Source organism: Pleurodeles waltl, chromosome 6 (genome assembly GCF_031143425.1).
Source record: "Pleurodeles waltl isolate 20211129_DDA chromosome 6, aPleWal1.hap1.20221129, whole genome shotgun sequence".
Lineage (NCBI taxonomy): Eukaryota > Metazoa > Chordata > Amphibia > Caudata > Salamandridae > Pleurodeles > Pleurodeles waltl.
Window position 1 is genome coordinate 1,566,756,885 of NC_090445.1, and position 72,089 is coordinate 1,566,828,973.

The following is a 72,089-nucleotide window of genomic DNA, read 5'->3' on the forward strand; positions in this document are numbered from 1 at the left end:
TCTTCCAAAGCATGCGGAAGGTGATGAAGCAGGAGGAGAAGATGGCGTTGACTTGCTGGGTCATAGATAGTGAAGAGTCCAGCGTGAATCCCAGGTTGCTTGCGTGGTCGGTGGGTGTCGGGGCGGTTCCCAGTGTGGCAGGCCACCAGGAGTCATCCCATGCGGAGGGGGTGGAGCCGAAGATGAGGACCTCAGTCTTGTCGGAATTCAGATCCAGGCAGCTGTTCTTCATCCATTTGGCGATGGCCGTTATTCCTTTGTGGAGGTTGGTCTTGGCGGTGTCCTTGGTGAGGGTAGAGGATCAGCTGGGTGTCATTGGCATATGAGATGATGTTGAGGTTGTGAGATCGGGCGATGTTAGCGAGCAGAGCCATGTAGATGTTGAAGAGGGTCGGGCTGAGGGACGAACCCTGGGGTACGCTGCAGATGATTTTGGTGGCTTCAGAGCAGAATAGAGGGAGGTGGACTCTGAGTTCTGCCGGTGAGAAAGGAGGTGATCCAGTCCAGGGCTCTGTCGCGGACTCCTGCGTCGCTTAGGCGTGTGCGTAGGGTGTGGTGGCAGATGGTGTTGAATGCTGGTGAGAGGTCCAGGAGGATGAGGGCCACAGTTTTGCCGTTGTCCAGTATGGTTCTAATGTCGTCGGTGGCGACGTTGAGGGCAGTTTCGGTGCTGTGGTTGCTGCGGAATCCGGATTGGGATGGGTCCAGAATGTTGTTCTCTTCAAGGAAACTGGTCAGTTGTTTGTTGACAATTTTCTCTATGACTTTTGCTGGGAAGGGGAGCAGAGAGATGGTCTGGAAGTTCTTGAGGTCCTTTGGGTCCGCTTAGGTTTCTTGAGGAGGGTGTTGATCTTGGCGTGTTTCCATCTCTCCAGGAAGGTGGCAGGCTCAAAGGAACTGTTGATGATCTTCCGCAGTTGGGGTGCAATGACGGAGCTTGCTTTGTTGAAGATGTAGTGAGGGCAGGGGTCCCATGGTGAGCCGGAGTGGATGGTGTTCATGATTTTGATGGTGTTGTTGTCGTTGACGTGGGTCCAGGAGAGCATGAGGCTGGTGGGCGGTAAGTCTGTGGTGTCAGTGGTTGAAGGATGAGGGGTCTGAGTACTGAAGCTGTCATGGATGTCTGCAATCTTGCAGTGGAAGAAGGTGATTAGGGAGTAGCAGAGGTCTTGTGATGGCAGGATGCCGTTGACGTTGGAGACGGGGTTGGAGAGCTCCTTCACAATGTTGAAGAGCTCTTTGTGGCTGTGTGCGTTGTTGTCGATGCGTTCTTTGAAGGCGGTTCTCTTGGTGGTTCGGATGCATTGGTGGTGTCTGCGGATGACATTCTTGAAGGCTATGTGTTTGTCCAGTGTCTGATCTTGGCGGCACTTCTTTTCGAGCCTTCGGCATGTTTGCTTAGATTCTTGGAGGTCGGCTGTGAACCAGAAGGCCTTTCTGTCGGTGCGTCTGTTTGAAGGGTTTTTGATTGGGGCAAGAGTGTTGGCACAGTCATCGATCCATTGCCTGAGGTTGCACCCGACATCACCATAACCATCCCAGACGGCTACAATATCACCCGCAGGGACCGCTCCAACAAACCAGGAGGAGGCATCGCCATCGTCCACAAGAACACCCTCAGGATCACGACCAGCACCAAAGACAACCTCAGCACCGCCGAACACCTGCATTTCCAGATCCACACTGACCCAAACACCACCCTCAGAGGGACCCTTGTTAACAGACCCCCCCGGCCTCTGACAGCAGTTCAGCGACTCCATCACCGATGTCATCACTGAAGATTCCAATGCATCTAGGTTTAAATCAGGGTTGTGTGCTAGCCCCTTGTTTATTCAACCTTTTTATGGCAGACCTTACACCCATCTTGGATGAAGAAAGCTCTCACCCACCTTGCTTTGGTCTGTTTCTCCTCACCCACTTGTCATTTGCAGATTACAATGTGCTATTTAGCCAAACCAAGGTTGGCCTACATAGACTACTGAATGCACTTGCCAACTATGCAAGATCCAATCATTTGGAGATTAACGCAACTAAAACCAAATAATGATAGTGGGCAAACGATTGAAATGTGCCCTGAAAATGGTGTTAAATGATATCCAGCTGGAATCTGTACCACACTACAATTATCTAGGCATGTATTTTGACGTGTGAGGAACTTTCATGCAGCAGAAACAATACAGCGAGAGGAAGGGTGCTGCTTTAATACATGCTTTTATCACCTTGGCTGGGAAATTAGATGAACACTCCTACATCCGCTCTTAACAGTTATGGCTTCAAAGTTACTAATTATTGCCTACACTCACCTATGCCAGCACAGCCATGCGCGGTCTGGGCACCCAGACAATAGACAACATCCAGATTAATACTTTCAGATGAGTTTTCAATCTACCCCGACATATATATCCTGCTCAACTTTGCCTAGAATTTGGCAAGGCCTGGCCAGGAGAGCTTCAGCTAAACCTGATACAAGATCAGTCATGCCGAAGACGTTTTGAATAGCACCCTCTGGACAGCACTCTAAAATGACGCGCGGCTTCAGGAGAACGGACTCCGTGACCGGGACTCCGTGTCCCAGGAAGTATTAAGGAGAAGGCGGAGCTAACCACTATTGTGCGCTATTAAGCGCTGGGCTGCAGACCGCTGCGCGGGACGCACAGCTTCAGGAGAACGGACTCTGTGACCGGTACTCCGTGTCCCAGGAAGTATTGAGGAGGGGGCAGAGCCAACCACTATAGTGCGCTATTAAGCGCTGGGCTGCAGACCACTGCGCTGGCCGTGCGCGAGCTGCGCCCGGGCCCGTCCTTCGCCCGTCATCGACCGTGAGAGGCCGGGCTGGGCCACCCCTCTGAATCCCTGCACAGTGGGTAAGTGTTCCTGACACTGATTTATCATTTTAACATATTTATGGATCAAATCTGTTTATTGGTTTTAACATATAAAGTACGAAGCACATTGTTCTAGTCGCCAGCAATTTGCCCACCTAGTTAGAACATCTCAATCTGACACACAAGAGAGCATGCACATGATCACTGTCTTATCGCCAAGAGAAATCTCCCCTTTCGTCCGCCTCCTAACATTCAGAAGAGCAAGGTGGGTTAAAACAAAGATCCAATGACCTTTGCGCTTTGTACATAAGAAACAAAACATATAAATAATTAACAATACAAGAACTGTACTTCCCCCATACAGCTATGTCCCTCATCTCCCCCAACCCTCTCCCCGTCCTCTCACAGCAACGTCATCGCAGGTCCCCCCTACCCAGCAGGCCAAACATCTTCTAAGAAGCACGTGTCAACCCCAGAACCCTCAAATAAGCCGGGCATTTTAGCTCTGTAAACTCTGTTGATAGGATCTGAAGAAACGGCTTCCATAACGTACCTATGTCACCCACTCTCCGTTGAGAAATCAGGGTTAGCTTCTCCATTGCAAGAATAAACCACAGCTTCTGAAGCCAGGTCACATACGTCGGTACCCTGTCCGTCCCCCATAAAGCTAGTATCGACTGTACTGCCGCATTGAGAGCCAGCGCCATCTGTCGCCCCTTTAGGGATCGTAGAGGGAAAGTGAGGGGGGTTGGGTAGGCCCAACAGTATATACGATGGAAACCTAGGATGCTGGGTCTGAAACACTTTGTCAATATCGTCTAAGATGCTCGCCCAATATCTCTTGAGTTTGGGACAATGCCACATTTTAACATATTTATAGACATTTAAAGACTTTTGTCCTAAGCATTATTGTTCTCTGACTCCCTCCCCTGTGAGAAATTACTATTTTTAACCTTCACTTGTGGATCTAGCTGACCTGACGATTTTTTAGAGAAGCCCTCCCTGGGACATTGTGAAGATGGGCAGGAGAAGGGCCCTACAAACTGGGGAGCAGAGTGGAGGAGGGAAGGGAAGTGAAAATACAACACTGGACTCCTTTCTCGCTAGAGCTGTTGGGGTAGTCACCAAGGAGATTGACTTGGGTGGAGAGGAGGCTTTCTTTGGAAAAAGGTGACTGGCGGCAATTTTCTTTAGAAAATGAGGCTCTGGGTCAATTGGATGATGAGGTTGGTCCCTTACGGAGAGAGCAAGGAGCTGCTTCTGAAATCTCGCTGCTAGCAGAAATAGGGGCAAATGGTTTGACTGGGACTTTAAGGAAAAGTAAGAGACGGTTTGACCACTGACTTTGTGTTTCACCACTGTGCATATTAGTTGTTCAGTGTTCACCAGTTGCAGATTACATTTTGTATTCAGTTTAGCTGCCTATTGGCTTTGTCGTGGCGTTAGACATTGCAGTTGAGACATTGCAGATGAGCTGTGTTTTTCTATATGGTAAACTAAGCTTGTGTTTCTCGTATTTTCTCTCACCGAACACGAACAGTTCTTGATAAGAGAGCACTTATTTTTTGTTTTTCTCCAGTGCAGGGAACAGGTTGGCCTTGGAAGGGGAGCCTTGAAAGATTGGCCAATTTTCAACATTTTTCTTCCAACTCTGACCTACAGTAGCCAGCATGTTTGAATATTTCCATCTGAGAGGGAAGGGCCTTTCAGAAGGCTCTTTCCATGACTGTTTAAACTATAAAAGAGGTGACCCTGCTCGGTAGTGAGGGAATTTCCAAGAACTCGGTCAGGATTAGATGTCGAATGCCTGACACAGACACTTGTCCTGTGAGGGTGGATATCTCTTTCTCGCAGTTGAACAGGGGTTGTCTTCTTGCTGGCATGAGAAAGATGAAGAGCTTGGCAGGCCCTACAGTGATGAATTTTTACTTTATCCTTTGCTTTGCAATTATGCTATAATACAATCACATATATTTGCTGTGTACATTGCAATTGAGAATCACTTTGATATATTTTCCTTTCATTACTGTGACTATTTTTAAACGTGTGCCTTCGACCTACTAATCTCCTTCATTTTTTTAGGGAACCTCGTGGTGGAATAATAATAAATGTCTTCTTTAAACTAAGAAGTGCATTCCAGAGATTTTTGTCAGCTCGGTCATTAGTGAAAGAAAACAGATGGTTTCCCCCATGGACAGAAGTCGTCCTCCCTTGAAAAAGAAAAAGGCCTTGAAGAAAGCCGGGATTAAATTAAAACCACCTCTGTCAGCAAATTTGAATTTAATGGGCTTGATGGATCATTCTGGCCTCAGTCAGACCTGGGGTTATGGTGCTGATAAATTACTGATGAAGTTTAAGGAGATGATCGAGGTTAGTTTGGCCCTGGTTTTGGTGAAATTGCAGGTGCTTGAAAAGGCAGTTTCCCGGCTGTGTGGACTGGAGAGGAAACCGCCCAGTTGCAGAAGAGGGTGGCCTTGGTCGTCAGAACCAAAAATACGAGGGGACGTTCCAATGTGAAGGTTACCCCAGGACACTGAAAGACCTACAAATTCTTCAAATTCAGGGGCCCTTGGAATTTGCGTGGAGGCTGCCCTGGCTGCCCCAACCGAACTATCGACAGGCGTAAGGGGAAATAACAGGCTAAGAGCTGGTAGACAATCCGGCACTAGGCCGGTGGAGAATGAGAGGGAGTCTCAACTAAATGGTAGAGTACAAGATCTGCACTCAAAGAAAAGTTCCCCTTTTGTTTGCTTGGAGCTCCCCCCGGCTTGTGCCCCTTACAAGGTGGTGCTGACAGACGTTCCTGCTCTTGTTCCTGGTACTAGTGAATCTACGGACCAATTAAAAAATAAGACTGCCCATTGGCTGAGTAAAAACTGTGTCTTTTCTTGTAAGGACGTTAAGGACATTCTGTTTGTTAAAAGAATTGATTGGGTTGGGCCTTGAGAAAAAGTGGGAAACGGGGATTGTATTATTATAAATTGCAGATACCCAGGTCTGGCCCAGCAGCTCCTTTCAACACATAGCCTGGCTTCCCTGAGGAAGGGAAAGATTGGTATGGTCCCCTTGGGTTTCTTTTATAATCATACTTGGCAGTCTGCTGAGTCTTCACTTGGGAATCCTAGGAATTTCCATCATGGCCAGGGTGCCGCACAGCTAACTAGTTTGAGGAATGATGCGATTAGCATTCCAGATTTGGAGGGGGTGGATTGACGCTATGCAGGGAGATCTACAGAGGACACGATAGAACCCCCAAAATGCTATTCTGAACATGGGTGACCAGGGCGTAAAGATCACAAAGTGCTGTCTTATTTCATGGAATGTTGCAGGGTATGACACTAAGGGCCAGATGTAGCAAGGGTTTTGCGACTCGCAAACGACGAAAAACGGAGTTTGCGAGGCGCAAAAGCCTCTCCGCAATGCAGAAATGCATTTTGCGAGTCGGATCCGACTCGCAAAATGCGTTTCCGACTCGCAAATAGGAAGGGGTGTTCCCTTCCTATTTGCGACTCGCAACGCTATGCAAGTTCATTTGCGACCGCGAAAGCAGTCGCAAATGAACTTGCAGTTACCATCCACTTGAAGTGGATGGTAACTCATTTGCAAACGGGAAGGGGTCCCCATGGGACCCCTTCCCCTTTGTGAATGATCACAAAAACTATTTTCAGAGCAGGTAGTGGTCTGCCTGCTCTGAAAAATACCGAAACAAAAGGTTTCAGTTATTTTTTCTAAATGCAGCTCGTTTTCCTTTAAGGAAAACGGGCTGCAGATAGAAAACAAAAAAACTGCTTTATTAAAAAGCAGTCACGGACATGGTGGTCTGCTGTCTCCAGCAGGCCACCATCCCCGTGAGTGCCCATACTCGCAATGGGGTCGCAAACTGCGACACACCTCATTAATATTAATGAGGTGGGTCTTTGCGACCCCATTGCGAGTTGCAGAAGGTGTCTGAGACACCTTTCTGCATAGCAAATTGCGAGTTGCAATTTGCGAGTTGCTCGGACTCGCAAATTACAACTCGCAATTTGCCACCTACCTACATCTGGCCCTAAGTTATTTGATCAAGAATGGATAAGTTGTCTGGCTCAGAATGATTTTATACTACTTTAAGAAACCTGGTCGGATGGGCAGGCTGCTTGGGATTGCTATCATAGATTTGCAGTCCCGGCCGTTTGGCTGCAAGGAGGTCACCCTAAAGGGGGTTTAGTTACTCTAATTCGCTTCTCTAAAGCAGCAAGAGTGTACCATATTAACTGTAACCACCAGGGTATATTGATTGTTTGGGTAGTCTTTCCTAACAAATTTAATGTCCTGTTGGTAAACTTTTACAACGTTGTTTGGGACTCCGGGTGTTAAATTAGGGTTCTTTTCTCAGTTCTCCAGATCCTGAAATGCAGACTGGAGGAGGCTGGGATGTAATTTTTTGCTGTTGTGTCAGGAGATTTTAATGCCAAGATAGGGCGGCATAGTACAGTGGTGAACCATTTTGAGTTGGATTACGAGGTATACTTAGCTGAGGGTTCACAGGACCCTAGGGGTAGGGACCTGATTAAGGGCCTACGGAGTTTGGGTCTTCTGAACATTTGCGATATTGCAGCTGTGGGTACACACCTGGTCCCAACTTTTGTAGGTAGAGGGGCTTGTACAACAATTGATTATATTTTTGTGTCCCCATCTTTAAAAAATGTGGTTATGAATGGGGAGGTGGTAGAGAAGCACTTTAGTGACCATAACCCCCTCACAGCTTGCTTCAATTTTCCAGAGGTTTTATGCAAACCAGGATGGGGAGGGCCAGTTTCGGTGAGGACAAAATATCAGGGTAGGAGACTTGGTTGGAGACAGGTAAATATCCAGCAAGTAGTAGAAAGGGTGGTGGGTGCCCAACTAAATCTATTCACAGGTATACTTCCGGCAGAAACTCCCAGCCCAGGGGAAGTTATGGATGCTATGTTTAGAGTGAACATAGCTGTTAAAGATTGCTTGTTTGTTGCTGCTCAGTCCTCCCGTATGTATAAGGGTGGATGGTTTAGTAAGCCCTGTTATGAGGCTAAGAAATCTCTGAGGAAGTCCTTAAGGGCCATATTTATACTCCGTTTGCGCCGAAATTGCGTCGTTTTTTTTGACGCAATTTCGACGCAAAACTAACGCCAACTAACGCCATATTTATACTATGGCGTTAGAGGCGAATAGCGCCAAAGTTCCCGGAATGTGCGTCATTTTTTAGCGTGAACCCCTTCCTTGCGTTAATGATATGCAAGGGAGGCGTTCCCGTCTAAAAAATGACTCCCAGGCCTTTACGTGGTATTTATACTCCCGGGCAAAAGAGACGCCCGGGAGTTGGCGTGGCAAAAAACGGCGCATTTGCGCCACTTTTTAACGCCTGCTCAGGGCAGGCGTTAAGGGGCCTGTGGGCTCAAAATGAGCCCACAGGTGCCCTCCCATGCCCCCAGGGACCCCCCCTGCCACCCTTGCCCACCCCAGGAGGACACCAAAGGATGGAGGGACCCACCCCAGGGACATTCAGGTAAGTTCAGGTAAGTATAATTTTTTATTTTTTATATTTTTTTTTGGTGGCATAGGGGGGCCTTATTTGTGCCCCCCTACATGCCACTATGCCCAATGACCATGCCCAGGGGACAGAAGTCCCCTGGGCATGGCCATTGGGCAAGGGGGCATGACTCCTATCTTTACAATGATAGGAGTCATGTTGATGGGGGATGGGCGTCGTTAAAAAATGGCGCAAGTCGGGTTAAGACGATTTTTTCGACGTAACCTGACTTGCCCCATTTTAAGACGCCCATGCGCCATTTTCCCCCTACGCCGGCGCTGTCTGGTCTACGTGGTTTTTTCCCACGCAAACCAGGCAGCGCCGGTCTGATTGCGCCGTCTAACGCCATTCCATAAATACGGCGCCCGCATGGCGCTTCAGAATGGCGTTAGACGGCGCAAAACTTTTTGACGCTAAACTGCGTTAGCGCAGTTTAGCGTCAAAAAGTATAAATATGGGCCTAAATGAGTACCCTAGAGACAAGGCACATGTTAGAAATGCGAGGGCCCAGTATAAAATTGTCCTGAGGGCAAGAAAGCTTAAGCTCAAGGAGCTACCTTGGGAGGAGTTGGAACGTGCAGTAGATCATAAGAATCCTGGCCTGTTTTGGAAGGTTGTAAACAGGGGACTTATTGAATCAGAAACTTCTGAGGGCCTGGGTTGTAATATTGCCCCGAGGCTTAGGTGAGTAATTTCTGTAGAATCTTTCAGGGGAGTTTTCTAGGAGATAAAGTGGTTAAACAATATGATGATCATCCCAATTTAGCTATCAGGTTTACACTACAAGAGGTAAGGGAGGCACTCCATAGCAGTGCTAGCAATAAAGCTCCGGGTACGAATACAATCCCAATGGATCTCTATAAATCTTGTCCCCAGCTATGGGCGCCAATATTGCTCAAAGTCCTCAATGCAGCTGTTAGTGTGGGAATTCCTGTCACTTGGAGATCGGCTTGTATTATTCCTGTGTATAAAAAGGGGGATCGGAATGATCCCAAATCTTATCGCCCAATTTCTCTACTTGATTCTTCAGCCAAAATTTTGGGCCGGATTAACTTAGGGCGCATTGAGGTATGGTTGGCTGAAAAAGCAATTTTGAGCAGGGTGCAATACGGTTTTAGGGAAGGGCTTGGTACCCAGGAACAGTGTTTAAACCTGCTGATGATGAATGGGAAATACACACAAGCCAAGAAGGGCACTCTATACCTTGCATTTATGGATCTTAGTTGTGCCTTTGATAAGGTCAATCGGAGTAAGCTGTGGGAGAGGTTAATTCGGTTGGGTATGGATCCCCAAATTGTGGAGCTGCTTCGGTACCTCCACTTAGGAACTAATTCAAACGTGAGGGTTGGGATAAATGGAGAATGCTCAGATGCTTTTGAGCTTAATAGGGGTGTGTGCCAGGGGTGTGTACTGGCTCATACCCGTTTTCTTCTGTACAAAAATGGGTTGTTTGACTTTTTAGTTGAACGATGTAAGGATGCTCCCAAAATTAATGGGAAGTGTCCCGGTATTGATTTATGCGGATGATACAGTGCTCATGGCCCGCACTATGAATGGCCTTCGTGAGGCGGTTAAAGCTTATGAAAATTTTATGTCAGCTTTAGACCAGAGATAAACTGCAATAAATCATACAATATGGTGTATGGGAAACCAATGAGCAAGGTGGGGGGGCGGGCTGATGATAAATGAGCAAGTAATCGGCAAGGTTCAGGAATTCACCAATTTAGGGGTTAATTTTGATAACAAGGGTACCTGGAAAACTTGTATTTCCAGAAGAGGGGTGCTTTTTAATGCAACAGTTGGTGCTACATTTGAGTTTGCCGCAAGGGTTGGAAACAAACCTATTAAGCCCTTGCTTGAAGTTTATAGGCGCAAATGTCTCCCAGTCTTGCTGTATGGGGCTCCACTTTGGGGTTATATGGAAAATAGGGCCCCTGCGATAGAGGAAAATCGCTTCTGCAGAAGGCTGTTAGGAGTTGGTCAAACTACCTCTGCCATTTGTCTGCATGCTTAATTGGATCTTGATTTTATAGAAGATACCATCAAGATTGCTCCTTTCATGTTATGGATCTCTATTTGGACAAATGAGTTTGCCTCTTTTAATAGAGAGGTCCTACGGGATTGCATGGCATGTGATCATATGAATGATATTCCCTAGTTGATGTATATAAGAAAAGTAGCCTTTGCTCTAGGGCAGCAGGATATGTTGGAGGCTCCAGAGGGTCTAACGCGTTTTGACAAACGGTTGGCTAAGGAAAATTTCTTCAAAATTTTGTGGGGTAAGAGGGAGGAGGAGGAACTAAGGAAAAAATCAGTAAGGGATTTTATAATGTTAAAGATGGCGTTGGGTCTTGAGGCCTATCTCTTGTAGATAAGAAATGGGAGAAGTAATCTGTGTTTTCCGTTAGGTCAGTTTGATGAAAAATCTATAAAACCATGCCCTTGTGATGGTGTGTCTCTGCAGACTTTAATTCAGTTTACTTTGTTCTGCGACTTTTATGCTCCTTCAGGAGATGTTATTTATTCCCCCTATTGAGGTCTAGGGGTTTTGTGCAATATCGTCCAGCTTTTCCGTGGCTGCGTATGGCTTCAGATTTGTAGGTGTGACGGGGGGTGAGATACTTTCTTAAGGGAGCGGTTAACCTGGAGGAACAATCTAGAGTATTTTTAGATTATTTTATATTTTTAATCTGATAGAAATATTATCTTCTTAACGAAATTTGGAATGTAATTTTTATAAGTGTTCAAATGTTTAGTATGACATGAGGTGGTATATAAATTGGTTTAATGAATTTCTTTTTAAACTTTGTTTAAAAGTATTTATTGTGCAGGATAGCTGCACAATTGTATTTTGGTAGTAATTTTTGTGATGTGTTATTTATTTATTTTTATGGTTGATAATTTTCATACCGAATAAAGAGTTTTGATTTTGACCAGCACTTCAAATATTTGTACGTTTCCATCAATCGTGTTTTTTGAAAGATCTATGGGAGGCTGGTGTGCCATACGAAGCTTTCAAAAAGGGAACCAACAAGGCCACTGAAGACAAAACCAAATTTAGTGCCCGCTCCCACGCTTGGATGGTTCTAAAACGTTATTCCACATTGGTTCCTTCCATCTATTTTTCAACTCCGTTTTTGCGGTGCATAAAGCGTAGTTTACGGCTTTACGTCTGGGCAACATACCAACCCTGGCCAATATACCAGCATGGAAGCATCCTGGTTCAACGTCATGCAGGCATTGTAACAGCCGCGAGGAAGGTCTCATTCGCATTGTCCGCATTTGTCCCTGGCTGAGTAACCTCAGGCTGCAAACCCTCGAGAAGTGCTTTAACAAAAGACGCATTCGGTCCTGCAGGGAAGCCCTAATAGCGAGTTTTAATCCGGGTGATTCACAGATGAACTGTAAACTTGTCAATTTTTTAGCTCTAGTCGTCTAAAGTTTCTTGACTTTCTCAATTTTTATCTTTTAACTTCATCATTTAATTTTGTTCAACAAAAAGCTGAACGCACAGATACCATAATCTTAGCTGTGGTTTAGTGGTAAATTACGTGTTGGCATAGTCTGCTAACCGGCAACAAGCAGAACTGGCACATAACTGGCCCAACGTCTAAATATCTCACCATAAGTTTTGTTTGAAATTCGGACCCTATCAAGAGCCTTTTATTTATGATAACTTAGTAGCAAATGTCTCAAAGAAAAGTTGTATTTTGTATCATTGTTATGGTATGCAGATTTAGTGGAATCATTCACCCTGGAACAAGAAGTTGGCCCGCCCTGCACCCCTGCGCATAACCAAAAGTTTGATTTTAGTACCCATGTTCCTCGTGCTGTAAAACGGCTCTGACAGGCGAGTATAAGTTAACAAGGCAATTCTAGTCACGTTTTCAGTATCGTAATCAAGATGACGTCATTTTGCCTCTTTCTTTGTAATGCACACCCAGACACCCTACCAAAATATCAACAGTGCATTCCACCATTATTACGCACAAAATTCGACGTGCCGTAGGTACAAATGGAAAGTAATGTGTTGTTTTCAATAAACTTAGAGGAAATGCCTACTCGACGTGACAGTCTGTACGTGAGTCAACGCTTCCTGTGTCTTGGATGTGGCGCCCGGCCATCATTCTCTCTTCCCATCAGGGCAGCTTCAATACTTACTGTGTGAAATTACATTATTGCGCTGCACAGTTCAGAAGGTGCCAGGATGTGATGTCTCCAAGAAAAGAGGTACCACCGAGGAGTGAAAGAGGAACCTCTGTGGAATATTACAACACTGCCGTGGTCTCACTGAAGCAGTCGACCGGATGCTGTCTGATGAGCACAGCTGTTCGCCAAGCAACTGTCACGGATGCACTAAGGTTTACTCAGGTATTTCTGTCTCCTTTTCAAATAAAGGCTTTTTTTTTAAAAAAAGGTGCATAAACACAGATGAAGGAATACATTTTAAAATACCAATAAAATGTAAATTCCCAGCCCATGTATTATTGTTACTATTATTCTTGTTTTTGTTGTTGTCATAATTAGTCATTATTTTTAGATATTTCAAGAGCTAAAACTTCAAATGATCAAATCCGTTGGTCCAACTCCTGCTGTTTGTTGGTCTCTGGGGTGGTTACAGGTCTCTCCAGGTGCAGTTTGCACACCCATTTTTATCTGGTTCCTTCCGGTAGCCCACACTACTCATGCTGGTTGCTAGCTCTTCTCATGGTCATTCCTGATGGTGGTTTGGTTTCACTTTTGATAGTGCTCCTGGTTGCTGTTGGTGGTGTTTATTAGTCTTTTCTGCTCCATTTCGGACCAACCCAACTCCAGTTTAGGAAAAAGCTGAAGACACACCTCTTTAAAGAATAGTAAATGTCGATGCAATAACTTTCCACCTCCACTTTGAGAATTCAGCTTCTTCTTCAATCACTTATTGACTGTATCTTTAACTTTGACGGTATTATATCGCTCTGCTGATTTTTGGCTAGCTAGACACTATACAAATGCCACATACATAAAAACATTCTGGTGGTGTTTGCTGTCCTCTCCTGACATAGTTTGATGTTTGTTCATCCCATCCTAGGGGAGGGCGATTGAACTTCTAGTGGTGTTTGCTGGTGCTGGGTTTTCACTGAGTGTCCTGGTTGTTGGATTGTGGGTTAGGGGTACTTCAAAAGATTTGCAATCTTTATATATACTTCAATTAAGTATTCAGTATTTTATTTATTAACACTTCTGTTTCTTATGAAATTACATCGCTCTTCATAAGACCTTCTTATTGTCAACAGGTGTTTCACAATAATCTTATTGCTTCTTCAGGACTTCGCAGCTTAAACATGGAATCCTTTTACCGATTAGAAGTCAAGCATAGTATTTTGTATGTTCAACAACATGAAATATTCTTACTAACTTGCCCCATGTTGGTTTTCTTTATGATCAGTTTACGCCAGTTTGTTGAAAACGGGCATGGTAACCCATGGGTAAACAGAAGCGTTAATAGTCAATGCTCTTGTTTTATATCGAAACATGTTTGGTTGGAGTATTGAATGACTAATCAATTAATATACACTGGTCAATCACTCAATTATAGAGGAATGACTGAAAAGCTATTCAAGTGCTCCTAACTCTTCTTCCAGCATTAATTGAGATTACGCTATGGGGCAACACACTGTTACATTGTTGGCGGTATGGCACTTTTCATATTCAAGTTGCCTTTAGTATTATATATTCTTATGGTTGTGTTAGCTGGTCCCTACTGCTAGTGCTTAATAATTCCTGCCAGTGATGTTTGCTAATCCCCCGTTGGTCTGTGTAGATATCTCCATGTAAACTTTGTGGCTCATACCTTGAGATATTTGGAAGCCCCAACTGGGGGTGTTTTAAGGTACCCTGTGGTGGTGTTCACTGACACTTCCTGGTTGTGTTTGTCAGCTGCCACTGGTTGTTTTCTATCCTATATTGGCTGCCTCCACCAATGACATTTGCTCTTTCTAGGTGGTGGTGGTTGCTGGTCCGTTCTAATTGTGTTTGTGACCTTCCCTCCCCCCTTTTGGGCTGCTTACTGGTTCATTAAAGTGACCTATTGATGCTTGATTGTCTGTTCCGTGGTGTGTTCAGGTCCCATTTGTTGGTATTTATTTATTCTTTATATGGTGTCTGCTAGTCCCTCCTTCTGGACATTTGAGCTTCCAGTGATTTTGATACTCTATCATTGAAACATTTGGTGATCTCTTATGATATTGTTTGCTGGTCCCTTCTGTGGAGATTACTGGCCTCTGTTTGTTGGGTTTGCTGGTTCCTACATATCTTGTTTACTGGTCTTTACTTGTGGTGTTTGGTGCCCCATATTTGTTTATTGGTGCCCTCTGGTGAAGTTTGGTTACATTTTCTAGTGGCTTCCCTGGCCCTTATAGTTTTCTCACTCATCAAGGTATGTTTGCTGGCCCTTCCTGGTGATGCGTTGAGGTTTAGCTCAGTGGTGCTTGATGGTGGCATAACGTGTGTCCCCCACATGGTGTTTACTAGAACAGCCCTAGAATTAGCTGCTGGTCTCTCCTGCTCTGTTTCCTAACCTGTCTTGCAGTTTTATATTATACAAAGCCGTTGTGTAGTTAGTGGCCCTTCCTGGTAGGAACCCGTTGTACGTTTTCTGGTCAATGGCTTGCTTAGCTCCAATTCTGAGAATGCTAATATTCTTAAGATGGGTTCGAAATAGTTTCTGAACTTTTGTTTGTGTTCTGCCCTTAGATTCATGCCCAGGCAGGCTGATGTTCCCAGCGTCTGTTGTCAGCTGCATACCCATTTCTTCACTCAAGATAGTTATTTGTATTAAAAGAACAGGGAAGTCCCTGGTGATCACAGATATTAAGGTGACATCGTAATGTGCTGAGTGTTCATAAAGATATAGTCATCTTTTCTGGTGATGCAGAAGTAACATTTGATTTCTTTATCAGAAACCGCACAACGACTGAAAGATTTTAAAGCAAAACTTTTGTAAAGATTCATGTGACATTAAGAAGATAGTATTGCTGTATTTTTACTTACCTTTTCTAGCCAAGATGAAGTAAGCATTGCAACGGAAGGAAATAAATCGGTAATTATTTGCTGCGTGAAATCCAAACTAAGCTCGGCTGAATGGAAAAATATCAGATAATGCATCCTTCGTAGATCAGATCAATTTTCGTTTGAAGCAGTTCCCTGTTTGACCCTTCCCCTGTCTTTCCTGAAGTCTCTTCGGAACACTTGACAGTATCAGCCTTTCATATAATTTAACTTATACATTTTAACAAGTGTAATGTTTAGGTCAATGTGGCTAAGTAAGTTTGAATGGAAAGAGACAGCATAGTATAAATTTTCTGTTAGCAATAGAGATATTCGTACAATAATTAGAAGCATTGCCTTGAAATAGCCGGTGATACATCTTATAGTTAAACTTATTTCCTGTTAAATCCAGCTTTCTGTTTCTTACTAAATGATATGGCAAAGCAAGCACTGACAAAGGCAATGGATCGCCCCCTTTAACAGGAGACTGCCTTTACATTGCGTATTCCAGATCTTGTTTGTGTTGTCATTGGTGTTTACTTGCACTGTATTTTTTACCTTTTGCACAGGTGCTATAAGATTTCACCTCAGTGTGTCTGTATGGGAACGTGTGTGGGCATGGTTGTTAATCTTTCTGTATTTATGTGCTGTCAGTCAATATACCCGTAAGTGTGATTGTGTGTCTGGCGTTAGCCAAGACTTTTTGAAATTTGTAAAACTTATAGGGGCTCTCAACCAGCCCTCTACATTCACTAGTCTGTGTGTCATTCATTGTTTTCACTCACTACAGACAGCTCACTTCAGCCATTGGATAACTTCACTGTGAGTGATGGCATTCCAGCTCTTTTCATCCATTGGTTTGTTGTGACATTGACATTTTTCTTCTGCTCACTACAACATGTAGCATGCAGCATTGGGTCAGCCCTCTTCAGCCACTGGCCAACTTCACTGTGAGCGATGGCATCCTGCTCTTGCACAATGTGCACTTACATAGAAAAATCAGGCCCCTTCAGTACCACGGTCTAGTGGTCCACTGTGATTTTTGATGAAAAAAATGGACAAGAATGTTTGCTGAAACAAAAATGGATTTTGTAATACGTTTTTACAAAAAACATAAAGCAAAAACTAATTGGCAAAACCAAAAGGTTGGTAACCAATGCCAGACATATTGGCTTTGCCAGTGCTTGGTTATGTTTGCCATTCTGTATGTGTGCTTGTAAGCCTTTTTGTGCGGTGCCACGACACCTACCGCCACTTAACACCAGGGCCACGTATCTTGTTTCAGTGATGATAGTGACGCTTCTATGCTAGGAGCAGAGTACAGAGGGCTTATCACTTCACAAGGCAATGGTGCTGTTTCACTACTGCACTACTGGTAGCTCGGCCCTGTGCTCTCTGTAGGGTGCAGGCTCCGGGGGGTTCGTCATGCTCCGGGGCCCGGTATCACTGCAGCTGATTCATTAACAATAGCTGAGCCGGGTGCTCGGAGATGGGACTAGGCTGCAGTGCGCTCCTTACACTTTGTGTCCCTGGTATCACTTCACTTGCTGCACTAGTGACGTCTGTGCCCCCACGCTTGGTGCAGGCAGCAGTTGGCTCCATAGACCCTGATGCCACTGCACCTGCTCACTAAGCATAGCTGTGCCCCTGCAATGGGTACAAGGTGCAGTGGGCGTCTCAAACACATGGGCCCAGGTGCCACTGCACCTGTTGCACTAATGATAGTTGTGCCCCTGTGCTCGGAGCTGGGAGCTGTGGGCTCCTGAAACCTATGGCCCCCCGTGTCACTGATATGTACACCTCTGTGTTGGGAACTGGCTGCAGTGATTACATAACACCACTGTGCCCCGGTACCACTCCCCTTGCTGCACGAATGATGGCTGTGTCACTGTGCTGGCAGCACCTTGCAGTGGGCTGTTTGCCCCTGTGGGCCCCAGCGCTATTGTACCTGCTGTGCCTCTAATTGATGCTCCCCTGTGCTTTGTGCTCGAGTAGGCTGCAGTGAACCCCGCACCCCGGTCCCAGGTGCTACTGCACCTGCCGCATTAATGAGTGCTATGCTCCTGTGCCAGGAACGGATTGCAGAAGTTTTCACCCACCCCCTGGGCACTGCTGCACTAACGATAGAAGCACCCCCATCAGAAGTTGAAAGGACCGGATTACACAGGCCTCGGCAATATGTAAATGTTTCTAATAACATTAGTTTAAAGTTTATAAACCGGCCTTGGCATTCTTGGTTTCGGGAGGGAGGTTGGGAGGGGGGGGCGGGATAGGAGGACTGAGGGGGTGTGAGGACAACAGAAGACTAAAAACAACCTGTATTAACCATAAGCAGAAAACGATTTGCGCCAATACACAATGTAGTTTATCGTACGCAGCAGCCAAATGTTTGGTTTTGGAAGCAAGCTGCAATGGGCTCTTCATACACTTTGCCAACAGAGATGCTGCACCTGCTGCACTCATGATAGCCCTGTCCCTGTGCTGGGAGGAGGATGCAGCGCGCTCCTCTCACCCCTAGTCCCTGGTACCACTGCATTTGATGCACTAATGTTAGCTGCACCCCGTGGTACATGCTAGAATCAGGCTGCATGGAGCGCCTCATCCCCCTGCACATCTTCACACCGCACTTGCTGCATTAGAGGCAGCTGTACCCTGTACTCTGTGCTATGTGCATGCTGCCCTGTGCTCCTCAATCCCCTGCATCTGCTTCACTAATGATAGCTGTGCCCTGCGTCTTGGTCCTCACATCTCTTCAGCCCAGTAGCGCTGCACTTGCAGCACTAGTGACAGCTGCGCCTTGGGCTCCATGCTGGGAGCAAGCTTTATTGGGCTGATTACCCCTAAGGCGACCTAGTGGCGCTGCACCTGCTGCACTAATGATAACTGTGCAGCCTTGTCCAGGTGCCATTGCATCTGCTGCACTGACTAATGCACTCAGGGCAGAGAATGTGGCGCTCCGGTCAGAGACCCCGACTTTGAAACTGGGGAACCATGTTCGAGCTTCGGCCTCAGCTCAGCCTCCTGTGATTCGGGGCAAATCACTTAATCTCGTGCCTAACAAAACATGAATGTGACCTTGTGTAATGTAACTGGTGCTCATACTTTCGGTAGAGTCTTCATATGAAACTGCAAAAAGAATAAAACAGTGATAATTGCTGTTCTGTGATCCATGCTGGGAGCAGCCTGCATGGGCTCCTCGCTCCCGCACACATTGGCATGCCACTTGCTACGTTAAAGATAGGTGCACCCTTGTCTACCGTGTTGGGACCAGGCTTCAGTGGGCGTTACATACACCCCTTGTGATGTTCCTGAAACCTCGATCACCACAAGAGCCACCTTTTATGATTTTAATGAGACCTCCATTACCATAACACTCATCCCCATGATGTTCATGAGACCTTGATTACCACAAACCCACCCCCATAATATTCTTGAGACCTCAATAACAACAGCACCCACCCTCCATGATGTTCACGAGATCTCGATTACCACAAAATGCACCTCTCTTGATGCTCCAGAGACCTCAAAACCTACCCAACATAGTGTTCATGACACATCAGATAGAGAATCCTTCTTTTCTGAAGTGAACAAGACACAACCTGAGGCTTCAGTAACTTTACCTTCAGGATGAACTAAAGACTCCATCTGAGGCTACAGCACTCCACTCTTCACCATGATCACAAGACTCCATCTGAGGCTACAGCACTCCACTCCTCACCATGATCACAAGACTCCCTCTGAGGCTATAGCCCTCCACTCCTCACAATGATCACAAGACTCCATCTGTGCACTTGACCCCACTGTAGGCTGTTGCACTCCAGCCTCACAACAAACACAAGCCTCTACCAAGAGCTTCAACACCCTACCCACTTGTTGTGTACCCCAGGCTGTTGCCCTCCACCCTCACAATGAATGCAAGACTCTGAAGCTACTACACCCCACCCGCTTGATGTGCACTTGACATCGCATGAGGGTGTAGCACTCCACCCACCCAACGGACACAACTCCATTCGAGGTTATAGAACCCCACTGTCATAATGTATGCAAAACACTGCCTCAGGCTTCCCTGCCCATCATCAATTGCTTTGCCCATTATGATGCTCAAATCAAGTGATTTGCATTTGTTCCCTGCTGTGTAATCTGTGTATTGTTTTTTATATGGCTTATTGGACTTCTTTGTGTTCCTGTTTTGTACTGAGGTACACAACTAGTTGACAGAAGTATCATATAAAATGTGTGAAGAATGAATACATGAATAGTACTGCTGTTGACAATGACATGGACGGGACTGGTCCTGAGAACCCACTTGAACAGGTGTTTGCCCAGATTGAATGCTATTTTCACTTTAAGGGCATCCTGCTAAAGATTGCCAAAATATCAGCCCCGACCACAGGTGTTTTCCACTGTGGTGGAGTAACGAAATCTGTGCTGTTCTTAGAGAAGTTTTACCAAGAGGAACTTCATCGAGAGATGCAAAGGAAAGATCATGTGTGCGTTTGCTTCAGTTTCTCAACTTTGGTTTTACAAAAAGCAATATTGCATAATTTCCTGGTCTGAGACTTGTCACAAAATGTGATTGGAAAAAGAACCACAGGCAACACAAACGAGATGTCTGTAGGTTGGAAAAGCCTCAGTGAATTATAACGTGACTAAACGAAAGAAATAATTAAATATAACAAATAATTTGTAATTTAATAGACAAAATCCCTCCAAGGAGTAACGTAAATTTGAATAGCCCAATTTACAATTGCATTCATGAATACAAGTAGTACTACCTACTTAGTTCCCTGAATATTCCAATTTTAGATATTTTGGGGTTAATTTACAATGGCATATTAGAGTACAGACTCCACAAAATTCAGATAATTAGGACGTTGTGGGTAAAATATAAAAAGGAGTTATTTTTCATGAAATAATAATGTGGGATAAAACCATAATTCTTAGACACATCATGAACAGCAGCCCACCAATACTACAGAAATCGCCACCCTTCAATCTTCAAGCCTATTGGCATCATGTGCAATCAGAAACTTAGGGCCTGACTGATGGACGAGTTACTCTGTCACAACGGTGACGGATATCCCATCCACCGAAATCTAAATCTAAATCCCATTATATCCTGTGGGATTTAGATTTCGGCGGATGGGATATCTATCACTGTCGTGACAGAGTAACTCATCTGCCAATATCTAAATCAGGCATTGAGGCATTTAAATCCCACACCAGCGCCAGCTTTATAGCAATTCTAATGCTCGTTGTCACTGTAAATAGGGCTTGTAAGATGATGGGTAATACAAGCAAATACGAATGGCAGACACTTAAAGCATAAAAACATATTCTCAGATTTTGAAGACTTCAGGGAAGGGACAATAAAAAGCATGTAAAGTGAAAGAGAAACTGAGAGCAGGAAGTTGAAAGTGTTTTTTTCTGCAATATAGCTCGTTTAAGGTAGGGGTGGGCAAAAAATTCCGCTCTGCCTGGGGTGTTCTCATAGTTTGCCATCATCGAGTTCTGCTTTGAGTAAGGAGTTCTGGCAAAACTCCGTCAACCACCCCGTGAAAGAGTTTTTTCTTGCGCTTGGCTTGCCAAAGTCCAGTTGTCGAAGGCGAGCGAGAATTTGCATTCTCCTGCACAATTTTCGGGTACTAGAATGCATCCTGGCAAGATTTCTCAATGCGAGCGGTCGCAACAGGTTTTAACCATTCGCGTTGAGAGAGCTGGTGCTCAAGTAGAAAATCCGCTCAAGAGGCAGAAAGAAACAGCACCTGGCGTGTCTTGTGGTGCAGTTCGTGCTGATTCTACAGTGTGTAACAAGCTCCCTGCACTAAAAATCAGTGCAAGCAGCATGATGCGCCCATATTCCGCTCACTCAAGGAACTCTGCGGAATCTCGCAGAATGTTTATGTAACTCTGCAGAATTCTGCAGAGTGAAACTCTGCAAATTCCGCCCAGCCCTAGTTGCAAGTGTAAAATTAGGATTTGGGGTCGGAATGTTGCTGTTGGCTAGCCCCAACATGTTTAATTTAGCAGGGATGGAATTGAATATAAAAACATGGTATTATCTGATGAAGTAGTTGCCCAATGGCTAGAGCTGCCGACTTTTGAACTGGGGAGTCAAGAGTGAATCCCATCTTCAGAATAACATCCTGTCTTTCTGAGCAAATCACCCAATCTCCCTGCGCCTAAAAAATTGAAAAATCCGTATTCTCTTAGAAATCATTTTAATGCCCTCAACAGGAAAAAACAAACATGTCTTTTGTGGCCTCCAGTTTTGCCTTTGCATACTTAACACTTCATTTTATGTCTCTTTCTCAGGCTAGTACCTTTCATTCAATATTTCTGCTTCCACCGCTTCTGCTGGACTTTATCAAAAGTCCTTGTTTTTTGTGTTTTTGGGGGATGGGTGCGTGAGTTGCAGCTCTGGTAGTGTCTGTTTGAAGCCTCACCCGCTCTCCGTAGCCGAATCCTCTGACTATCACCTATCAGGTCGAGCCTACTAGACAGCGCATTTGTTGTTTGTTGCAATGCATACTGTGGTTTAACAAGTACATAGAGCGGCTCTGCGCCTGATCATTAATTACCAAACTGCAAACCTCGTGTACTTCTCTCCTCTTGCCCTCTGTGTTCCTATCTGTTGTCTGAGAGCTTCTTCCTGCCACCCTGCCTGTTGTGCTCACCCGCGTGCTTCCCCTATTGTCCCCCCTCACCCTCCGTGTTGTTCCTTTCCACCCATGCCCTCCATGCCACTTCTCACCGCCCTCCCCTTTTTTGCTTTGGCTGAGGTGCCCACCTCCCTTCCCCGTGTTGCTTCGGCTTTTGCCCATTTCCTGCCTCTCCCACCATTGCTTAGGCTCTGTTGAGGCCCCCGTTGCTGCCATTCCGACCTCACCTGCTCGCTTAGAAAATAAAAAGACGTTTTACATGTTTTATTTTCTTTTTAGTTACCAATCCAAGTAAGATTCTGTCCTAGAATTTATTTTTTAATTTTTAAACTTTACTGGGATGCTCTGCAGTGTGGTTAAAAAAATAAATTGGCAAAGCCAATATGAAAACCAGGATAGACCTCTTGGCTTTGCGAATGCTTGTCTCTCATGGACGGGCAGACTCAGGGCCTTGCCCCCTGCAAGGCCACAACCCCTCTCACGTAACACATTTTTCATTAAGTTTGTCCATCATGCTTTACACTGTAACCATTATCTTTGTCTTCTTACCCTATATATCAGACCCTTAAAGTTTATGAGTGATCCCGTACGCCAATTGTCCATGTCATGTCATGTACTTTTGCTGTTGTTCTCTGTGTGCTCACTGCCCAGATGACTGCTATCTGCTGTTAGGGTGTCTGCATAGGATGTCAGCCAGATGACCGTTTTCAAACTGAGGCCCATATTTATACTTTTTGATGCAAAACTGCGCTAACGCAGTTTTGCGTCAAAAAAATTAGCGCCGGCTAACGCCATTCTGAAGCGCCATGCGGGCGCCTTATTTATTCAATGACGTTAGCTGGCGTTAGCCGCCGGCGCTGCCTGGTGTGCGTGGAAAAAAACGACGTACACCAGGCAGCGCCGGCGTAGGGGGATATGGGGCTTGGGCGTCAAAAAATGGGGCAAGTCAGGTTGAGGCAATTTTTTCGCCTCAACCCGATTTGCGCCATTTTTTTTCACTCCCAACCCCCCATAGAAATGACTCCTGTCTTAGCAAAGACAGGAGTCATGCCCCCTTGCCCAATGGCCATGCCCAGGGGACTTATGTCCCCTGGGCATGGTCATTGGGCATAGTGGCATGTAGGGGGGCACAAATCAGGCCCCACTATGCCACAAAAATAAATAAAAATAATTACTTACCTGAACTTACCTTAATGTCCCTGGGATGGGTCCCTCCAGCCTTGGGTGTCCTCCTGGGGTGGGCAAGGGTGACAGGGGGGGTCCTTGGGGGCATGGGAGGGCACCTCTGGGCTCCTTCAGAGCCCACAGGTCCCTTAACGTCTGCCTTTTGCAGGTGCTAAAAAATGGCGCAAAAGCGGCCGTACGTCATTTTTTTTGACCCGCCCACTCCCGGGCGTGAATTTTGCCCAGGAGTATAAATCTGACGCACATGCCTCGGAGTCGATTTTTTAGACGTGAACGCCTACCTTGCACCTCATTAACGCAAAGTAGGTGTCCACGCTAAAAAATGACGCAAACTCCATGGACTTTGGCGCTAGACGCGCCGAACGCCAAAGTATAAATATGGAGTTAGTTTTGCGTCGAAATTGCGTAAAAAAAAACGACGCAATTCCGGCGCAAACGGAGTATAAATATGCCCCTGAGTGTGGTGGAAGCCATATTGAAACTTCATGAGAAGCTTGAGATGCTTGATAATTCTCAGAGGAACATCGATTTAAGGCTGAAAGGTGTTCCAGGAGAAATTTCGAGAGACCATACCAGGTCTTATGGAGTAAGTGCTAGCTGAATTCTTGCAACTGAGTGACATAAACTGGTGGATAAGGAAAGCCTACAGACCCTACCACAGGCCTCAGAAATTCAGTGATGAGATTGGTGGTACAATGCAGGTGGTGATGCAATCTGCAGACTGGAGGGTCAGCAGCGTGCAGGAGATAACCTAAAGGTAAACTGGGGTAATGATCAGAAAGAAGCACCTTTACTACTGCAGACCAACATCCTCCATTCCTAGCTAGAAAGAGGGCCTTTATGTATAACAAGCAGTATGTCGGGGCAAAGGCTTACATCTTCTGTAGGCTCTCCTTCAAAGATTCAGAGTGGAATACAAGACATATAAGTTTGTATTTTCACACAGTCACCTGGCAAGGTCTTTCATGGAGAGTTTAGATCCATAGGGAGGATGAATTTTTCATGACCGGTGGCGGTGTGCTGACCTGTGGTGTATTCTGAGGGATGAAGGGAGTAGCTTCCATTGGCATGAAACCAGTGCACAGAGGCCAGAGGGACCCACAGAATCCTGATTTCATCTGAATGTTATAACTCAAACAGCAGCCAGTGGCCCATCTCCACCCTGGGACCCATGATGACACTGGCTACACTACTGTCAGGGATAATGTTGTTGCTAGTTCTTTAGACATTATGGGACCAGGGACAGCTGCTCTGTATACTGGGAATATTGATTTATTTCTCTGTTTTCTATCTGTGTTCCCTTTTCTTGCTCTATCCTCCTCAAGGATCCTCAGAAACTACAGCAGGTGGTTGCCCTCCTGCACATTAGACATTTTTTAGTTTCGATCTTTTAAGCATTTTTCTTTGATCAATTATCATACAGGCCTTACTCGATCCAGTGGCGTAACAAAACCAATGAGGCCCCCTGTAAGGTATGGAGATGGGACCCCCTGAAGTTCAGTTATTTGTTTCCTATAGTCACATCAAACCAACCAATGTCTTAGGCCCTCATTATAAGTGATCTCCAGATACTGATTTGGGTGTAAACTGGAGTTTGCATGTAAATTGGAAGTACAGGTAATGCAGTACCAGTTGTGCTGTATTACCTCATGTGATTACCCTGGCTTTTTCTGGAAATAAACTCACTAAATCAGAAATGGAGGAAGTAATCCCTGGAAAACGCCCCATAATTTTGGAATTGTGTGCTGAAATTGATGCAGAAACATCTATTTTCAGTGGTGTTGCCCATTCCATAAAGGATAGCTGTTGGACCTGGCTTTTTGACAGGGACATCCCCAAACTTTTTGCCTCCTTCCTCCTATTTTTTCTGACCTGTTGTGTTGGCTTTTGACCTCTGGGCACTTTACCACTGCTAACCAGTGCTAAAGTGCATATGCTCTCTGGGTAAATTGTACTACTGATTGGTTTATCCATGATTGACTATTTAATTTACTTGTAAGTCCCTGGTAGAGTGCACTACATGTGCCTAGGGCAGGTAGATTAAATGCTACTAGTGGGCCTGCAGCACTGGTTGTGCCACCCACCTCAGTTGCCCCTTAACCCTGTCTCAGGCCTGCCATTGCAAGGCCTGTGTGTGCAGTTTCACTGCCACTTCGACTTGGCATTTAAAAGTACTTGCCAAGCCTAGAACTCCCCTTTTACTACATATAAGTCATCCCTAATTTTGCCCTAGGTAACCCCTAGAGCAGGGTGCGGTGTAGGTAAAAGGCAGGACATGTACCTGTGTAGTTATATGTCCTGGTAGTGTGAAACTCCTAAATTCGTTTTTACACTACTGTGAGGCCTGCTCCTTTCATAGGCTAACATTGGGGCTGCCCTCATACACTGTTGAAGTGGCAGCTGCTGATCTGAAAGGAGCAGGAAGGTCATATTTAGTATGGCCAGAATGGTAATACAAAATCCTGCTGACTGGTGAAGTCGGATTTAATATTACTATTCTAGAAATGCCACTTTTAGAAAGTGAGCATTTCTTTGCACTAAAATCTTGTTGTGCCCTTCAATCCACGTCTGGCTAGGTTTAGTTGACAGCTCCTTGTGCATTCACTCAGACACACCCCAAACACAGGGTACTCAGCCTCACTTGCATACATCTGCATTTTGAATGGGTCTTCCTGGGCTGGGAGGGTGGAGGGCCTGCCCTCACACAAAGGACTGCCACACCCACTACTGGGACTCTGGCAGACAGGATTGAGCTGAAAGGGAACTTGGTGCATTTCTTAGAGACTCTTTGAAGTCACCCCCACTTCAAAGGCACAACTTAGTATAAAACAGGGCCTCTGCCCTACCTCATCAGACACTTGCTGGAGAAGAAACCTGAACCAGAAACTACATCCTGCCAAGAAGAACTGCCTGGCTGCTCAAAGGACTCACCTGTCTGCTTTCTACAAAGGATTGCTGTCTTGCTGTTGCCCTGCTGCCTTGCTGAACTCTTGTCTGGCTGTGAAAGTGCTCTCCAAGGGCTTGGATAGAGCTTGCCTCCTGTTCCTTGAAGTCTCAGGACCAAAAAGACTTCTTCCTTTCACTTGGACGCTCCGTGCGCCGAAAATTTCGACGCACAGCTTGTTTCGCGGCGAGAAAAACGCCGCACACAGACGCTGATCGACGCGACGCCCTCGGGACGATCGAGACTTCGACGCACAACCTCGCAAGGACAAAGCCGCCCGACTTTCCAGGAGAAATCGACGCAACGCCTACCGTGAGTGCGAAACTTTGATGCACGGCCTCGCAAGGACAACGCCGCCCGACTTCCAAGGAGAAATCGACGCGACGCCTGCGTGAGACCAAAATTTCGACGCGCAGCCCCGCAGAACGACGCGCAGCCGGAAAATAAGCAGGAGAATCCACGCACAGACCCGGGACATCTGGTAATCCCCGCGATCCACAAAAAGAGACTGTCTGCGCGCCGGAAAACGACGCCCGACTTCCCCGCGTGGAAAAGAACGACGCAAGTCTGTGTGTGCTGAGAGGAAATCGACGCACACACCCCTTTTTCCACGCATCTCTTCTCCTGTGGCCCTCTGAGGAGATTTCCCACCAGAAACCAGGTACTCTGTGCTTGAAAGACACTTTATTGCTTTTTAAAGACTTAAAGACACTTAATATCACTTTTCAGTGATATCTTTACAAATTCGTATTGCAACTTTGATCGTTTTGACCTACAATTACCCAGATAAATATTATATATTTTTCTAAATACTGTGTGGTGTATTTTTGTGGTGTTATGCTATGGTGTTGTATGATTTATTGCACAAATGCTTTACACATTGCCTTCTAAGTTAAGCCTGACTGCTCGTGCCAAGCTACCGGAGGGTGAGCACAGGCTGATTTTGGATTGTGTGTGACTTACCCTGACTAGAGTGAGGGTTCTTGCTTGGACAGAGGGCAACCTAACTGCCAACCAAAAACCCCATTTCTAACATTGGTGATCAGCGGTGAGGATAGGACTTGTGCAGTGACATACAGTAGCTAAGTATTTCACTACCTACCCACAGTTGAGGGTCAACTTGATCTTTCATTTTTTTTGCTTTTGGTTCTCTGATGTCCTCCTGGATATACTATTGATATTTTGGACTTTGGATTTTGGTTTTTGCCGGTAAGACCTTGTCAGCAATGAGATTGCTTACCTACTCACTCTTTGTGCCTACTGACCACCTCACTAAGGCTGACTTAAGGAGGCTTTGCAGAAAATGGGGCCTTCCTGTATCAAGGAAATCTACTAAGATGGAAATGCTACATGCCTACGTAGTCTGGGCAGAGAGAGAGGCAGAAAAAAACCAAATGACTAAATACCCCTCAGATGAGGAGGGGGACTACTCAAATGAGGAGGATGACGACTCAGATGAGGAAAGAGATCCAGTGAGAGCAGAATGGCTCCGAGCTCGAGAGCGGTGGGTGGAAGAACTAGATGAGTTTCTTGAAAGGGCTGAGGCAACAAGTCTCTTAGCCCGGGAAGAAGAAAAGATTGCAGCTCAGGAGCTGAGCTGTAAAGAGCTGAAACTGGAGGCCGGAAGGGCTGAGTCCAGTTCAGATGGTGGCAGCAAAAATCTTGCATCCAGTACTGCTGAAGAAGGGCACAAGCCCAGAGATGTGGTGCCCAACTTGAAGAAGGGAGTTGACACACCCCAGGTGGTTCAAGAGTATGAGGTAGTTCCCGTTATGCACAGGGTCCCTGAGAAGGATTGGGGAACTGGCACAGGGAGTCATATTCCTACTGGGGGGAGGGACACTTTACTGACTCTAGCAGAGAGTGACAGAGAAAAGGGTTCCCCCCTGGTGGACGTCCTGGATATAGAGTGTAGAGACATCCCAGAAGAGTATGGGTTGAGTGTCAGGGACAGGCAGATACTGTCTCACCAGTCTCAAGAGGGTGACATAGAGTGCTTTTCCAAGGCTGAGTTACTGGGTGGTTGGGTGAAGGGTACTGTGGTTAATACATGTGAAGGGCAGAGTGATGTAATTGCTGGAGAGCATATGTCTGGTCCTTATTTTCCAGAGCTACGCCAACACCAGGTGGAGTGTGAGTTCTCTGACCCCAGGGAACTTACAGTGGAGGCAGACTTTTGGGTGAGTACCAGAGAGTCTGAAGAGGCATTTGGGGGTGCTCCTGAAGGGAGTGGTCTAGGTGGTTCCCGACCAAGTGAGGTGGGAGAGGAGTGTAGTGTCCCAGGTAGGTCTCAGAGCCTAACCTGTACCGTAGGGCCACCTTTTGAGGGAAGCCCCGCAGTGTCAGAAGAACTTGGGGGGATGACTGTAGACAGCATCCCAACAGTTCTGGTGTCTGGCAGTACCACTCCTAGTGAGGGGGTGCAGAAGTCCAGACATAGGGTTGAGAGGGGGTGGCAGACCCCAGTGGAGGATCTTGAAAGTCAGGGGTCAGCTCTGAGAGCAGAGCCCCCCAGGAATGACCCAGGTGAGACCGTTTCTGGTTTGGTGGAAACCCAGACTCTGCCGGATGGGCAGAGGTCGGGAGACCTGCGCCAACCAGACTCTTGTGTGGCCCTTGGGGACGGCGTGTCCCTTGTGGGGGGTGAGAGTGCCCCCCAGGAAGTCCTGGCATGCCAGGCAAAGATTCAACCTCAGGGTGGTGACTCTGGGTTGGATAACCGGGTTCAGAGGTTAAACTTTGACCTGGTGGGGGGTAGATGTGCCCCCCAGAAAGTCCTGGAATGCCAGGCAATGGTTCAACCTCAGGGTTGTGACTCTGGGTTGGCTTACCAGGTGAAGAGGTCAAACTCTGACCGGGTGGGAGGTAGGTGTGCCTCCCAAGAAGTCCTGCTGTGCCAGGCAATTGTCCAACCTCAGGGTGTTGACTCTGGGTTGGATGGTCAGGTTCAGAGGTTAAACTCTGACCTGGTGGGGGGTAGGTGTGCCCCCCAGAAAGTCCTGGCGTGCCAGGCAGTTGTCCAACCTCAGGGTGTCGACTCTGGGTTGGATGGCCAGGTTCAGAGGTTAAACTCTGACCTGGTGGGAGGTAGGTGTGCCTCCCAGAAAGTCCTGGGGTGCCAGGCAATTGCCCAACCTCAGGGTGGTGACTCTGGGTTGGCTAACCAGGTTCAGAGGTCAAACTCTGACCTGGTGGGGGGTAGGTGTGCCCCCCAGAAAGTCCTGGTATACCAGGCAATGGTTCAACCTCATGGGGGTGACTCTGGGTTGGATATCCAGGCTCAGAGGTTAACATCTGACCTGGTGGGGGGTAGGTGTGCCCCCCAGAAAGCCCTGGTGTACCAGGCAGTTGTCCAACCTCAGGATGGTGACCCTAGGTTGGAGAACCAGGTTCAGAGGTTAAACTCTGACCTGGTGGAGGGTCAGTGTGCCCTCCAGAAAGTCCTGGCGTGCCAGGCAATTGTTCAACCTCAGAGTGCTGACTCTGGGTTGGATAACCGGGTTCAGAGGTTAAACTCTGACCTGGTGGGGGGTAGGTGTGCCCCCCAGAAAGTCCTGGCGTGCCAGGCAATTGCTCAACCTCAGGGTGGTGACTCTGGGTTGGATACCCAGGTTCAGAGGTTAAACTCTGACCTGGTGGGAGGTAGGTGTGCCTCCCAAGAAGCCCTGCTGTGCCAGGCAATTGTCCAACCTCAGGGTGTTGACTCTGGGTTGGATGACCAGGTTCAGAGGTTAAACTCTGACCTGGTGGGGGGTAGGTGTGCCCCCCAGAAAGTCCTGGCGTGCCAGGCAATTGCCCAACCTCAGGGTGGTGACCCTGTGTTGGGGAACCAGGCTCAGAGGTTAAACTCTGACCTGGTGGGAGGTAGGTGTGCCTCCCAGAAAGTCCTGGTGCGCCAGGCAATTGTTCAACTTCAGGGTGGTGACTCTGAGTTGAATGGCCCAGTTCAGAGGTTAAATTCTGACCTGGTGGAGGGTCAGTGTGCCCTCCAGGAAGTCCTGGTGTGCCAGGCAATTGTTCAACTTCAGGGTGGTGACCCTGAGTTGAATGGTCAGGTGCAGAGGTTAAACTCTGACCTGGTGGAGGGTCAGTGTGCCCTCCAGGAAGTCCTGGCGTGCCAGGCAATTGTTCAACTTTAGGGTGGTGACTCTGAGTTGAATGGGCAGGTGCAGAGGTTAAACTCTGACCTGGTGGGGGGTAGGTGTGCCTCCCAGGCAGTCCTGGTTTGCCAGGCAGTGATCCAGTCTGAGGATACAGACCCTGGGCTGGAAGACCAGGTTCAGGGTGTCCCCCCGGACCTGGAGTGAGGGGCTACTGATAACAGTGCCCCTACCATGTTGTCTTCTGAGGAGGCCACTCCTAGTTGGAGGGTGCTGGACCCCAGAAGGGAGGGCAGGGGGAGGGAAGCCTCACCCCGGGCCCTAGTCCAACCTGAAGGTACAGGCCCCAGGTTGGAGGGCCAGTTGCAGGTTAACAGCCCTGCACTGGTGGAGGAATGGTACAGGGTGACTTCTGTAAGCACTCTGACCATGTTGGACTCTGGGGGTACCGCTCCAGGAGGGAGGGTACAAAGCCCCAGAGGGGAGGACCAGGTTCAGGCTGTCATCCCTGACCTGGTGGAAGGGAGAGTGGTTAAAGGGTGCCCAGCACCTGGGGCTACCGCCCCCTACTCTCCACAGCCACAGTGGTTGGAGAGCTTTGAGAGGCCTGGGGCCTGGCTCTCATCCCTGACAACTGTCAGTAACCACGGTGGCTTGCTGTCCGGGTGGACAGAGTTATCCCTGGGGAGGGGAAAAGTGTCACACCCCGGGGATAGAATGGGCAACACCACTGTGTTGGTCCTGGTGGTACTATCCTGCTCCTGGGATACATCTGTGAGCAAAGTAAGGTTAGGTGCTGCACAGATGGGATCCGCAGGAAAGGAGAAAGGTTCCCCATGGATGGGCTTAGTGGGCCCTGAGAGTATGGACAGAGGGATCCAATTGGAGTAAGGAAGGCGAAGAACTGGAGCATGCCCCTGCTGTTGTGGGCCTGGGTCCTTGTTCTGTCGCCTCAAACAGGGAAGTACATCAGGATAGTGATTGTTCTCCCCTGGCTTTAGGCTGGTAGGGGGTCATGTTGGACCTGGCTTTTTGACAGGGACATCCCCAAACTTTTTGCCTCCTTCCTCCTATTTTTTCTGACCTGTTGTGTTGGCTTTTGACCTCTGGGCACTTTACCACTGCTAACCAGTGCTAAAGTGCATATGCTCTCTGGGTAAATTGTACTACTGATTGGTTTATCCATGATTGACTATTTAATTTACTTGTAAGTCCCTGGTAGAGTGCACTACATGTGCCTAGGGAAGGTAGATTAAATGCTACTAGTGGGCCTGCAGCACTGGTTGTGCCACCCACCTCAGTAGCCCCTTAACCCTGTCTCAGGCCTGCCATTGCAAGGCCTGTGTGTGCAGTTTCACTGCCACTTCGACTTGGCATTTAAAAGTACTTGCCAAGCCTAGAACTCCCCTTTTACTACATATAAGTCATCCCTAATGTTGCCCTAGGTAACCCCTAGAGCAGGGTGCGGTGTAGGTAAAAGGCAGGACATGTACCTGTGTAGTTATATGTCCTGGTAGTGTGAAACTCCTAAATTCGTTTTTACACTACTGTGAGGCCTGCTCCTTTCATAGGCTAACATTGGGGCTGCCCTCATACACTGTTGAAGTGGCAGCTGCTGATCTGAAAGGAGCAGGAAGGTCATATTTAGTATGGCCAGAATGGTAATACAAAATCCTGCTGACTGGTGAAGTCGGATTTAATATTACTATTCTAGAAATGCCACTTTTAGAAAGTGAGCATTTCTTTGCACTAAAATCTTGTTGTGCCCTTCAATCCACGTCTGGCTAGGTTTAGTTGACAGCTCCTTGTGCATTCACTCAGACACACCCCAAACACAGGGTACTCAGCCTCACTTGCATACATCTGCATTTTGAATGGGTCTTCCTGGGCTGGGAGGGTGGAGGGCCTGCCCTCACACAAAGGACTGCCACACCCCCTACTGGGACTCTGGCAGACAGGATTGAGCTGAAAGGGAACTTGGTGCATTTCTTAGAGACTCTTTGAAGTCACCCCCACTTCAAAGGCACAACTTAGTATAAAACAGGGCCTCTGCCCTACCTCATCAGACACTTGCTGGAGAAGAAACCTGAACTAGAAACTACATCCTGCCAAGAAGAACTGCCTGGCTGCTCAAAGGACTCACCTGTCTGCTTTCTACAAAGGACTGCTGTCTTGCTGTTGCCCTGCTGCCTTGCTGAACTCTTGTCTGGCTGTGAAAGTGCTCTCCAAGGGCTTGGATAGAGCTTGCCTCCTGTTCCTTGAAGTCTCAGGACCAAAAAGACTTCTTCCTTTCACTTGGACGCTCCGTGCGCCGAAAATTTCGATGCACAGCTTGTTTCGCGGCGAGAAAAACGCCGCACACCGACGCTGATCGACGCGACGCCCTCGGGACGATCGAGACTTCGACGCACAACCTCGCAAGGACAAAGCCGCCCGACTTTCCAGGAGAAATCGACGCGACGCCTACCGTGAGTGCGAAACTTTGACGCACGGCCTCGCAAGGACAACGCCGCCCGACTTCCAAGGAGAAATCGACGCGACGCCTGCCGTGAGACCAAAATTTCGACGCACGGCCTCGCAAGGACAACGCCGCCTGACTTCCAAGGAGAAATCGACGCGACGCCTACCGTGAGATCGAAACTTCGACGCGCAGCCCCGCAGAACGACGCGCAGCCGGAAAATAAGCAGGAGAATCCACGCACAGACCCGGGACATCTGGTAATCCCCGCGATCCACAAAAAGAGACTGTCTGCGCGCCGGAAAACGACGCCCGACTTCCCCGCGTGGAAAAGAACGACGCAAGTCTGTGTGTGCTGAGAGGAAATCGACGCACACACCCCTTTTTCCACGCATCTCTTCTCCTGTGGCCCTCTGAGGAGATTTCCCACCAGAAACCAGGTACTCTGTGCTTGAAAGACACTTTATTGCTTTTTAAAGACTTAAAGACACTTAATATCACTTTTCAGTGATATCTTTACAAATTCGTATTGCAACTTTGATCGTTTTGACCTACAATTACCCAGATAAATATTATATATTTTTCTAAATACTGTGTGGTGTATTTTTGTGGTGTTATGCTATGGTGTTGTATGATTTATTGCACAAATGCTTTACACATTGCCTTCTAAGTTAAGCCTGACTGCTCGTGCCAAGCTACCGGAGGGTGAGCACAGGCTGATTTTGGATTGTGTGTGACTTACCCTGACTAGAGTGAGGGTTCTTGCTTGGACAGAGGGCAACCTAACTGCCAACCAAAAACCCCATTTCTAACAATAGCTTAGAATCCTGTAGCAAATTTGCATCTCAAAAATGCAAGTACACTTGGGATTGGTAATTCTGAGTGCATAAGTATTAAACATACATGAGCCCGATACTTTCAATGTGGGTCTCAGTGCTCATTGAGGTGAAAATAATGCTCTGCATCTGGGATTTAAGTTTGTAGTCAGAAAAGATGCACTTTGCAAGAGCTCATTGAGGCCGTCCATGTGGAGGTACCATTACTTAGATATCAATGCACACCTCAATTCAAGCAAAAGACGCATTGTAGGAGATGTGTGTATGTTTCAATTCTACTGCATCATGTAAGTTAGAATAGAGGAGTGATGAAGCAACTTTGTTAATGTCTGGAAACCACTGTATTGTGCATGGAGTGGGATTGGAAATCTCAGAAGAAAACATTGTAAAAGATTTATGAATACTGAGCTAAGAATGCAATATAATAGTCAGTGCTACAAGACCAAACACATATATAGTTCAACAGCACCATTCTGCATGCAGGGAAGTTATACTTTGTAAGAGGCCTTAGATGTGTCACTACCTCACTACTGGCATTCAAGATGAACATTGGGTTAGAAGTTACAGGAATGGGATAGTTGTGTGCCATGCAAGTCAGAACAGATGCAAGATGATGCTGGACTTGTCTCTGAACTGTAGTATCTTGAATGGCACCAGAAAAACCATTGGCGATATTGCAAAACCTCTGTCTGTATGTCAGTACTGGGATGGCAGTTAGGGTAGAGCTAGCTCATGGAAGTTTGGTGGATCTCCCCGGTATGGGGTAGCACTTCAAGGACTAGCAGGATGTTCATTGTGAGATGTTTTAGCATAAGGACAACAGCACAGAATGCAGTTCAGGTTAGAAATGCATTGCGAGAGCTCTGCAGATGTCTCAGTATTTGGATTGTAGTGCCTGGTGCAGCCTTGAACAGAGACACATTGTGAGAGCTCGATGGGTATCTGATCACAGGGATAACATTGTAGGGAGATGATGAGGATAGAGGTGTGAAATGTGCTATGTGGTAAGTGGAAGTTCCACACATATGGAAGGAGGTCTGAGGACCGGGATAGACCAGCTCCACACCTAGGGGTTGTTTGTAGAGAACGGTAGTTCCCATCATAGGGAGGGGTCTGTGGACAGCAGTATCTCTAAAGCAATCACTTGGTGCCTGTAGCATCATTTGCCTCTTTGCAATAATCACGCATGTCTAGCCCTGCAATTAATTCTAATATCTGGTTTACCAGATGGCTCTATCTGCATCAAACATTGTGATTCCAATTCCATTTATAGTGATGTTGTTTAGTTGTGCTAAGGACGCCTACAGCTCTCAGAATAAACCGATTTGATAAATGAAGACATAGGAACAACAAACCTTTGTACAGTTTTCGTAGAGGAAGCAGGCTAAAACACGTTTGTTTTTGGAATCCTAGTTTCAAAATGAATACGCCATGGTATTTCGTAAGGTGAAACAAATACAGGAAAACCATACAAATGCATTTGGATTCCTTTACTGAGCTAATATGCATTTGATGTGTGTGATATCTTATTTTCACACTCCTGCTTTCACACAAAATAAATGATTTTGCCATTTGCAACCCTCCGTTGTTCTTTGTCTTCCTTTTACCTTGCCCACATACCTGTACTTGCTTCTGTCTTCTAACACGGTGACAATTGTTTCTATGTAGTCAGGCAGTGAAAAGGCAGGTGAAGAGCCCTGCTGCAGAAACGAGGTCCTCACCATTGATATGGATTCTATGACAAGAATTTACTGCCTCAAAATGCTATTTTTACAAAACCATTTGTTTCTTCCAGTGCCAGTGAGCTACTAATGTAAATGTACAGTAATGAATTGGTATGCAAGAGATGAAAGTCCCATTAGCAAGCCTTAACGATTACATACCTCCCTCTCTTAACCAATAGCAAATCAATTCTACTGATGAAGCCTCCAGTCCCTTCCATTAACTTGTTATTAATGGCACATACACAATTAAGGCAATACTGACAACAGAAAAGAGAGTTTCACGCTTCATCTCATATTCAAAGTGTACCAAGGAGACCATGGATGGACACTGCAGTCTTTTACAGATATGCCAAATGGTTGCCGCAAAGGCTGAGGTTTTGAGTGGAAATATGTTTACTTCCTTTATTCCATTTCAGAGGCTTTCTGATAGTGCCAAAGGACTATCCCCCTCTGTTTTCACTTCTGTTTCCTTGTGGCATTTGGCGTCCCCAAAACAACTATGCATGTACTTTCACACTGCAGCCACTTCTTTCTCCAACAAAGCCAGTTAATACTTATTTTCAAGTGGTGCAGCTAATGACTGAATAGAATGGTGCTGTCGTAGTAAGAGTAACTGAGATGCCTACAACGAAGGAGGAGGGAGGTTAGACTAAGAATTTCTATTACATAGAGAAAGGGTCAGTCTCGGCACGTTTCCAGGGAGGGACAGATTCACAATGGCTTCAACTGACACACAGTAGAGAGCCACCCAAAGAGACCACATTCAATTCAGAGGGCTTGCAATGAGATGTGTTCAGATCAGTACTTCCAAATCAGAGAAGGCATAAGGCTTCAATGATGATGCTTACAATGCATTGAAAGTCCTTCGCCATGCAACTTGCTGGGTGTGGAATCTTGCAATGTGCATTGTTTTCAATAGATGGTTTATATAGGTACTGTATGTTTCATGTCTTTGGTTTCTATTGTCAGATGATGCATATTGATACTGTAATTTTATTGGTCAAGCACTCATTCTCTTTTAGAATGTTTATATGCTTTGTGTTGAATGTAGGATCAGTTGGTGGGGACCCCTGGGCCCTTGTGTATTGTGGAAGCTGTTGTGTTATTTGCTTCCATTAAACCTCTACACACGCCTCTGGAGTAGAGTTTTCCTCGATACTACTGTGGGTTTCTACCAAAGTGGTTCTAAGAAAAATTTGGGAAGACTGAAGAGAGATTACAACTCAATTAAAAAAGACAAACCTTTCTATGCACATCATAGACAGAAAATACATCCATTTCTCCATTGCATAATTATCTTTTTATAAAGGCATCACAGGCAATACATTTTTTCTATACTATATTCTAAAACCATGAGTGGAAGATAAGGGAGCAAAATGGATTAGGACTAACATCAAAGAAGTGCCCACTCTGAATCAAGTTGCATCAGGTTCATCATTCTGTACAGCTGGTGGTAAAATAATGTAAATCTTTATAGTTGTAACTGAGGGTGTAGGTTATACGCACCCAACCAATATGAGTGGAGTAATTTCCATCCTGTTACTGGCTGTTCCTGTCTTTCCAATAACAATCGTCTGTGTTATAAAAAATCTGCCCATGTAGAGAAATCCTTGCGTCTAACCGGAAGACTGAGGGCATTAACCTAATCAAATCAAACATATCAGTTCTGACTTGAACTGTACATTAGTACATCACTCTGTTACTGTTCAGTAAAACTCCAAGTAAACCTTCATTGCTTACTTATCATATGAGCATTCCATATTTGTGGGCATTTCAGAGAAATTCGCCATGAAGTGAAGTGGAGGCCTCTAAGAGATGGAGCTGCAGTGTATGACCTTGGCAGGGCACGATGTTTAGACTCAGTAATACTATGGCTCAGGCATGGTGGTTACCCTCTTATGTGCCAATGATCCTTGTAGCTGATATACAAGTAAGCCATTGTCCAATTGACCATCTGGCCACTCAGCTGTGGTTCATGTGGATTTATGCTAGCGGCAGAGTCTCCTCACATTTGTAAAAACAAAGCAAACAGGTTCTTTAATGGAATCATATTGATGGGTTGTTCTTGCATAAACACGCTTCCCCCCGTGCCCCAGATGTCAATAACCTAACACTGCAAGTTGTGGCTTAGGTATTCTCACCCTTGATGTACAGAGATCCTACAGTACTACTTTTGAATCCTAGTTGTACACAAGTGGATAGACCTTTGTCTCGAATTGAGGCTTCATAATAACAGTTCAATAGCATATCAATAGCAGTGAAGCAAATTTTCATCACACTAATTACAGAGGGTAGTACATTTCTAAACCACAAAGTTTTATTAACAGAGTACCAAAATTACAAACTCAAATCAGTCAGATTAGTCATAAATCTATAAACACCTGGTTACAGCATGATTCCATACAATCCAAAACAAATCAGAATAACAAGCACAGAGCCCAGTTACTTAACTATTATTGTACACAAATCAAAAAAGATTTGGTTCCCCTAAAGGGAAATTCCTTAATGCTAAGCTAAGGTTTCAAGTGAAATCAATGAACATCTAAGCAGCGGGTGTCAGCTAATGAAGCCTCGGAGCTGGAACCAAATGAAGGTTCCAGTGAGGCAAGCAAGAAGAATGTTTGCTTGAGAATTTAACTCTATGAGCATCAATAGGATAAATTGAGGGGCATCTGATTCAAAGATGTGCAGGAGTCATCTGACTTGAATATGTTACCAAAGTACAATTAAAATACAATATTCAACAAACGGTAACACATCCTGCAGTTCCCAAAACACGAGAACCAACCATAATCTAAAATCAAACGTTGAAGGGTATGCGTCCTCTTTCCCAGACACCACACAAAAGAGGCCCTCATCTCCATCGCCTTTGAAGATATCTTGCTCTGGGCACAGATGCACAAAACTAATTGTTAGGTGACAGTCAAACTATCAACAATCATTATGACGCCGATTAAAATGACTGAACAATTATAACAAAATTATTGCAGCTAACTTGGCTCCTGAAATGTAAACAAAGAGTGAGATAGCACATTAAAAGCCAAAGGCACAGTTTCAATGTTAGCAGGAACTTTCATTCTGAGGCCTCCATGGACTACGGCTAACTTAAGGTGAACACTCTTCAACTATTAATCTAAATTTTAAATCACTCTTCGATATATGTATGCAATGATTACATATGATGCCATTAACAAATTGTTAAACAAAATTAAAAATAGCGACAAAGCTTCACCACCATCCAGTCCACAAGATATAGTAAGCGGGTCTTGACACAATAAAGTTTAAAGTGTGGCAGACTCAGCCCATCTATGTAAAACGTTTTCTACATAAGAAGTACTTTCTTTTCAGGATTCTGTTGACTGATTTTAGTGGCCCTCATCACTCACCAAAAATGTAATACTGGAAGGGATGAAGACGTTCGAATCTGAGCTGGAATACTCTTTAAGATTATCAGAAACTGTAGCAGCAGCATTTTAGTTAAGAATATTTCATTCTATATTGCCATTGTAAACTTCTGTTATATCTATAGCCTGTGGCTCAAGCTGTCAAATAGACGCTTAAAGTACAAAGCGTACAATGTTAATGTTCAATAAAATATTACTGTTGTGAAAAAATGGGAATTGATGTCATCACAGATTGATGTCAAACCCTTTCCTGACTTCACTAATTGCATTTTGGTCCACAATATGTTAGATTACCAGCAGTGATCACCTCAGTATATCAAGTGGGGTTATCAGCTACAATGTAGAAAAGGCTTTATCAATTTGGAATACCTCTACATGGGTAAGTCAGAATAGTCATATATACAATACTTTTGGCACCAATTAGTAATAGGTCTTAGCAGCGCTGAATGATTTAGCACAGAAATATAAACATTAAATATATTTTGGACATTGTTCTCCAAACAGTAGCTTGTGAATTCTGAAATCACACTCATTTTATTTTTAACACACATTTCTTAATTTTGCTATACAAATATTAATGCATTCAAGCTAGAACTTCCAATTTACCAGACTAGGCTTCACACTGGAGTTGTACTTACAGGTAGCTGGAGATCTACCAGTAGCTCATGAGCTACTTATTTGAGAAGGCTGGACTAAGATATCCAAACAGCACCCACTTCCGGTCAAAAACGCCATAAAGCAGCAATTAAAATGTCACAGCAGCAAAGAGCATGCAATGGCTATAACAAAAGGAATATGTGATGCCCTGTCATCATGGGCCAATGCAACCATCCACGAAATTTCATGGTTTTGATGGACAGACCATCCAAGCAATGGCAAACCATGAAAGACACAAAGAAGCCAAGGTCTGAGGGGAGCTGACCCCTCTCTCTTGCCACACTTCTTTTTGTATTTTTGAAGAATTGATGACATGAGGCCCACCAAACAACTCTAACGTTGTGCAATGGCTTGACTGACCCAAAGCCCACTCTCTCTCCGTAATTCTTAGACTACTTTGTTTATTGAGTTTCACAACCAACAACCCTTTACATTATCTACTGTCAGTAGCTTTGAGGTCCGCAACTGTAGTACAATATTCACTCACCTACATTTGTTCGTCTCCTGTGTCTTATATCACAGAAATAGTCTCACATCACATATTCGTCTTAATTGACTTCCCTTGGCTTGTTCTTGGCCTCAGTCACAGTGGTTTACCCTCTGTGGTGGTTGTTTTACCCTGCAGCACCTTTTCTCACTCCAATTCTTCCTCTGAGTTCCTCTAGGAGCCCCACTTTACTGTAAGTTTTTGAAGTATTATTGATGGGTCATTCACACAGCTAAAGCTTTCTGTAGCTCCTGCCCATAAAGACCCCCTGAATCATAAACTTAAATAATATCAACATCACAAAGACCCCATAATCATAAACATAAATAATATCCACATCACAAAGTAATCAGTCAGTGTCACTGATTTAACTACTAGGGATCTGGATGAGAACCTCTGACCCAGAAAGTTCCCAATCCCTACAGTGGTTAGCATTCTAGTGTTCCTCAGATACCACTGTCCAATCTTCCACAGTTGCCTGTCCTTTCCAGGTCTGAATCGTGTAATCCTTTGACTGAAGTGAGGAGTGCACTTACGTTGTTGTGATTACAGAACATGGGTCTGAGAGGGCTAATTATGTGTATGTGTCTCAGAGACTCTCATCAACATCACCCTCACCCTGTCCTACCCTGACGTCCTGAAAGGCTTTCACTTCGAAAATACCAGTTTTTTTTATTGCCAATTGTTGTTGACGACATTTCGACCCAAGAGGTGAGTAAAGGGTCAACATCAGGACAAAAAACACATTTATGCAGAGCTAACGGGTAGCTCCCAGTCGAATTACAGGTTACAATCTGGATTAGGGCACAAAATTAGTCCTGAGTTTGGGACAGCGCAACATATATCAGCTTTGTAGAAAGACTGAGTCCTGCCGACAGCACACCCGCATACTTTAATGTGGGTGCACAATCAGAAGGACTGAGCCCTACGCTACAGCTCTAGGAGTCTGATTCACTAGATTCAAAGTCAAAATCCTCATCATTGCCACATCGAAGTATTTGTAGAGTTCTTCCATTCGCTGTGATATATTCCAGTTGCCCATTTCTACAGTGCTGATATATTTACCCATTAGCTCTGTAAAAATGTGTTTTTTGTCCTGAAGATGACCCGTTAATCAGCTATTAGGTCGAAAAATTGTCGACACAATTGTCATACAGACAAATTAAGTCGGTTAGTTAGGAGCCTTGGACTCAACCATCACCAAAACTAGAAATGATGTGTATTATCCTCGTTGCTGACCTACTAATTGTCTGTTGCCTTATCTTTAATCATTTTTTATTGATGCCCTTTGTGATCATGTTATTTCACAGAGCACTAGTACTTGTTTTTTGTAGAACCCTATGTGCTATCAATATATAAAGAATTGTTTCACAGAATTTAGGTCTCCAGTTGTTGGCATTCATGTTTTTATCTGATTCGAGTTGCTTGATAATCTACAATTGATTCCAAACGCATTTGTAATGATACCTAGAAGGATACTTGTTCTAAATTTAAGATACCCTGTCCTTGGTGGGTCTAGTGGCTGCTCCTGTAGTTTTACAGTTATCAATTAACATATTTGGATTTCCTAGATTCTTTATATGTTCAGCCATGTCTGGTTCCTCCTCCTACAATCTGGATGTTGTCCAGCCACTTTGAGGCTTGTGGGGTAGATTGTTCCTCTCAACAACTGGATGCTTCCAGTAATTAAAGAGTTCTTGGTAATTTTCCTTTTCAATTTCTTGCTGGGAATTTCATCATTTGGGGGTAGTCACCAATCAGAGAAGAAGGTGTGTTAATAAGCCCTGATGGTTGTCAGGCCATACTGTGAGATACTTCCTCTGTTAGGGTCATCTAAGTTAAGGATTGGTGACTCTTTCTTTTTTTTATTCAGTGAGTTTGGATTCATTTTTCCTGGCGAAGGGTAAATGGATGCATGATCAGAATGTGTCCCCTCTTGGTTGCTGAACAGTACAATATAATTTATTTCTGAGACGTCAATGATATCTTTACTGAGACAGATGGACTGAGGATATCGGTTTTGCCATTTAGTAGACACATACTTTCTCCATCTGCAATGTTAATCTATTTTGTGACTTTTAAGACTTCAAATTCACCATTGATAGCTTGATGAGTAGATCAACAAAATGATGTTTCGATCACCCGAGCAGGAACGTGGACAACCGGACCAGGCTCCTTCCAAATCTGTATTTTTTGTGATGATGATGATTCTGAGTTTAACTGACCTCTCCCCTGTGAAAAAAAATGAAACAATAACAAGAAGCATATGTGTGAATGTGTTTCGGATTATTGTCCTTTTATTTGTTATGCAAATTATGCAAAACATTTCCATTAAACTCAGTTTTTTGTGCTTTTAGGTCTACGTAAGAAGTTGGATTTTATTCAAGCAGTAGTTAATCTGTGTTGCAGCAATGAACGCTTCAGGCAATAACACTGAGTGCCAGCCACAGAAGATACACATTTTTATCCCAGTTTTTCTGAGCTTTGTTTTTTTCTGTGGTTTTATACTGAACTGTATCAGTTTGTGGATTTTTTGGTTTCGCATAAAGCAATGGAACTCAACCACGATTCTCCAGTTCAACTTGGCCATCTCTGATGCCATCATAACACCGGCCGCACCTCTTATCATCATCTACTCCTTGACTGACGACTGGACTTTTGGTACATTCCTCTGCCAGTTCAAGGTTTTCCTCCTGAGTACTCACATGTATGGAAGTATCTACTTTCTTACTCTCATCAGCCTACACCGGTACTTCACAGTTGTCCACAATGTGAAAAGATCTATCCTAACCAGAAACTCCTTCATTAAGAAAGTTTCCCTTGTAGTATGGGGGTGCCTCCTTTTCCAAGGAATTCCATTTTTTATTATATTGAAAACAACCAAAATACAAGATACTACTAAATGTTTGAGCTTCCATCAAACTGAGATGGCTGTGCTGTACTTTGTATGGAACTGGGTCATCATATTTTCTGGGCTCCTTATTCCCTTTGGAATCACCATCATTTGTTACACCTTACTGGGCAAATTCATATTAAAAATGAACCCAATGAATACAGTGACCAAAGTAATGAAATCAAAATCCATCCAAACCATAAGTGTGTCTTTAGTTATATTTATCATTTGCTATGTGCCAGTGCATATTACAAGGACAATTGGAGTCACAATTAAGCTGTTTTTTTCAACATATTGTGGATTATTAGAGAGGGTGGAAATTGCATATTATATAACATGGATGTTATCAGGAACCAATTGTTGTCTTGATCCCATTTTGTACTGCTTTGCTTCAGACAAGTTTTATTCCCTCTTTAAGGGATCATTATATTTCTTGCCATGTCTGAGAGCCGGTTTATCCAAAGGGACCAGGAATCAAAGATTCCGGTTCCAGCCAGGAGAAACAGGTTCTGGAGCAGCCTCCGGGGACTCCCAACTTGGGCACATCACAATAGGGACTGCTGTTACAGATGTACCATCGTCAGGCTCTGGGAATATTGAGGCATCAGAAAATGAGGACTCACTGATGAACTGATCAAGAGCCTAGCTAAGGACACTGGGTTTTTGACTTGTGGACAACTATCTGACAGTCTTCCATCTGATTCCAGTCATTGGTGATTTTCTTCATTGTAAAAAATGGACCTATTCATGCTATCACCTAATGTCATATGATATATGCTTATAATATAGCTACGGAAATAGTGTGTAATAAAGGAAAGCTGACATTTGGAAGATAAGCATTACTTGCAGTAGCTACTCAGAGAACAATGAACAATATTTCGATTAACAGATAAACCCCTCTTCTCAAGCAGTCCAGAATGAATTTATCTAATTTAAAGTGCTCTCTAGAGGTGAAAATTCATCTTTTATACTCATCCCACAGTTTACAGTAAAAAGCCACATGGATATCCATTATGATTCCATCATAATTCCAGCCACCTGGGTGGTCTAACCAAAGATATCTATAACCTAGTGAGATGAATACATATTACAAAATGGGGAAACATCACAGCAAAATAAAAGCTGATGGAGAAGTAGTATGATTCCAGTTCTCAGTTCTATTTTACTGTATTTTGATAGAATCTTCCATACCGCTGCGATCACTAGTATCTTTTGATTTTGTTGGATTTTCTGACAATGCTGAAAGCATCACTATTACCTGCGATACCCCATTCTCATGTCTTTGACCTGCATTTGCTAGTGGTTGACGATCCTTATGCAATTCATTTGGTTTAATTTGGGTTGGCTTCAGTGTACAATACATGGTAAGATCAAACACATAACTGACATGAAGTATATATATATATATTCACAAGTCTGAGCTGCAAGATGGCTGCCACCACTTGAAGTGGTGGTAGCCAATCAGATCCCAGCTGATCTGTCAAATATGTGGACTCTCCGCGTCTCTAGATATATATAATATTTTTTAATTACTTAAAAACTACTGAACGGATTTACACCAGATTACAAAAGGAGAACTTTATACCAATTATGGTGTAATTCTGTTCCACGTTTTGGGCTGTAATTGTGTTAAAATCTCTATGTTTTTCTCAGCCCCCGCTTGATGAATCATTCTGAAACTTTCCAGACAGCAGCTGAACTGACTGGCATGGTGGGCGTCATTTCCACCACTTATTAATGGTATATCAAATAAAGGTCCCGGCCACACTCCTATATGCTCTTGAGGGCACAGATATCCCTAAATGGAATTTTTTAGATAGGATGGAAGGGCAGATACTAAGACGATTAGCCCTGTGTAATATTTCGGCTTCAGTGGCAGCCTTAAGGCTCGAATTTGGTACTAAGAATGTTTTCGTATTGGGCCTTGTGGCTGTGGTTAGGAGAGCTTATAGTTTAGGCCACAGTAAGGCAGCTACCTTAAGAAATCTAGCTTTTTTAGAAATCTTTAATAGATTGAAAGAAAAATGTATGTTTTAAAAAAATTATAATCTAGCTTTACAACTGCTTGAACTATGATTTGATTCAATCCTCCCAGCCCATTACTCATAAAACTCTTTTAAAAGAAACATCCTGGTTGAAAAGTTTCTCCTCTGATTTACAGTTCTGCAGTAATAAAAGGAGACTGTCCAGGTTAACCGAATCAGTAACTCTTAAACAATCTCAGCCTTACCTTTCTTGGAATCTTCCTAATGGGATAAGGCGCTTGTACCTTTTGCTGAGATTATCTAGCTTGCCCCGTAGAGAGCTTAACTCCAAATGGGATGGTTCTGATAATAATTGTGATCTATGTCAAATGGGTGTGCAGAATTGTAAATATGTTCTATTTATTTGTCTGGCTTTAGCCTCGGCCAGGAAAAAATGGCTAAAACCTGTCTATCTGCACTTTAATATTCGCTCAGTAGGAGAAGCTTTGGAAGCCCTCTTTAATCCTCTCAATGAACTCTTCTGTTCTAGGATTTTTAAATTCTTTAAGTCTTTTTTAAATCTCTACTGAGTGTCCTGTGTGGGTGATAAGTATGAAGTTTGAAAATGTACTTTACAGGGAAGAATGGAGAACTCTATAAGATCTCCTAGTGTTTTCTAATTTGCATTTACTGCTAAAGGTCGTTCGTCTTGAACTTAATTTTTTATTCCAGTTTGGAAGTATATGTTTCATATGTGTTTTATTGTAGAAAATGTTATGGTATGTGCGGGTTCTCTATGAGAAGTCTCCCTATGGTTGCATGTCGTACTGTCTGAGGTACTCTATGTTTTTTTCCCTCAGAATATTTAATGCTTATACCCTGGAGGCTAATTCGTATAACTAGAATAATTCGATCAACTTTAGACCCGCTACTATGATGTTTTACGTGAGCAATGTATTTGTATAATTATTGAGCTTATTCTTGATCTTCTGTGGAATTTTTATATGAATGTTCTTAGGTTGTTTTATGTTTTTAGGATTTGGTTTAGCATGTGGACTCCTTAGGAGTTCCAATTTATGAAATAAAAAACTTGAAACTTGACTGGCATACTAGTCAAATGGCACCAAACGTATTAGCAAAACAGAAACTGCTCTTCCTATTGAAACTAGAACCTAGCACCCACCAGTATGTTATATATTACACAAACCTGTTCAGTTTTTAAAATTATGTTTTTCAATATCCCAAAAAACAGTTTTGTTTAAGTGGTGAGGCCAATTTGTGTTTCTTCAACATGTTCTAGTGGTATAATTTTTCTGAAGAGTGAACCTATACATTATTTATTGAATATCTGGTTAGAATGTCAGCAATTGACTTTATTACCACAGCATCCTAAAGCAACTTCTAGCGAGACATTTAGAAGGTGGATTTTAACTGCTCTACTCTGCTGCAAGGTTCCACCAGGTCTTTTCCTTGTCATAAAAGATGAAATGAGTGCTTCCCATGGTCCATACAGAATTATAGGAAAGAGGTATTAAGCCATAAATGGTATTTCATTACTTGGTTGCTGAGCGTAAGCTTCTATTCTACAGAAACTCGGGTACTCTGGGAGTTTGAGAGTAACTGCAAGAACCATATTATAATATTATTATTGTTGTGATTCACTTAAAAACAAATCTACTAAATGTTGGGTAATAACAATTGTATGAATTTGATAAATGTATAGTTTTTTATTACAATAAAACAGTACTTTCACAAGCAAGCGGATCCATTTTTTATTATACCTAAGCATGTTAAAATGCTATTATAACCTCAGAATATTAATTTCCTAACTGCAGTGATTACTCAGCTATTCTACAAGACTAGAGTTTTGCATTGCTGTGTAAGGGCAGTGGCTCCTTTCTTATCAGATTTCACCTCTATATTTTCATTTCTGGCACCTTGGGCAAAATGTGCTAAAGGCAGCAAATGCCAGCCTGGTGCTGTATCTGTTTACTATCTTAAGTAAAGTGAGCGGAGGCAGAGATTAGTTGCCCGATTATCCAAAATCCCTCTTGGAAAATATTTTCCTTAAGAACTTTCTTTCAACACACATCCATCAATATTGGGGGTGTTCCAACACAATCTCTAGCTTGAGATGGATTTACTGTTGATGTGTGAATATTGCCTACAGAAATATCTTCTTACATGAGTATCATGTCCTGAATATGGCTTACACAAATATCGCCCTTGCGGTGTACATTTTCTCTTATTAACTCCAGTGTGCCAATGCTTTTGAAGACAATATTTAGCATATAAAACCCATGTAAGATGGTATTCTGACAATGATATGCTGTTTCCACACTATATTTACACCAGATAATTGATAGGAATACATTTTTAACTATTTTCAGAAAATAAACTACCAGCAAACGTTTTGGTACTGTCAACAGGCTAGCAAATTAGCAGCTGTTGATCAACTTTTACAGTTAGTGACACTCAAGAATGTCCACAAACCTGCCTGTGAGATTTGACCAGGCTGAGTTATCTCAGAATGGTGGAATTTCTGAGACATCAAATTCCTGGTATATGTGCAATGAAGCAATATTCCCAGTTCTGTGAACCATCGAAGGGATTTTGCCCCGGTGATTGCTAATATTAGAGCAATGAAGTTTACGTAAGTGATCACAAACCATTAACTCCGCAAGTGATTTTGCAAAGTATCACACAGCCAAGGATCATATTTATGAGAGGCTAGTGCCTCCGTTTCACGAAAAGATTTGCTGCAACGGTGGTGCAATTACTACTCCATAACTATGAGATGACACATTTGCCCAGATGCGTTCTTTTTTAAAGCTTGCATCTGGCAAAAGCTGTGCCTAAACCAGCTGTGCCACGCACAAAGAAATATGCAAGGTAGGCGTTTCCCCATAGACTATCACATAAAACTAACACAGTGATAGTTATGGGTTTGGCATTGTGAGACACATCGTTTGGATGTGGCACACATGTGCTAAAAAATCTGCACATTAGTAACCCAGGCGTAGGAAATGACGCAGTGGCTGTGGTATAAAAATCTGAACAACCAAAAACACTTTGGCAAGCTCAACTATGCTATAGAGGTTGTGATCTTGCAGTTCGGTGTCGCAAGGAGAGCACCACGTAGGCAGCGAAGGAGGAGGGAGTGTGTGTTCCTGCAGTGCATCTCCATCATCAACCTCAGGGAGGATGAGATTATAATATTCTATAGGCTCAGGAGGGAGTCCATTTTTTATAACACTTTATTTTTACATTTTGAAACATTTCATAAACACAAAGTGATGCATCATCAATACTGAAAAAAGAGAATGACACAGTTGCCACAGTATGATGTATACAACAAGAAGCAAGACAAGTCAGTGCATACTATGTTGATAGTACATTACATCCCATGTCTGCACCAGAACAAAGGAAAAAAGAAAAAAATTCCCAAAGTCTGCCGAGGTGCCACAGAACAGAAGATAGAATAGACGTGTAAAGTTCACACTCTTAATGAGAATCCTATTTTTTTACTGGGTGAAGTCAGGTGTGGATAGGGTTTGTAGATAATCTCTCAGAGGGTGCCATATATCTTACAGATGGGCGGTGGGAGGTTGTAGAGTTGCACATACCTCACTATTTGTGTCACAGTCAATGAGACTGTGTAGTCATGCTGTCACTATGGGTTGGTGCTTGCTTCCCCAATGTATGGCGATCTCTTGCTTGGCTAGAAGCAAGGCAATGTGAGTGTACCTGCACACTGATTTAGGGACGTCTTTAACATAACCCAATAAGGCGAGCAAAGGGGAAGGGTCAAGCATAATCTGGGTCATCAGAACCAATCTAGTGGATACCTCCCTCCAGTATGTCACCACCTGCTCTCCACACTGCACCTTGGGCATTCTAGTGTGCGAGTGAATCAATGCGGGCCAGTGCTGCAGGTGTGCTATATACTCTGTGCAAAAACTTACAATACAGTAGCTTGTGACGATGGTTAAGAGAGGCGAGGCATTTCTGCATGCAACTAGCAACCCACATATTATCCAGTATAGAGTGCCCCAAGTCCGTTTCCCATACAAGTCTAAGTCTGGAGTCACATGTCGGTAGAAGTTGCAGGCAGGAGTGGTATAGTTTAGAAATAAGCCAATCCCCTTCTGAGGTACTGACTACTAATGACAGGGAGGTGGGCTAATGGGTAAGATTGGATCTGGGCCCTCAATGCACCATGAATTCGTTGAAGCACAAAATGGTTCATAGGGGAGCGTCCACAAAGCATGGATTGGTAGTGCGAGAGAAAACATGCCCATCCGGGAATACATCCCCAAAAGTGCGCAAATCATGTGTCTTCACTGGACGCTGTGCCAACCGTCCCTGAGTTAAGTGAAGCCATGGGTTGTCTGCCAGGGAGATCGTGGAGGAATAAAGAACTTGACCACCCAGCAGCTGAAGCAGCTGCCTCCAGGCCGAGCAGGCCATGGACAATGTCTGTATGTCTTCCGGATCTAGAGAGATGCCTGCCGGTAAGAGCATTCTCAGTGGCTTCGGACTACAAGGTGAGCTTCAGGTTTTAAATATGGTATAAGAGCTTCACGATGGTACCAGTGTCTGGCATATTGGCACTGTGTAACTAGATAATATAGATGGAAATGAGGAACTCCAAAACCTTGGTGCTCATAAAGGAGCACAAGGGTGGTGCTCCAGCCAATACGAGGCTGTTAACCCGCCCACACAAGCCATATCCACACGCTCTGCAGTGTCATACAAAACGAGGTAGCAAGAGCTATGGCAATGTTTTGAAAAAAATACAAAAAACAGAGGAGCACTACCATTTTTTAATGGCGATTCGTCTCGCCATGATAATGGGAGGCAAATCCAGCATTCCACTTGCGAAGTTAACCTGTCCACCGTCAGGCCATAGTTCAGGCATATGAGCTGCACCTTATCTCATTCCTGAAGTATTGGACCTAGATTTTCCGTGGTAAGGGGTTCACTGAGAAACTGTGGGTATGCAGTGGTAAGCAACACCGAAGCAATCTCATTTAGATAAGCCACACGTTCAGTGCCATCATCTCCGAGTCTTGTGGTGCAAAGATCGTCGTAGTAGTGAAGAAGCTCAGCCTGTATATCCATCGTACCAATAAGTCAGATGCACTCCTTCCGATGCAGCTCAGTGATGTAGGACACACCACCTGGGGGCCATAAGAGTCTAGCCAGTGTACGTCCCAGTTGCTCTCTCTCCCTATAGTGACGGGCTCTAGCATATTTCTCCAGATAGTGAGCCTCAAGTTCGGCAGCCTCGTTAAACTCAGCCATCAAATTAGCATGACTGGGCAATTGGGCTTCTGCGCCCTGCTGAGCACTAGCATGGTCCAGTTCAGCCAGCTCCGCCTCAACGTGAGTCATTGTTCGATACAAATCATTCAGTATGCCTGCATGTTTAGAAATGCACATATGTCTGATATACGCCTTAAAGGCCTTCCACACCCGTGGCCTGTGATTGAACTGAGCGCTTATTAAGCTCTAAGTATTCAATGATGGCTGAGTGAAGCTCTGTACTAAGAGGCCATCGTGTACTGGCATATGGGGGAATTGCTATTGGTGCTCAAGTCCGGCAGTGATGCGGTTGCGCAGTGGCACCACAACAGGGGAGTGATTGAAAAGTGTCTGCGGGAGATGCGCAACCGAGCAAAGCTACGGTGTGAGCGTGGTCGACAGAAACCAATAGTCTATGCTGTCCAAGTGTTGTGGGGTGTGGAGTAAAAGGTATAGGTGGGAGATGTGGGACACAACAGGCACCACAAGTCACAAAGCATGTTGGTGTTGCTGATGTCATAAGGAATTTGCGAAGAGCCAGGTTTACCCACTGGGTTCTGCGCAGTGTAACCTAACATCGGTCGAGCAGTACGTTGAAATACCCCTTCCACCCAGGACAATTTGATCCGCGTCAGCTTGGTCGATCAGGGTTCAGAGTGAGTGAAAAACATCTGGGTCATCAATATTTGGGGCATACACATTGGCAAATAAGAGACTGTGTCTGACCAAGTATCCCACCAGAAGAAGATACCTGTCTCTGGCATTTGATTGAATATCATAAGGTTAGAAGGGTAAGCACTTGTGAATCAATGTGGCAAACACCCTGTGCTGTAGCTGGAGAAAAAGTGATGAGGACCCCAAGAACTGGCAAATGTGTGGGAATGGCCAGGTGGCTAGTGTGACTGCATGAAGTGCACTGGGGCAGCTCGTACTGGGATAGTATTTAATGTTTGGATTACAAACTGTACTAAGATTCTATACATTGCTGCAAGTTCAACATATAAGCGGCAAACCTCAGCTTCTGCCAAGGTGCCTGCATCAGGATGTGGTGTATATGTGGCCAATAAGGCCAGGTAGGACCATCATTGCTCAGAGGACTTAACCTAACGTGTAGTATTGTATGGGTAGGGTGCCATCAAGCCAGCTATTCTGGTCTTGAAAAGATAGAGGTATCTCGAAGTATGCATGAGCTCTATGTTGTGCAGGTATATTAGCAGGTGTGTAATGATGAAATGTTTTAGTGTTCCCATCAACTGCTGGAAAGTTGACGTAAGAATAGAATGTTTATGTTCTATAGGCTGGATGAGCCTCAACTACAAATGTTACAGGACCACCTCGGCTGTAAGGCCATTAGCTGACAAATGAGCAGTGAGGGGAGGTTACATGTTTATGCAATTGCCACCCATTGTGGGTTTGCCATGGTATATATACCTGTTCAGAGATAAAGACACCAAATGGGGATTGATCCTTTTAAGGTTCAGGCTTGAGCAACCTACAGCATCAAATAGGTACTTCCTACCAAGCTGAGGAGAAAATCCTCAATACCAAGGACGTCTCCGTATATAGAAGTGAGGTACTCAGGAGGATCCATTGGCTTTCATTGTACCAATGAGTCTGCTGAATTTGGGTAGCAGGATCATCTGAATTGTGGGGAACTGAATCCAATCCCACACCATTTGACAACTGTCAGCCTAAGCCGTTTCCGGCCAGCTAACAGCGCCTCATCTCTGCCCAAGAGCAGGGATGATTTGTGTCAACCGAGTGCATGACATTGTGACTTCTCATGGAAATCGTGGTGGATCAGATCTCATCCTTTTCTCTCAGTTACAAAGTCTCAAACATGCAAATACAAACAAAGGCAGAAAATGGTTCAACAGGATGTATTGAATCAGCTATGTCTCAGCTAAAATGGCATGAAATGCAATAACTAGAATGATGACATACTAGAAACAAAATGGTGACAAGAAAAGTGAAATACAGGAAAAGTCCCAGCATACTGTCACTATGCACAATATATGCAATTCCTATCTAGCTCTGTTAAAGCACAGCAGGATAAGCCTGAATCTGCCCTTTAGACTTCCCCTCTGAGAAGACATCATACCCCCATACCTGAGTATGAGAGTAGTGAAGAAGCCTGCTACCTATAGAGATATCATCCCCATATAGGCCAGAGAACTGTACCAAACTGTATCAAATCAAACAGCAGGCATTTGTGGTCATCTGGCTGGAACCTCCCTCTAATGTGCATGGGACATGGAAATGTTTTCATAATAAAACAACTAATGCTCTGAGAAAATGTCCCCACATAAAAATAATTGTGCTTTTGTGAATATTAGAGACGCAGGGTACCACTTGTGCAGACAATCCTATTTTGCTACAGCCTTGAGCAAAGCATAAAGTGAAAGAATGTTGTGCTAAGGAATGTAATGATTTTCTAGGCAACTAGGCTCTACAACAAATCTCTTGAAGTAAGGCGATATCCACACTGTGACACTGTAAATACTGTAACACCTGGTTGCCTTTACGAGGGCTGTTGAGGCCCTGGGTTTCCCAGGTCATAAAAGTGGCATCAGTGATTGGACATTTGTTAGTATGGGTAGGCACGGCTTATGGGCGAAACTGAGATATGGAGGATCAAACATGGTATGTAAGCAGAATGGTGCATCACAAATAAAAATAACGGAAACAAACCAACAACAATAAATCCTCTCCCCGCACTCCCACCCAGCAACAAAGTACCAAGTGAATCCCTGCATCAGCAATACAAAACAAAACATGTACTCAACAAACATATCTGGAGTGTAAACATGGGGGAGGTAGCAACACCACAGCAAGGGGCGCTGATGTTGGATATATCACAAAGAAAGAGAAACTTTATTAGGAATAGACAAAAAAACTGTCACATTTAAGCAACAGTAGTTAGCAGAGGCATCAAGCCAGACAGGATCATATGGGCACCGGGTGGACGGTCATCAGGCAATCAGTACTTAGGGTGAGTGAGTGGCCTACTCCATCAGAAAAAGTTCCATGCTGGCTGCCATGTCAGGGTCCAGCAGACCATGATCATTGTTATCATGCTCTGGAGAAGCGTGTTGCGTATTGTGATGTTTGCAAAAAGTAATTACGTCCACTTGGGCATCGAGGTAATGGGTCTTCCCATCGACATCTACTCGGAGGCGTCTGGATACAGAAATTCCATACCTGAGTCTGAGTCTATGCAGTACAGTCTTGGCCTTAGTAAACTTGTGTCTGGCATCCTGAACTGCAATGGTGAAGTCTGGAAAAAAGGAGACACAAAATCCTTGATACTGGAGCGGACCCAACTCTTGCACTTTTCAGAGTGCCACATCATGATCCCTAAAGAAGACGTGCAATAATTGGCCACAGTGAGGCTCCCGGCACTGGATGGGGGCATAAGGATCTGTGTGCAGGCTCAACTACAAATATGGAAGGGAAGTTCTGTCTGCACAGGAGGTCAGAGAGCAGGCGCTCTACGAAGAGGTAAAGGTAGCCAGCGTCCGTTGTTTCTGCAATACCAAAGCCATTGTTTTCCAACATATCTTGTTACCTTCCAGACGCTTCACCACAGTGGCAGTAGTGTCTTTGAGGCCTGACATTCACTTCTCTGTGCTTTATCCATGCATATTGCTTAACCAGACACTCACCCATATGGTCCAGTCGAGTGATGATGGTATTGAAGCTTGCATCTATTGCACGGAATCCTATTTTTTAGTTCAGCCGTAATGGCTTCCAAGCCAACTGGTGTATCAGGCGTAGGACTCCCAGTCACACACCCCTCCATGTTTGTCACAGTCTCAGCTCCCCCAGTAGATTTCGATCGCTCAAAGGGCAATTTCCTCAGTTTAAGATCACTGCAGACACAGATAATCTCAGAAGAAAGTGAGCTGCTGCATTTTGCACCAATTGTAACCTCTCCAGGAGATATTCTGGAAAGCACAAATAAAGTGAATTGCAGTAGCCCAATTATGATGTTATCATAGCCTGGATGACTGTTTTGAATTTACGAGAAAGATAGCAGATGTAACAACTTTATCAGAAAGCGCAAAATCCTAAAACAAGTGCCCACCACCAATTTTATTTGTCACTTGAAAGATAGCTGATCATCAAATTTCACCCCTAAGTTCTTCACAATGCCATCCTGTGGGCCAAGAAGAAAGGATTTTTTGGGCCAAATGAATTGCCAGCAGTTAGATGGTATATCACCATAGAGGAGAATCTCTGTCTTCTCATCGTTACACTTAAGTTAAGCTGATGGTTTTCCATCCAATGAAACACTGCCATCCGATAAAACTTTAATTAGGTTCATAGGGAGCTCATTGCCTTTATAACAAGAGAACAGAAGGTGAGTGTCATCAGTGTATGATGTGACTTTGGCACCCAGGGATTTTGCTAACTGAGCAAGAGGGGTAGGATATAAGTTAAAAAGGGTGGGGCTTAGTGCAGAATACTGGGGGACACACTCTGACAGCTCCCGGAGTTCAGATGAATAAAGTGGAATCCAAATCTGCTGGTTGCGTTCCTCTAAGAAAGAAGAAAGCCAATTCAGGACTTGACCTACAATACTCACCGACTGCAAATGCTTTAGGAGGCTGGAATAGGCAACCGTATCAAAGGCCGCTGATAGGTCTAACATTATCAGCACCCCCTTTCCGCCACCATCTAGTGTACTTTTGATGTATTCACTAAGCTCAAAGAGCGCTGTCTCAGTGCTGTATTCAGGTCTAGGGGTGCAACATGTTGTTATATTTAAGATATCTAGAGAGTTGAATAGTGACATGCTTTTCCAGAATCTTTGAAAAAGCTGGAAGCAGAGATATTGGTCAGTAATTTGATCAGGCCTCAGGATCCTATAAAGGTTTTTTTTAAAGAAGCTGAATTTTTGTTTGCTTCCAAGAGCTTGGACCTTGTCCAGCTCAAGGAAAGAATTTAGGGGGTGATTATGACCCTGGCGGTCACTAGCCCGCCAGGGTCCAGCCTTGACATTATGGGGGTTATTCTAACTTTGGAGGAGGTGTTAATCCGTCCCAAAAGTGACAGAAAAGTGACGGATTTACCACCAGCCGTATTACGAGTCCATTATATCCTATGGAACTCGTAATACGGCTGGTGGTATATCCGTCACTTTACCGTCACTTTTGGGACGGATTAACACTCCTTCAAAGTTAGAATAACCCCCTATGATCGTGGCGGAGCTGCCACGGTCAAATCACCGACACAGCCTGGCTGCCGCCTGCTTGAAGTCTGGCGATCCCGGCGGTTGTAATCTGTAAATACCGCCATGGAAAGGCTGGCGGAATGGGGGGACTCGGGGCCCCTAGGGGCCCCTGCACTGCCCATGCACTTGGCATGGTCAGTGCAGGGGCCTCCATGGCAGAGAATGCCCGACGGGTGCTCCTGCACCCGCTGCACTGCCACATTGTAGTCGGCTCCATTAGGAGCCGGCTGCTATGTTACGGCCCCATTCCCCGCCACCACAGTGGGCAGAAAGCCATAATAGAGCTGGCGGGGATCAGCCCAAACAGGCAGCCTGATGGGGGGATGGCATTGGCGAGCGGCCTCCACCCTCCGCCAATGTCAAAATGAGGGCCTTTATTTACTAAGGGATTAATTACAGAAGCGGCTGGCACACACACTGTGAGCAGACAGGGTTCCGAAGGAGAACCCAATTTCAGAGTACTTAACGCTTTCAGAGAATCATTCAATGAGGTCTGCTCAAAAGTAGAGAGGGACGCCTCCAAAGGCGATGTCCTAATACGCTGAATAAAGTCCAAAATCTCCTCATTTGGTGGAGGATCACAGGAGAGACTGAAATAAGATGACAAGTTGTTCACACCACGAGGTAGAAGGCTGGTGGAAATTAATGGTCAAAGTAGGTGCAAGAAACTTTTTAACTATATTGAAGATTTCCTTTGTTATATTCCTAGATCCCAAGATTTTAGCCTCAAAGAACTCAAGCTCTGTTTTAATTTCAGCATGATATTTTTTTAGCACTAATTTATAATTTTCTTTGTCTTTCAAATCATAGCCTTTCCTCCATCGCCTTTCCAAAATTTTAAATTTTTCTTCTCCATTGACAAACTACTCGAGATCCAGGGACTAATCGGTTTAGTTCTGATCTGGAAGTGAGGGGCAGGACTGATTTATCCACTGCATCCTTAAGCGAATTCTCTACCACTAAAACATCAGCATCAACTTGGTTTACCAAAAAAGAGGCATCCTCTTCCAGAATAGAGCTAAATTCCTCTCTTGGAATCTATTGGAAGTCCTTGTGGTTGAGTTGATCAGAGGAAGAATAGGGGCCTTCACTGGGGTGGCCCACTAGAATCTAATCAAACAGTTATTTGACCAGACTTGTGGTAGAGGGAAAACCTAAACAACATGGGCTAAGCCATGTAGACGTCTATAACGCAAGCGGAACAACACTTGCCTTAAACATGACAGTCTTGTTTTGTGCTTTAACCATGCATGTGCCTAAAGCATGCATATACTTGGTTAAGGCAGCAAGAGAGCGATGTAGTGGTGTGAAAGGGCAGAGAAGAGGAGAAAGGATGAGAGAGAGGACACAGTGAGGTAAGTGGGGCTGGGGCAGGGTTTGAGTTGTTAGTTCTTAGATGTAGGGCTTAGAGTAGGTGAGGGTTTCAGGGGTAGGGAAGGTTTTAGGGCTCAGGATGGGCGGGGGGTCAGGGTAGTTTTTTTTTAAAAATGGGGAAAAGAGTTTGGGGAGTTTTTTTTTTACATGGGGCAGGGTTTTAGGGCTCAGGGCAGGGATAGGCTGGGGTCATGGGGGACATGGGGGGGAAGAGTTGGGGGTAGTTTTAGGCCTTTGGGCAGATAGGTTCCCGGGCCAGGTTTTGGGAAGGGGGAGATTTTTTAGGGATGGGGAATGTTTTAGGGCTCAGGGCGGGTTGGGGGGTTCGGAGTAGATATTTTGTAAATAGGGCCAGGGTTTGGGGGGGGTAGGGGTAGTTTTAGCCCTCATCGGGGTATTTTTTTAGGTTAAGAGGTGGGTTGTAGAACACAACCATGCATGCCGTTTCCACATATTCCTTTACTAAGCATGCGTTGAAAAGGCATGCATGGTAAAGACGTGATCATGGTTCCCACCACGTTAAGAGTGCATGATTCTCGCATGCATGGTTGTGTCATACAACTGTGGTAGAGGGCCCTCCATCATTAAAAGCATACTTGAAAATACCTGGTCGATCACATGTCCTGCTTTATGAGCAGGCTTAAAATTATGTTGACAATGATTAAAAGACATAGGTCCTCATTACAACATTGGCAGTAAATGCCGCTTACCGCTGTGCAGAAGTCCGCCAACACACCGCTGTGGCGGCGGAATTCCGCTACAGCTATCACGACCCACAGCTCGGAATCCGCCATAATACAGATACCCACACAAGTCCACCACACCAAATGTCAGTGATAAACTGGCGAAAACAAAACCTCCACCATCACGCCAACAGGAATATGGCCACACTATCACGACCCACGAACCCACGCGGCGGTCTTTTAACCGCAGTATTCCGTTGGCGGTACACACATCCATTTGTGCCACGTTCTCTGCAACAAGAACATTTTGGATGTTTTTTGTACAATCATTTAAAATTGAATTTGATTATATTCAATTGTGAGTTGAATGCAGATATGGGCAATATTGGTGTTTTGAATGTCTATTTGTTTTGATTGTGACTGTTTTTGTATGTCTTAGAGATGTATATATATGTGGTGTTGTGTACAATGAATGGATTTATTGTTTTGTGTTTGTTTTTTTGTATATCAGTTTTGGGGAAGGTTTTTTTTGATGATTAATGATTAAAACTATGTTTCTATCCTTCTTTTGAAACACTTTGCTATTGAGAATATTTGATCACTATTTAAAATATTTTTATTTCAGTGTTCTTCCATCAGTGGACTGAACTGATTATACAAAAGATCTAGGGAGAGAGATATTTTTCTTTTCTTGGTTTACTTTTCCCGTTTATCTCTCTCTGTATTTGTTGAGGGACCCTGGTGATTACTGAGTTTTGTGTACAGGGTCACTCACCCATTGCACACAATGGCACACACAGATGCAATAATCATGCCTTTACACCCCTGCAGGACCCCTACCCAACGTCACCGGACAGGAGGTTCCAGACATATCCAGTCCCCCCACAGAAGAGGCCCACAGTGATGACAGCAGCTCTGCACAACTGGATCAAGATGACCAGCCCGGCCCATCTGGGACCTCAGGACAGTTGGTTCCCCTGACACTGGCTCAAGCCACCACAGAGCCTACCCCCTCAGGAAACACCAGCACAGCACCCACCCAGCGGGCCATTCACTCTGTCCCCAGGACCCGTCAAACAACAGTGTGTCCACCACTACAGGGAACCCAGGCAAACCCACCACCCCAAGAATACCAGGGACCTGGGGGCAGTGGCAGTGGGCAGACGGTTCAGGGGACAGAGGAACAGGAAAACAGGGGAACTAGGAGGACTGCTGGGCGACAGGGGGAGGACAGGCCCAGGGAACCCACTCTCCACGAGGCCCTCTCCAACATCTTGGGAGCGTACCATCATTCCCAGGAGACAATGGCAACAGTACTGGACAACTTTCAGGAGACCCAGCGGCTGCAGGAGGAACACTATCTGGGGATCAGGGAGGAACTGAAGTCCATTAACACCAACCTGGACACCATTGTAGGGGTGCTGCAGGACCTTGTCAACACCAGGAGGGACACTGTGGCACAACAAGGGGCCCCTGACACTAGCCTGGATGATGAACAGCCCTCCACCTCGGCCGGCGCCAGCGGACAGGAGGCACCACCACAGGACCACGACACCAGCACCCCACCCCCTGCAGATGGAGAGCCTCCCCGCAAACGGTCCCTGAGATCCAGGAACAAGACAGAGAACATTGCCAAGACCCCCACCAGGAAATGAGACCCCCCTGAATGTCACCCTTCTGTCCCACTTTGTCACCCTGCCCATCCTTCAACTGCCCTTGCTTTACTTCCTATGCCCCTTTGGACAATGCACCTGTGAAACAAATAGACTGGACTCTGCCATGGACATCCCTCCACCATCCCTCCTGCCCATTTTACAACCCCCTCCACTTATTTGCACAGAAATAAATACACATCAATCACAAAACAATCTGGAGTCAGTCTGTGATTTCACAATTGTGTAATTGCAATACCTATGGAATATAGCAATGTCAATTTAATTGTCCACATACTGATGAAACACAGCTGTAGGGCTGGAGGAAATATAGCAGAGGTCACAAAGTAGGACCCACATCTGTTAAATGGAATGGCAAAGTGACAAGTCAGGACCAATACACTGGGTGAAAATGAAAGACTTATGATAGCTCAAACAATAGTATAAGATGTGTGAGGCAGTGACATCTTCTTACCTCTGTCTCACTGGAAGTATTGCTGGATAACGTTGTTTCTGTTGTTGATATCCTCTTCTTCTGCCTCCTCTTCTTCACTGTCCACAGGCTCCACAGCTGCCACAGGAGCTCCAGCTGGACCATCCTCCGGCAGAAAAGGCACCTGTCGTCGCAAAGCCAGGTTGTGCAGCATACAGCAGGCCATGATGATCTGGCACACCTTCTTTGGTGATTAGTTGAGAGAACCACCTGTCATATGGAGGCACCGGAACCTGGTCTTCAGGAGGCCGAAGGTCCGTTCGATCACCCTCCTAGTTCGCCCAGGTGCCTCATTGTAGCGTTCCTCTGCCCTTGTCCTCGGATTTCTCACTGGGGTCAGTAGCCATGACAGGTTGGGGTACCCAGAGTCACCTGCAAATTTCGAGGGACAACTGTTAGACACAAACTAACCCGTACCCAGACAACTATTTACACTGTATAGGGTCCTTGTCCTCACCTATTAGCCACACAAGGTGCCTCTGGAGTTGCCCCATCACATAAGGGATGCTGCTATTTCTCAGAATGTAAGCGTCATGCACTGAGCCAGGAATTTTGGCATTCACATGGGAGATGTACTGGTCGGCCAAACACACCATCTGCACATTCATCGAATGGTAGCTCTTCTGGTTTCTGTACACCTGTTCATTCCTGCGGGGGGCACCAAGGCCACATGTGTCCCATCAATGGCACCTATGATGTTGGGGATATGTCCCAGGGCATAGAAGTCACCTTTCACTGTAGGCAAATCCTTCACCTGAGGGAAAATGATGTAGCTGCGTATATGTTTCAGCAGGGCAGACAACACTCTGGACGGCAAATTAGAGAACATTGACTGGGACATCCCTGATGCAATGGCCACTGTTGTTTGAAAAGACCCACTTGCCAGGAAATGGAGTACTGACAGGACCTGCACTAGAGGGGGTATCCCTGTGGGATGGCGGATAGCTGACATCAGGTCTGTCTCCAACTGGGCACACAGTTCATGGATTGTTGCATGATCAAGTCTGTAGGTGACTATTATGAGTCTCTCTTCCATTGTCGACAGGTCCACCAGCAGTCTGTACAACGGAGGATGCCGCCATCTCATCACCTGCCCCAGCGGACATGCCCAATGGACGAGAACAGCAAGCAGAGAGTCAGCCAACACTGAGGTATCACAAAATGTCATTTTCACACATTTATTAAATCCACAATGTGCCTGTTACTGTGTGTATGCAAAGCCTACATAGGTGTGACGCAGTTACTATTAATGCCATGTGGCCCCCTGAAATGGCGGCTGCCTGACCTATAAGGTGGGACAAGGGGATATGAGGTAACCGCGCTGGCGTTTTACACGGTCGCAGTAGGCGGTCGAAGACCGAGGCGCAATCCTGCATTTGTTAACATTGGACCCTATAGGTCCCAGGAGCCAATGACGATGTACACCATCGGTGAGGGTACGCACCGACGCAGACGTGACCGCCATTTTTTGTCTGTACACTCACTTGATACCTGACCTTCAACAGGAGAGGACCTACACTACAAGTGCTTCTGTGACCTCAGTCTGGAAGCGACAATGGCTCATGTGTCTGGGGAAAGGACCCCTGCCTTCCCTTCGGAGGAGTTGGAAAAATTATTGGATGGGGTCCTCCCCCAGTACACACAACTGTATGGTCCTCCAGACAAACAAGTGAGTACACTGTGAGCATGGGCAATGCCTGTTTGGAGTGGTGTGGATGGAACATACATGGGGGCAGACTGAGGCCTGCATGAGCGGACGGTGAGTGTATGTGTGTCAGGGCAAGGGTGGGAACGTGGGCCAATGAGTATGACGGTCCGGACGGGTAAAGATTTTCCTTTTCCCCTGTACTATTCCTCTAGGTCATCGCCCACCAGAAGAAGGATATTTGGTGTGCCATCGCCATGGAAGTCCGGACCCTGGGGTCCACCACTGCCAGAAAAGAACGGAGGACATTCGCTGCTGGAGCAAGAAGACGGCGGAGGCCCACCTGGGGATGGCCTCCCAACGTGGGGAGAGGACCCCCTGATGTTCCGGATCCTGGCGGTGGCATTTCCGGAGTCGGATGGGCGCTTGAGGGCATCACAGCAGCCACAAGGGGGTGAGTACAGTCACATTCATCTGACTCTGTGCGCATTACGAGATGTGTGGGTGGGGGAGGTGGGCAGTGGGTTCCCCTAGGTTAGGGCGAGCTTGGTAGGCAAGTTCCCTTGTGAGGCAGGTTCAGTGGAACCCCAACCCCACTAGTGGTTAGTGCCATCTACACTTAGTCAGGCTCTTGTGACTTCCATGTGTGCAGCAATCGGGCTTAGGCCTTGTACTCCATGGGCATGTGAATAATCTAGGAACTATAAGTGCATGGCGTAGTGCAGAGGGCTGCTGTGTCTGTAGTGTCCGAAAACGGTAGTGGTGTTGCATGCACTGAACATGTCTTTCTTCTGTCTTCCCCCACCCCTTTTTGTGGTCTTCCTGTTCTTGTGTGCAATACCATCATCAGGCGGAGGAGCAGTGGCACCGGAGCAGGAGGGAGCTGCATCCCACTTGGCCCTGGAGGGCGAAACAACAGAGTCTGAAGCCACCAGTGGGACAGAGGGCGAGGGGAGCTCTACGGCGGGGACAGGAGGTGACAGCAGTGACAGCGACTCCTCCTCTGAAAGGAGGTCCCTTGCAGTGGCGGGCCCCTCTGTGCCCCCCACATCCACAGGTACAGCCGTCATCCCCCCACCAGCACCGCCCTTCCAGCAGCCCCTCAGCGTGTGTCCCGTGCCCGCTCACCCAGGAGGGTGGGCATCTCCTTCGCCCCAGGCACCTCAGGCCCTGCCCTAGTCAACCCTGCTGCCCTCAGTGAAGAGGCAATTGACCTCCTAGGATCCCTCACTGTTGCGCAGTCTACCATTCTGAATGCCATCCAGGGTGTTGAGAGGCATTTGCAACAAACAAATGCATACCTGGAGGGCATTCATTCTGGCCAGGCAGCCCAACAGAGAGCATTTCAGGCTCTGGCCTCAGCACTGATGGCAGACATTGTCCCAGTGTCCAGCCTCCCCCCTCCAACTTCCTCCACCCAGACCCAATCCCCTGTACCTCAGCCTATCCCAAGCACACCATCAGACCAGCATGCACACACCTCAACACACAAGGGTGGCTCAGGCAAACATAAGCACCACAAATCCCACAGGCACTCACACAAGCATCATACCCATGCAGACATACCAACATCCACTGCCTCCACTGTGTCCCCATCCTCCACGTCTCCCTCCTCCCTCCCAGTCTCGTCTCCACTCACACCTGCATGCACTACATCTTCAGCCACTACCTCCATCACCAGCACGCCCATCACCACACACCGCTCACGTACACTCACCACCCCCACTACCATTCACACATCCCCTGTGTCCTCTCCCAGTGTGTCAGTGAGCCCTCCTCCCAAAGTACACAAACACAGGCACCCACCCACCCAACAGCCATCCACCTCACAACAGCCTCCAGCCTATGCACCTTCACCCAAATTCAGCAGACGTACACCTCCTACAACCACTTCCTCTTCCTCCACTCCCAAACCCCCTCCATCTACACTTCCCAGTGTGCCTAAAAAACGTTTCCTGGCTAATATTGACCTCTTCCCTACACCCCCCCATCCGTCACCTAGGGCCAGGCTTTCCAGTTCCCAACCCAGGACCTCAGCAATCACATCCCCAGGCACAGTTGTGCCAGCAACTGCGGGCTACTGGAGTGCGCCAACCATCGGGGCTGCCAGTGTGCCACGGAGCGAGGGCAAGGACATTCCGTCACCTGCTAAGCTAAAAAAGTTGCCCACATCCCGGAGGGAGAAGCAGAAAACACCTGCCACCAAGTGGTCAGGCAAAATGAAAGGGGATAGTGGCAAGACAGCTGCACCACCATCAAAGGTGTGGAAGGGCCAGAAACTGGAGGGCAGGTAAGGAGAGGGCATGGTGGCACCGACTGAGGGACCAGTGTCACACCTTCTTTCCACGTCGACACCAACCTGTATGGTGGAGAAGACCGCCACCTGCACTGCCACCTGCACTGCCACCAGCACCGCTGCCACAGAGCCCGCCGCCAGCACCGCTGTCACAGACCCCGCCACCAGCACCGCCGCCACAGATCCCTCCACAAGCACTGCCGCCACAGAGCCCGCCACAGAGCCCACTGCCAGCAGCGCTGTCACAGAGCCCGCCGCCAGCACCGCTGTCACAGAACCTGCCGCCAGCACCGCTGCCACAGACCCTGTTGCCAGCACCGCTGCCACAGAGCCCACAACCAGCACCGCTGCGACTGACACCGCTGCGACTGACACCGCCGCAAACACTGCCATCGGCCCTACGACATCCTGAGCCAGTGGCACCACCGCAGACATGGCTGCCATCTCCAGTGGTCAGTCGTCCGAGGCTAATGGTGAGCTCCAGGAGCCTGGGCAGCTTCCAAGAAGCATCACTTTCAGTTGAGAAAGGCATCCCCTACCTCAGTCCTTGGCAGGATGAAGCACTCTGGGCACAAAGCCCCCTCCAGAACCAGTGGAGAATGACATCCAATACCTCAGTCCTTGGCAGGATCAAGCACTCTGGGCACCAAGCCCCCTCCAGAACCAGTGGTTTAACAACAACCGCCAGGGTTGTAAGGAAGGCCTTTATCTGCTGTATCTTGGTACTGTATTTATACCACAGAGTTTCCCCTGAACTAAGAACAAATTATTTGTGAAGCAACATAAATAATTTGAAAGAATGTTCTTTTCAGTATGCCCATTAGATGGTAAAAAAAAGGAATACTCTTATTGAAAACAAGGTGTTGGGCTTTGAGCTTCTCCCTTCTAGTCCCCCCAATCAATATTGGGCTGTCAAACACATAGGAAATTTCTACTTCGGTGTAATTTGATAGTGCAAAAACAAAATAACCTTCTGCTAACAGCATTTACTTTGTGTTTTGGATCTGGTTTTTTTTTGCTTGATTTTATGTATGAACATGAGCAAACTCTTTTATTACTTTGTAATAAGTTGCTTATTAGTTCATTTTACCTTTTTCCATGCATTAATAACCAGCATTTGGTATTTTCTGTGGTGGGTCATTACCCTTGGCGGTTATTAATAAATCTGAATCAGGTGTGATATGCGACCATCTCTCAATGAGAAACAAGTTCTAACACTTCTACACACACCTATGGTTCAAAAAATGGAGTGAATGCAAGATTAAAGAGGTAAAAGCTATAGTGGATACTCTGCAGTGGAAAGATTGATTGAGAGAGCAACAGTTTCATAATGCTGCCACCTCATGACAGCATGGTTAAAGCATCTGCTCACTTTCAGCCCCAGCCGAGCACTACACACATGGAGGGTCATTCTGACCCTGGCAGGCGGCGGGAGCCACCCGCCTGGCGGGAACCGCCAAATGGCCGCTCCGCGGTCAGAAGACCGCGGAGGCCATTCTGGCTTTCCCGCTGGGCCGGCGGGCGACCGCCAAAAGAGTGCCCACCGGCCCAGCGGGAAAGGCCCTGCAACAAGGAAGCCGGCTCCGAATGGAGCCAGCGGAGTTGCAGGGGTGCGACAGGTGCAGTTGCACCCGTTGCGATTTTCACTGTCTGCAATGCAGACAGTGAAAATCTTTATGGGGCCCTGTTAGGGGGCCCCTGCACTGCCCATGCCACTGGCATGGGCAGTGCAGGGGCCCCCAGGGGCCCCACGACACCCGTTCCCGCCATCCTGGTTCTGGCAGTGAAAACCGCCAGAAACAGGCTGGCGGGAAAGGGGTCGGAATCCCCATGGCGGCGCTGCATGCAGCAGCGCCGCCATGGAGGATTCTCCCAGCCATGGAGGATTCTCCCAGCCTGTAAAGCCGTGGTTGGAATCCCCACTGAAGCACCGCCAGCCTGTTGGCGGTGCTTCAGCCGGCCTCCAACCTGGCGGTCATAGACCGCCAGGGTCAGAATGAGGCCCATGGTGTTGAGTCCTTCACAATTCTCATTTTTTAAAATAGCTGGTACGTGTCAGGGAAGCTTGCATTGTATTTTCTCTGTGAGGGAAGCTTGCATTGTACCTTTGCTCTGATTGTACCTTCGATCGGAGGGAAGCTTGCATTGTAGATTCTCTTTGAGAGAAGCTTGCGTTGTACCTTCCGTGTGAGGGAAGCTTGCATTGTACCATCTATGTGAGGGAAGCTTGCATTGTACCTTCTGTGTAAGGGAAGCTTCCATTGTACCTTCTGTGTGAGGAAAGCTTGCATTGTACCTTTTCTGCGAGGGAAGCTTGCATTGTATCTTCTCTGCGAGGGAAGTTTGCATTGTACTTCTCTGAGAGGGAAGCTTGCATTGTATGTTCCCTGTGAGGGAAGCTTGCATTGTACATTGTGTGTGAGAGAAGCTTGCATTGTACCTTCCCTGTGAGGGAAGCTATCATTATACCTTCTCTGTGAGGGAAGCTTGTTTGTACCTTCTCTGTCAGAGAAGCTTGCATTGTACCTTCTGTGTGAGTGAAGCTTGCATTGTACTTTTTGTGTGAGAGAAGCTTGCATTGTGCCTTGTCTGTGAGGGAAGCTTGCATTGTACTTTCTCTGTGAGGGATGCTTGCATGGTACCTTCTCTGAGAGGGACGTTTGCATCATTCCTTCTCTGTGAGGGAGCTTACATTGCACCTTCTGTGTGAGGGATGCTTGCATTGTACCTTCTGTGTGAGGGAAGCTTGCATTGTACGTTCTGCATGAGGGAAGCTTGCACCAGTTCCTTACTAAATTACCTATATCTATCTGCTCTATGTGTGAGAGAAGCTTGCACTGCTGCTTTGCTGTATCTGATGTGTGTGAGGGAAGCTTGCACTGCTGCTGCCCGTGCTGTATCTGCTCTGTGTGTAAGTGAAGTTTGCCCTTCAGCCTGTACTGTGTCTGCTGTGAATGAGGGAAGCTTGCATCGTACCTTCTCTGTGAGAGGGCATGCACTGCTGTGTGTGAAGGAAGCATTCTGCCTGTACTGTGTCTGCTGTGTTTGAGAGAGGCTTGCATGGTTTATTCTCTGTAATGGAAGCTTGCATTGTACCTTTTGTGTGAGAGAAGCTTGCATTGTACCTTCTGTGTAAGGGAACCTTGCATTGTACGTTCTGCGTGAGGGTAGCTTGCACCAGTTCCTAACTAAATTACCTATATCTATCTTCCTATCGATCGATTCTATGCAGCTCTCATATATATATATATGTACATATATATATATATATATATAGATTCACCATGCCACATATTTCCATTACAGAAATACACTCCGTACGACACAATTCCATACTGCACAATTCCACAAATAACAATTAAAATACAAACCACAATTTCTACTCCACACCACATACATCACCTATACTCTAAACCAAAACACATAAATAGCAATAGCTCTAACTCTCTCAAGAGCGAGACCTATTGCATTGCAAGTTCTTGTTAGATTTTGTGTCCCTTTTGTCGATGTTTGTTGATTTATAGAAGATCATTGACAACAGCTACTAAACTGTAAATTACATTTTTTAAATTTTAATGAGTGGGAAATATTCGCTTGGTTTACTGTTATTTTGTTTGTGATGTTGGACTAATTGCTTTGTATTTACTTTTTTATTACTTATTGGTTGTTGATTTTAGTTAATATTTTGGAGTTTTAAGGTTTGCTTTGAATACTATACATAATTTGGACTGCTAATTTGAATAATATTCGGGGGAGAGGGGAGCAAGGCCGAGACCGACAACAGGCTGTGCAAAAAAGGCTGCTTTATTGAAAACAGGTGCACCTGGTAAAATAACCTGGGCCTTTGCCCCACAAAACTACCAGCCTCACCATACAAATATTTCACCTGTGTAACACAGCTTCTCACCACTACCCTACCCTACCATCCCCTCTTTCCCCAATTACTATTGCAATACTTTAGATTACAGTGATTGCTGGCTTTAAACTCCCTTCTAGTTTATAACAACTCTGAACTTGTAACTAACATAATTTCCTACTGAACATTTAACATCCTGGCTCATCCAGGGGTGATCTAGTCTACCACTTCCTTTCTCACCTGGACAGTGTAATAAAGATGAATCCCGATGGTACAAAAAGCAGGTTCTTTAATAGGAGTATCTTAGCCACATACAGATCTGGTACAACCAACAGTCAACTCCAACAGCTCCCTCAGAATCTCATCTCCACTCTTACTCTGATGTCATATATGACATCAGTGCCACATCGGTGCCAGAGATGAGATCCCTCACATTCTAATGCTCCATTCTATTATTACACTCTACCACACACCTTCCCCATTTTAAAACAATTCCAAAACCCTAGAGAACAGAAGAAACTATGTACAGAGGAAAAATATAATGCCAAAACAATCAAACTATAAACTGGAATAAAATTGGGTTACATTTTCTTCGAAACAATCACACAGTTGAGATTCCAGACTCTACCATCTTTAATTCTCACTGCATTCCTGAAGAGTTTGACCACTTCAAAAGGACCCAAAAACTTACTCCCAGACTTGCTAAATCTAGGGTTTCTAATCAAAATCTTATCGCCCACTTTCACCTCAACATTGCATGTGCTTTTCCTCCTATCATAATTTTCCTTTCTTTTTTCTAAGCACATTGCCTCTCTCGTCCTTTCCTCCTTATTCCCATCACACCATGTAACACACTCATTCTTACCCCAACGCACCCAACCTGGTGCCAAACGTGTGTTAGCTTTCCGGCCCGTGAAAATTTCAAACAGTACTTTCCCTGTAGTGACGTGGGGAGAAAATCTATATGCATGGAGAAAATTCTGAAGACCATCCTTCCAATTCCTGCCAGCTGCAACTTCCAACTGTATACATTCCTTTATGCACTTATTGAATCTTTCTACTGTCCCATTATCCTCAGGATGATACAAGGAACATTTTTCATGCATGATACCCCTGGATTTACAATACTCTTCCATCTCATTAGAAACAAACTGGGACCCATTGTCCGTGAGTATGGTGTTCGGCAAACCTTCATGACTAAAAATGTCATTAAAGAAATTAATCATTTTGGCAGACTCCATACTACTACCAATTGCTATTTCAGCCCACCTTGAAAATTGATCCACTAGGACTAGAATATAGTTACAACCACCTTTACCAAATATGGGTCCTACTACATCCACTGCCACAACATCCCACGGTTTAGTGGAACATTCACGAGTACACGTTGGCGGCACTCTGGCTTTGTAAACCTTATCACTGTTAGAGCAATCATAACATTCTCTTACTCTCCTTTCGATCATCAGATCCATTCCAGGCCACCAATAATTAAGGCAAATTCTTGCTTTGGTTTTACTCATCCCTTGATGACCCTCATGGGCTAATTCAATAATTTTTTCTCTCAACAATACCGGGACAACCAATTTTGTTCCCCCCAGCAAAATCCCATTCTTTATAGATAATTCCTCTCTCACCTTCCAAAACCCGCCTAAATCTTTATCCCCCTTGACAGATGAACTCCATCCCTCACTATGTTCCTTACACACGCGTTGTAGCACAACATCCTCCATAACCGCTCTCAACCACTCATCTTGTTCAACGATACCTCTTGTTACATTACACACACTAATGACGTCTTCTTGATTTCCTTCTGAACTACTCTCAACTTCAGTACTCAATCTCGATAGGTAATCAGCAATCTTATTGATTGGACCTGGGGCATAAAACACCTTAAAAGCAAAGTCTTGTAGGCCAACAATCCACCTACTGATTCTTCCAGAGATCATATCCAGGCCTCTCTTCATGAACACTTCTACCAGGGGTTTGTGATCGGTAAAAATCTGAAACTCCCTTCCCCACAGGAAACTTTAGAATTTATTAATTGCCCAAAACACACTCAAAGCTTCCTTCTCTATTGTTGAATAATTCACTTCCGCTCCTCGCAGGGTTCTAGAGCAGTACACCACAGGTCTTAAATCTTGCTCCCCCAGGTCTTGTAAAAGTACCGCTCCTAACCCTTTCATACTCGCATCGGTCATGATCACACACATTTTCTTAGGATCAAATGAACTTAAACTTCCAACTGATGTTAGTTCCTTTTTTATACTCTCAAACTCTGCTCTGCACTCATCATCCCACACAAACTCTTTCCCTTTCTTCAACAATTTCCTCATATTTGTGGTTTTGGATGCTAAATTTGGCAAAAACTTTGCCTGAAATTCAACTGTTCCTAAGAATGTTAACAGTTCCTCCTTTTTCTCAGGTTCCCGTAGGAATAAGTTCTTCCTTAAGTTCTTCCTTAGGATACACCCCATTCGGAGTAATTCTTTGTCCTAAATATTCTACCTCTGGTCTAACAAATGAAAACTTCTTAATTTTGAGAGTCAAACCATGTTCTCTTAAAATTCCCAAAACTTTCCTGATTATTCTTTCATGTTCATCCTCAGTCTGAGCATGTATCAAGATATCATCCTGAAAACATTTAACGCCTGGTTCTGAGCCAAACATATTATACATCAAACGCTGGAAAACCGCAGCTGCTGAAACTAGACCAAAGGGCATCCTTTTGAACCTAAAAGTCCCAAAAGGTGTGATGAAAGTGGTGTAGTCTCTTGAGTCTTCATGTAACATGACCTGATGGTAGGCTGACGTGAGATCCAGCTTACTGAAATACCAGCACCCATGTAGCAAAGTCACCATTTCCGTGATATTAGGCAAAGGAAATTGGTCACTCACTACACATTTATTAAGATTCCTCAAATTGGCACACAGTCTAATGTCACCTGATTGTTTTCGTGTGACTACAATTGGTGATACCCATTCTGATGACTCCACAGGCTCAATTATTCCATCTTTGCACAATCTGTGTATCTTCTTTTCTACATCATCCTTCATGGCAATTGGTACAGGACGCACTTTGGAAATTACAGGAACTGATCCTTCCTTTATTCTAATGCGGTGGACATATTTCTTAAGACATCCCAATTTGTCACTGAACACATCCTCATAGTCCTTAACAAACTTTGGCCAGACATTTCCCTTGATTTCATGCACAGGAAATTCACCACCATTGTGCACCTTTTTGATAAATTCATCCCTCAACATTATCGGAGAAGTTGAGTTAGGATCTAAAATGACGTTCAAGTCTCGTTGGTGCAGCCAACTTAACACACTGTCCCCTTTAACTGGAACATAAATCTTCCCAAAATAGTACTTCCTTTGAATGAGATTTCTGATTCAAAATAGCCCCTCAGTTGAATGGTTTGGCCACCATATCCTCCTGGGATAACATCTGGATCTTTTAAATGGATCTTGTTAGTCAATTTTTCATCAAAAAACGTATTTGAAATTAGAGTCAACCACGCTCCAGAATCAAATAACATTTTCACATCTTCCTTTAAAATCGAAACTGTGTCTCTCGGATGATTTTTCCTTTGCACATTTGCTGAAACCGACAAAATACAATCTTACACTACTTTCACTGATGTTGCACTTTTGCTTGACTTACAGCACCTAGCAAAATGTCCCTTTTTATTACACAGCTTACACATGCTGTTGATGGCTGGACAATTTTTATAAGAAGCAAAGTGACCTGCATTCCCACAGCGGAAACATTTCAAATCCTTAGATTTTAACCCTTGAGCGTGAGTCACCTTATCTTCCCCTTTGTCACCAGATGCTTCTTTACTATGATCTTCTTTCTTTTTATATATCTTATTTACTGAACTATTCTTTCCCTTTTCTAGCTCTTCTACACATCCCAAAGTGTGTTCAACACTCTTTGCTAATACAATGACCTCTTGTAAGGAAGGATCATCCTTGCTCCACAATTCCTGATGAACTTTATCACTCGAGCATCTCAGTATGAATTGATCTCTCATACGTTCCTCGATGGTTACACCAAACTTACAAGTAGGTGCAAGTTTCCGCAAAGCTGTAATATAATCTTCAACACTTTCTCCTGGTTGTTGCTCTGTCATGCCAAAGTGATACCTCTCCAAAGTGGTACTGACTTTAGGTAAATAGTGCAGATCTAATTTTTTTAAACAAATTTCAAATTCATTCAAATCTGTTCCCTCATCACCAGTGTCAGGTAAGTTCTCAAAAGTTTCTTGTCCTTCGCATCCCAGACAATGCATAAGGAGAGCCGTTTTTCTTTCATTTGAAAGATTGGTACCACACACCCTGGAGTAATGTAGGAAAGTCTTTTTCCATTTAGACCATTTTATAGGAGATTCCCCTGGTGTTGTCAAAAAGAATGGTGGTGGCGAGATGTTTTGCATACTTCCTTGTTATTCTTTCCCAAAACGATCTTGAAGTTGAAAAATATATGCTTTATACTATAAAGCTTTGAAAACGACAAGAAAAAAAAAATTGAATATGTTCCTATTCACTTTGTTGTAAGACTTTATAAACCATAAGTTTTTTTTCTAAAGGGAGTTGGAGTTAAGCTCTTTCCACCATTAAGCAACTTGGACGAAGAAGAATTGACTGTGCACGTTTAATTGTGAGTCAGGAAATCCTCAAATTCATGTAATTCTTTTTTTTTTTTAACTTCTTTTGATAAAGAAATGCGTGCAAAGTTGTTCTTCAAAAAAAACTTTGAGCGTGGCGAGGGGTGCGCGTGCAGATACTGGATACGTAGCGAACTGTAGCGCTGTAGGATGGGCGCGTG

At 45.2% G+C, this 72,089-nt stretch overlaps 1 protein-coding gene across 1 annotated transcript; it reads left to right on the top strand.

The window, feature by feature from the left end:
- The first annotated feature begins 12,617 nt into the window (after positions 1–12,617).
- Positions 12,618–46,462, top strand: LOC138301140 (lysophosphatidic acid receptor 6-like). The gene is made up of 2 exons (XM_069241283.1): positions 12,618–12,744; positions 42,214–46,462. Exon 2 carries the CDS (start codon positions 42,268–42,270, stop codon positions 43,381–43,383), a length of 1,116 nt encoding a protein of 371 aa, XP_069097384.1. The 5' UTR covers positions 12,618–12,744; positions 42,214–42,267; the 3' UTR covers positions 43,384–46,462.
- Positions 46,463–72,089: the final 25,627 nt, after the last annotated feature.

What these genes read in the sequence shown, in the direction of transcription:
- LOC138301140 (XM_069241283.1), top strand. Translation starts at nt 42,268, where the DNA reads ATGAACGCTTCAGGCAATAACACTGAGTGCCAGCCACAGAAGATACAC.